The sequence below is a fragment of the Bufo bufo genome, chromosome 2, assembly GCF_905171765.1.
Source record: "Bufo bufo chromosome 2, aBufBuf1.1, whole genome shotgun sequence".
NCBI classification, from domain to species: domain Eukaryota; kingdom Metazoa; phylum Chordata; class Amphibia; order Anura; family Bufonidae; genus Bufo; species Bufo bufo.
Genome location: NC_053390.1, coordinates 828,410,622 through 828,482,710, shown reverse-complemented (window position 1 = coordinate 828,482,710; position 72,089 = coordinate 828,410,622). Strand labels below are relative to the sequence as shown.

Sequence of the window (72,089 nt, the reverse complement as noted above, 5' to 3'; positions counted from 1 at the left end):
AAAAATGCCCTCCTAAAAGGAATGTGGGCCCCTTTGCGCATCTAGGCTGCAAAAAAGTGTCACACATGGGGTATCTCCGTACTCAGGAGAAGTTGGGGAATGTGTTTTGGGGTGTCATTTTACATATACCCATGCTGGGTGAGAGAAATATCTTGGCAAAAGACAACTTTGTATAAAAAAATGGGAAAAGTTGTCTTTTGCCAAGATATTTCTCTCACCCAGCATGGGTATATGTAAAATGACACCCCAAAACACATTCCCCAACTTCTCCTGAGAATGGAGATACCACATGTGTGACACTTTTTTGCAGCCTAGGTGGGCAAAGGTGCCCACATTCCAAAGAGCTCCTTTCGGATTTCACAGGTCATTTACCTACTTACCACACATTAGGGCCCCTGGAAAATGCCAGGGCAGTATAACTACCCCACAAGCGACCCCATTTTGGAAAGAAGACAACCCAAGGTATTCCGTGAGGGGCATGGCGAGTTCCTAGAATTTTTTTTTTTGTCACAAGTTAGTGGAAAATGATGATTTTTTTTTTTTTTTTTTTTTTTTTCATACAAAGTCTCATATTCCACTAACTTGTGACAAAAAATAAAAACTTCCATGAACTCACTATGCCCATCACGAAATACCTTGGGGTGTCTTCTTTCCAAAATGGGGTCACTTGTAGGGTAGTTATACTGCCCTGGCATTCTAGGGGCCCAAATGTGTGGTAACAAGTTTGAAATCAAAATGTGTAAAAAATGCCCTGTGAAATCCGAAAGGTGCTCTTTGGAATGTGGGCCCCTTTGCCCACCTAGGCTGCAAAAAAGTGTCACACATCTGGTATCTCCGTACTCGGGAGAAGTTGGGGAATGTGTTTTGGGGTGTCATTTTACATATACCCATGCTGGGTGAGAGAAATATCTTGGCAAAAGACAACTTTTCCCATTTTTTTATACAAAGTTGGCATTTGGCCAAGATATTTCTCTCACCCAGCATGGGTATATGTAAAATGACACCCCAAAACACATTCCCCACCTTCTCCTGAGTACGGAGATACCAGATGTGTGACACTTTTTTGCAACCTAGGTGGGCAAAGGGGCCCATATTCCAAAGAGCACCTTTCGGATTTCACTGGTCATTTTTTACAGAATTTGATTTCAAACTCCTTACCACACATTTGGGCCCCTAGAATGCCAGGGCAGTATAACTACCCCACAAGTGACCCCATTTTGGAAAGAAGACACCCCAAGGTATTCCGTGAGGGGCATGGCGAGTTCCTAGAATTTTTAATTTTTTGTCACAAGTTAGTGGAAAATGATGATTTTTTATTTTTTATTTTTTTTCATACAAAGTCTCATATTCCACTAACTTGTGACAAAAAATAAAAACTTCCATGAACTCACTATGCCCATCAGCAAATACCTTGGGGTCTCTTCTTTCCAAAATGGGGTCACTTTTGGGGTAGTTATACTGCCCTGGCATTCTAGGGGCCCAAATGTGTGGTAAGGAGTTTGAAATCAAATTCAGTAAAAAATGACGAGTGAAATCCGAAAGGTGCTCTTTGGAATATGGGCCCCTTTGCCCACCTAGGCTGCAAAAAAGTGTCACACATCTGGTATCTCTGTATTCAGGAGAAGTTGAGGAATGTGTTTTGGGGTGTCTTTTTACATATACCCATGCTGGGTGAGATAAATATCTTGGTCAAATGCCAACTTTGTATAAAAAAATGGGAAAAGTTGTCTTTTGCCAAGATATTTCTCTCACCCAGCATGGGTATATGTAAAATGACACCCCAAAACACATTCCCCACCTTCTCCTGAGTACGAAGATACCAGATGTGTGACACTTTTTTGCAGCCTAGGTGGGCAAAGGGGCCCATATTCCAAAGAGCACCTTTCGGATTTCACAGGTCATTTTTTACAGAATTTGATTTCAAACTCCTTACCACACATTTGGGCCCCTAGAATGCCAGGGCAGTATAACTACCCCACAAGTGACCCCATTTTGGAAAGAAGAGACCCCAAGGTATTTCGTGATGGGCATAGTGAGTTCATAGAACTTTTTATTTTTTGTCACAAGTTAGTGGAATATGAGACTTTGTAAGAAAAAAAAAGAAAAAAAAAAAAATCATCATTTTCCACTAACTTGTGACAAAAAATAAAAAATTCTAGGAACTCGCCATGCCCCTCATGGAATACCTTGGGGTGTCTTCTTTCCAAAATGGGGTCACTTGTGGGGAAGTTATACTGCCCTGGCATTCTAGGGGCCCAAATGTGTGGTAACAAGTTTGAAATCAAAATGTGTAAAAAATGCCCTGTGAAATCCGAAAGGTGCTCTTTGGAATGTGGGCCCCTTTGCCCACCTAGGCTGCAAAAAAGTGTCACACATGTGGTATCTCCGTACTCGGGAGAAGTTGGGGAATGTGTTTTGGGGTGTCATTTTACATATACCCATGCTGGGTGAGAGAAATATCTTGGCAAAAGACAACTTTTCCCATTTTTTTATACAAAGTTGGCATTTGGCCAAGATATTTCTCTCACCCAGCATGGGTATATGTAAAATGACACCCCAAAACACATTCCCCAACTTCTCCTGAGTACGGAGATACCAGATGTGTGACACTTTTTTGCAGCCTAGGTGGGCAAAGGGGCCCATATTCCAAAGAGCACCTTTCGGATTTCACTGGTCAGTTTTTACAGAATTTGATTTCAAACTCCTTACCACACATTTGGGCCCCTAGAATGCCAGGGCAGTATAACTACCCCACAAGTGACCCCATTTTGGAAAGAAGACACCCCAAGGTATTCCGTGAGGGGCATGGCGAGTTCATGGAAGTTTTTATTTTTTGTCACAAGTTAGTGGAATATGAGACTTTGTAAGAAAAAAAAAAAAAAAAAAAAAATCATCATTTTCCGCTAACTTGTGACAAAAAAAAAAAAGTTCTATGAACTCACTATGCCCATCAGCGAATACCTTAGGGTGTGTACTTTCCGAAATGGGGTCATTTGTGGGGTTTTTCTACTGTCTGGCCATTGTAGAACCTCAGGAAACATGACAGGTGCTCAGAAAGTCAGAGCTGCTTCAAAAAGCGGAAATTCACATTTTTGTACCATAGTTTGTAAACGCTATAACTTTTACGCAAACCATTTTTTTTTTACCCAAACATTTTTTTTTTATCAAAGACATGTAGAACAAAAAATTTAGAGCGAAATTTACATATGGATGTCGTCTTTTTTGCAAAATTTTACAACTGAAAGTGAAAAATGTCATTTTTTTGCAAAAAAATCGTTAAATTTCGATTAATAACAAAAAAAGTAAAAATGTCAGCAGCAATGAAATACCACCAAATGAAAGCTCTATTAGTGAGAAGAAAAGGAGGTAAAATTCATTTGGGTGGTAAGTTGCATGACCGAGCAATAAACCGCTAAAGTTGTGGAGTGCCGATTTGTAAAAAAGGGCCTGGTCTTTAGGGGGGTATAAACCTGTGGTCCTTAAGTGGTTAAGAGTGTGCCCCACTTCTATTTGTTTATATACTTTATCACTATCAGACCGGGTGGTGTCTGTTAGTGGGTGCACCTCTGCTGGATCCCCATCTCATTCTAGTGCGACATTTTCCATACTTATGCACTTTGGATTACGTTTTACGGACTTTGTCTGATTGCCGCCTACCCTGACCTACGTTTATGGACTTTGCCTGACTGCCACCTGCCCTTACAAGCTCTGGACACTTGTGAAGAGTGTGATCAAGACTTCCATTTGGCGTAATCTGGAGGCATCCTGCCATATTAACCCCTTAGTGACCAGCCTTTTTTGGGCCTTACTAACCGAGTGTTTTTCTTCCTTTTTTCATGGTCGCCTTCCAAGAGCTATAACTTTTTTATTTTTCTTTCTATGGAGTTGTGTGAGGGCTTGAGTTTTGCGGGACAACTTGTAGTTTTCATTGGTGTAATTTTGGCGTAAACTATGCTTTTAGCTCGCTTGTTATTAAGCTTTTTCAGTGGCAACTAAGAATAAATTAGCAATTCTGTCACTTTTTTTTTTCAGCGTTCACTGTAGGGGATAATTTACATGATATTTATGTAGTGTGGGTCGTTATGGACGCGGCAATACAAAACATATGGGGGAGATTTTTTTTTTGCAATTTTTTTTCATTGAAAAGCTTATTTCTCACAGGGGGACTGTAACAGACATTTTAATTGATTTTAAAATACAATGCACTAACCGTATACTGACATTGACCAGCAGGCTGCTGGAAACGACTCAAGGCTGGTTTGGGGCCTATATCAGACCCCTGACAACCTTCACACACATTTTCACCCCGCGATCACATTTGTGGGGTGCCGATGGGAAACAGAGGGCGTCTGCGGCAGGCGTTAAACAGCCTGGATCAGCACTCCTGCCAGTCCGGGCTGTTAAAGCAGGACCGCGGCTCTCATGTGACATTTACATCTTCTGGTCGAGTTCATTGTATACAGTACAGACCAAAAGTTTGGACACACCTTCTCATTCAAAGAGTTTTCTTTATTTTCATGACTATGAAGGCATCAAAACTATGAATTAACACATGTGGAATTCTATACATAACAAACAAGTGTGAAACAACTGAAAATATGTCATATTCTAGGTTCTTCAAAGTAGCCACCTTTTGCTTTGATTACTGCTTTGCACACTCTTGGCATTCTCTTGATGAGCTTCAAGAGGTGGTCCCCTGAAATGGTCTTCCAACAGTCTTGAAGGAGTTCCCAGAGATGCTTAGCACTTGTTGGCACTTTTGCCTTCACTCTGCGGTCCAGCTCACCCCAAACCATCTCGATTGGGTTCAGGTCCGGTGACTGTGGAGGCCAGGTCATCTGGCGCAGCGCCCCATCACTCTCCTTCATGGTCAAATAGCCCTTACTTTCAAAGTTTTCCCAATTTTTCGGCTGACTGACTGACCTTAATTTCTTAAAGTAATGATGGCCACTCGTTTTTCTTTACTTAGCTGCTTTTTTCTTGCCATAATACAAATTCTAACAAAGTCTATTCAGTAGGACTATCAGCTGTGTATCCACCTGACTTCTCCTCAACGCAACTGATGGTCCCAACCCCATTTATAAGGCAAGAAATCCCACTTATTAAACCTGACAGGGTACACCTGTGAAGTGAAAACCATTTCAGGGGACTACCTCTTGAAGCTCATCAAGAGAATGCCAAGAGTGTGCAAAGCAGTAATCAAAGCAAAAGGTGGCTACTTTGAAGAACCTAGAATATGACATATTTTCAGTTGTTTCACACTTGTTTGTTATGTATATAATTCCACATGTGTTAATTCATAGTTTTGATGCCTTCAGTGTGAATCTACAATTTTCATAGTCATGAAAATAAAGAAAACTCTTTGAATGAGAAGGTGTGTCCAAACTTTTGGTCTGTACTGTATATACACTCACCTAAAGAATTATTAGGAACACCATACTAATACGGTGTTGGACCCCCTTTTGCCTTCAGAACTGCCTTAATTCTACGTGGCATTGATTCCACAAGGTGCTGATAGCATTCTTTAGAAATGTTGGCCCATATTGATAGGATAGCATCTTGCAGTTGATGGAGATTTGAAGGATGCACATCCAGGGCACAAACTCCCGTTCTACCACATCCCAAAGATGCTCTATTGGGTTGAGATCTGGTGACTGTGGGGGCCATTTTAGTACAGTGAACTCATTGTCATGTTCAAGAAACCAATTTGAAATGATTGGAGCTTTGTGACATGGTGCATTATCCTGCTGGAAGTAGCCATCAGAGGATAGATACATGTTCTCATTCTGTTTACGCCAAATTCGCCATTTGAATGTCTCAACAGAAATCGAGACTCATCAGACCAGGCAACATTTTTCCAGTCTTCAACAGTCCAATTTTGGTGAGCTCGTGCAAATTGTAGCCTCTTTTTCCCATTTGTAGTGGAGATGAGTGGTACCCGGTGGGGTCTTCTGCTGTTGTAGCCTATCCGCCTCAAGGTTGTGCGTGTTGTGGCTTCACAAATGCTTTGCTGCATACCTCGGTTGTAACTAGTGGTTATTTCAGTCAACGTTGCTCTTCTATCAGCTTGAATCAGTCGGCCCATTCTCCTCTGACCTCTAGCATCCACAAGGCATTTTTGCCCACAGGACTGCCGCATACTGGATGTTTTTCCCTTTTCACACCATTCTTTGTAAACCCTAGAAATGGTTGTGCGTGAAAATCCCAGTAACTGAGCAGATTGTGAAATACTCAGACCGGCCCGTCTGGCACCAACAACCATGCCACGCTCAAAATTGCTTAAATCACCTTTCTTTCCCATTCTGACATTCAGTTTGGAGTTCAGGAGATTGTCTTGACCAGGACGACTCCCCTAAATGCATTGAAGCAACTGCCATGTGATTGGTTGACTAGATAATTGCATTAATGAGAAAGAGAACAGGTGTTCCTAATAATTCTATAGGTGAGTGTATATATATATTACTAGCAGAAGGACCCCGCTTCACATGGGTATATTTCATCTATTTCATTTAAAGGGGTTGTCCGGGTTCACAGCTGAACCCGGACATACCTCTATTTTCACCCAGGCAGCCCCCCTGACAAGAACATCGGAGCAGTTCATGCTCCCATGCTCTTCTTTGTCCTGCACTAAATCGTGCAGGGCAAAGGCATTTTTAGGAGTTCCGGTGAAGTACCGGGCTCTCCATGGGGCTGCCCGGAAGCCCGGTAATGTCACCAGCACTGATGGGCAGGCTTTAGAGCTGCCCTAGCCAGTAAAACGGCTAGGGCAGCGCTAAAGCCCATCCAATAGAGCCGGTGACGTCACCGAACACACTGCCGGGCGTAAGTTTCTGCCCGGCAGTGTGTTATGATAAACAAAAGAGCCCGTGCCCTGCGCGATCTAGCAAGGGAGTGCATCGGAGCATGAAATGCTCCGATGATCTTGTCAGGGGGGCTGTCTGGGTGAAAATAAGGGTATGTCCGGGTTCAGCTCTAAACCCGAACAACCCCTTTAATGTTTGTGTATGTCATTAAAAGATATCGATAGTATCCCCCTTAACAGTCACCTCTACAGCACCCCACCCATTAACACTGACCTCCATAGAGGACCATCCCCTTAACTGTGACCTCCACAGTGCCCACCCCCTTATCAATTACCTCCACAGCAACCTGCCCCTTTAACAGTGACCTTGACAGCACCCCGCCCCCTTAACTGTGACCTCAACAGCAGCCTGCCCCTTTAACAGTGACCTCCACAGTGGCCACCCCTTTATTAGTGACCTCCACAGTACCCCATCTCCTTAACAGTGATTTCTACGACACCCCGTCCCCTTAACAGTGGCCTTTACACAGGGCTGTGGAGTCGGTAGATAAATGGTCCGACTCCGAAGTTTTTGGTACTTCCGACTCCTCTGTATTTAATATGCAAATGTATTTTATACATTCCTTGAAGGAAAGAAAGGCAACATACATGTCATTACCACAGAACTACTGGCCAGGAAGCCACTGCCTTCTCCTTTGTGTGCTGATCTTCTGCTGAAGATCGGGCAGTGGGGGGATCCAGGAAGGGGCATTTATTGTAAAACATGATTTCCCTAGTAGAATCCCATAGTCATGTTTAAAGTTTAAGCTAACAATCTGAGTTTACAAGTTTTTATAGCCTTAGCTGAATGACAGCAGTTTTTCAGATGGTTTACAGCTTCAGTCTTGAGCTATTGACCATCCATTCCCTTCACTTATACAAGTGTCTCTAGTCCTGCAAAAAACATATTTACTTAACCAGTTATCAGTGAGCGGCGAGGTTAAACATGGGCGTTGCGTTCCCTGTAACAGCGGAACACAACGCAATGGAAAGTATAAGTATTGCCGCTCCTTAACTGTGCGTTGCGTGCCATATAGTGAAGCATATGAAAAGCTTCTTCACGGTCACTTAGCGTGTTCGTTTTGCGGTAACGTGACGCACTGCATGCATTGGCCTTTATTCTTACAGTAGAGAATTAAAAAAGAATTTTTAGCAAAAGTGGGGGAAAAATAGCAGTGCGTCTTATGGGGGCGAATGCTGCGACCGTCCGGTGAATAGGCTAAGAGGGAGGAGGGGCTGGGGGCCGGCATCTGTTTCTGTAATGGCAGCGGGGCCCGGTGCAGTCACTGTATTCTACTACACCGGGCCCCGCTCACTGTAGTATACGGTAATCATATCTAACTTGTGGGTATTGTTAAAGTATTCCAATCATCTTAAATCTAGCGCTGTACTACTTACTACTAACTGCTTGGCAGTCAGGAGGCCGGGCGGGCGCTCGTAGCGTAGCTCACTACATCACGCGCCTGCTCCGCCCACTGTATGAATGAAGCAGGCACCGGGCCCCGCTGCCATTACAGAAACAGATGCCGGCCCCCATTTACTACACAGGGACACTGTTATGGGGGGGATCTATGGATGACACATGAGATAAGATGCTATATATGTGTCATCCACAGATGCCCCCATAACAGTGTCATCCACAGATGCCCCCACAATGATCCCCCATAACAGTGCCACCCACAAATGCCCCCATAACAGTGCCACCCACAGATGCCCCCATAACAGTGCCACCCACAGATGCCCCCATAACAGTGCCACCCACAGATGCCCCCATAACAGTGCCACCCACAGACCACCATTAGTTCAAAACCCACCAAAAGCACACCTTTTGGGTCAAAATATTTTTTTTCTTATTTTCCTCCTCAAAAACCTAGGTGCGTCTTATGGGCAGGTGCGTCTTATAGGGCGAAAAATACGGTAATTAATTTTAACTTTTTGTGAATTGGGACATATAAACTTGCTTTTTTTTTTATTCCAATTTAAATCTAGTAGGAGTCGGAGTCGGTTCATTTTTTGCCGACTCCGACTCCAGGTACCCAAAATTGCCTCCGACTCCTCGACTCCACAGCCCTGCCTTTACAGCAATCTGCCGCTTAACACTGACCTCCATAGCGGACCGTCCCCTTCATGCAGCCTGTCCCTAGGGTGTCCAGAGGTCCGGTTTTAGGCCGGACAGTTCGGCTTTCAAAATCCCTGTCCTCCGTCCGGCGCAGGGCCTGGACGGACACAGGGATGTTCTTTTGAACAGTTCACTTTCAGACAGCAGCACTGTGCTGTCTAAGCATGAGCTGCAGGGAGGAAGTCATCCTTTCTCGATCCCCTGCAGCTGACAGAAGTAGATTTTTACCTTCATTTTTTCAATTCCTATCGGCTGCGGAGTGGGGGGCATGGCCTAACTGGATTAGGGGCGTGGCTTAGAGGAACCTGGGGGCAGGGTTTTTAAGTCCGTCTTTTGAGGGTGGCCACCCTACCTGCCCCTGAACTGTCACCTCCACAGCACTCCGCTCCCTTAACAGTGCCATCCATAGCGCCCTGCCCCTTTAAAGCTGACCTGCAGCAGTGAAGAAAACTGGCTGGGTTGTTATGGAAACCTGGTGTAAAACTGTGTGTATGTGGAGACTAAGGGCCTGCAAGCTTCTATTGGCTGATAAGGGACATGTGACCGTGTGTATGGCAGTTGGGATATGATGAGAAAGACCTGCAGGCTTCTATTGGCTAATTTAGGTCATGTGATGTGCCATATTTGCATTTTTTGGGGAATATCTCAGGAAAGATACTGTACGTGCTAGAGAGCTGAGACCCCCACAAGATTTCTTTAGCAAGGGATGTGTATACCAAGTTTAGTTGAAATCGATGGTTGCGTTTTTGAGTGATCGCGGAACATACATACATACGTCCGTCTTTATACAGTATATATAGATAAAGTACTACACTATCGTGACCCAATATACGGCAAAGGAGCCACAGGAATCCATCAACCCAAAGTATGGCAAAGGAGCCACATGAACCAAATGTATGGAAAGGGAGCCACAGGAACCCAATGTATGCAAAGGGAGTCACAGGAACCCAATGTATGCAAAGGGAGTCACAGGAACCCAATGTATGCAAAGGGAGTCACAGGAACCCAATGTATGCAAAGGGAGTCACAGGAACCCAATGTATGCAAAGGGAGTCACAGGAACCCAATGTATGCAAAGGGAGTCACAGGAACCCAATGTATGCAAAGGGAGTCACAGGAACCCAATGTATGCAAAGGGAGTCACAGGAACCCAATGTATGCAAAGGGAGTCACAGGAACCCAATGTATGCAAAGGGAGTCACAGGAACACAATGTATGCAAAGGGAGTCACAGGAACCCAATGTATGCAAAGGGAGTCACAGGAACCCAATGTATGCAAAGGGAGTCACAGGAACCCAATGTGTGCAAAGGGAGTCACAGGAACCCAATGTATGCAAAGGGAGTCACAGGAACCCAATGTATGCAAAGGGAGTCACAGGAACCCAATGTGTGCAAAGGGAGTCACAGGAACCCAATGTATGCAAAGGGAGTCACAGGAACCCAATGTATGCAAAGGGAGTCACAGGAACCCAATGTATGCAAAGGGAGCCACAGGAACCCAATGTATGCAAAGGGAGTCACAGGAACCCAATGTATGCAAAGGGAGTCACAGGAACCCAATGTATGCAAAGGGAGTCACAGGAACACAATGTATGCAAAGGGAGTCACAGGAACCCAATGTATGCAAAGGGAGTCACAGGAACCCAATGTATGCAAAGGGAGTCACAGGAACCCAATGTGTGCAAAGGGAGTCACAGGAACCCAATGTATGCAAAGGGAGTCACAGGAACCCAATGTATGCAAAGGGAGTCACAGGAACCCAATGTGTGCAAAGGGAGTCACAGGAACCCAATGTATGCAAAGGGAGTCACAGGAACCCAATGTATGCAAAGGGAGTCACAGGAACCCAATGTATGCAAAGGGAGCCACAGGAACCCAATGTATGCAAAGGGAGCCACAGGAACCCAATGTGTGTAAAGGGAGCCACAGGATCCCAATGTATGCAAAGGGAGCCACAGGAACCCAATGTGTGTAAAGGGAGCCACAGGAACCCAATGTATGCAAAGGGAGCCACAGGAACCCAATGTATGCAAAGGGAGTCACAGGAACCCAATGTATGCAAAGGGAGCCACAGGAACCCAATGTATGCAAAGGGATTCACAGGAACCCAATGTATGCAAAGGGAGCCACAGGAACCCAATGTATGCAAAGGGAGCCACAGGAACCCAATATATGCAAAGGGAGTCACAGGAACCCAATGTGTGTAAAGGGAGCCACAGGATCCCAATGTATGCAAAGGGAGCCACAGGAACCCAATGTATGCAAAGGAAGTCACAGGAACCCAATGTATGCAAAGGGAGCCACAGGATCCCAATGTATGCAAAGGGAGCCACAGGAACCCAATGTATGCAAAGGAAGTCACAGGAACCCAATGTATGCAAAGGGAGCGACAGGAACCCATTGACCTAACATATAGCAGAGGAGAATCCTTTTGGCATATATTCAGGGTACGTGTGCCCAGGTAGCCATATTTCTGGTGTCCCAAAAATCATACGAACAGAAGACGTTTTACCATGAAAGGGGCTACAGGCAATTATAAGAATAAAGAAGCTCATGGGGAGTTCAGTCTTTTTGTCAGAAGAAAATTGAATGTAATGGATATCAACATACAAACAAATCTAAATGTGATCCCATGAAGGAAAACTCGTAACCCTTTCAGGACACAGGCTATTTTAACTTTTTCATGTTTTCCTCCCCGTCTTTCAAGAGCCGGGACTTTTTTCACAGTTCTGTTCACCCAACCTGCAATACAATCTGAGATTGGGGTAAAACTGCATCAAACTCTGCAAGTAAGGGCTCATGCCCACGAACGTAAGAGCCCTGTGCCCGTGCCGAGGTCCGCAATGCACGTGCACCGACTGTGGGGCAGTCGCATGTGGATCCGCATCCGACGGTCCGCATGCACTACTTTTTTGCGGTGCGGAGGCACGGCCAGAAACGCCACGGAGGCACACAGCAGTGCTTCCGTGGGGTTCCGATCCGTGCTTCCGCGCCGCATCTCCGGTTTTGCGGACCCATTCAAGTGATGCGGGGTGAACACGGCCGGTGCCTCGTGTATTGCGGACCCGCCATATGCAACGGCCGTGTGCATGAGCCCTAACACACATGGCTTTTGGTGTAGAGAAATCTGCACGAAAATCTGTGAGGACATTCTGTTTCTAAACTCACCACTAAGGGTACATGCACACGTTCAGGATTCATGTGCAGAGGATCGCACTGAAATCCGCAGGTGTCTGCAGGCAAATCCGTGCGGTCAATCCGTCAATCTGGTGCGGATTTTACTAAGTGAATGGAGAAAACCCGGTCAGGAAAAATAAAATAAATTGACATGCTGCAGATTTTTTAATCCGCACCATAGGTCAAAATCCGCAACTGAAAAAATCAGAATCTTGTTCATTGAGAATTTCAAATTCTCATAGAATACAATGTACATGACGTACGGTGGGGTTGTTTCCGCGGAAAATCCACACGTAATCCTGTGTGGAGGATAACATGGACTAGTTATCTGTCCCCCTCATTAATCAGAGTGCATACTTGCTCTCTGTCACATATGGGGGGGGGTCTCTTTTCCCAGAGAAGGCGTGTGCCCCCCCACCCCCTGTGCCTAATAAGAGCGTATATTAACGCCATGACCCAGATGTTTACTGGTATTCAGATTACGACGTTGAAACAGGAAGAAAGTTGACATTTTCCTGTCCGCACCCGACCTGTAGCGTACAATACGCAGACCGCTTCTCTACCGATCCCCGTTACACACTGCAGTAATGAGAAGTATCTAATATATTAATGACAGATGGAAAAGATTTTCAGCAATCTGAAAATACATTTTTGCTCACTGACTTTCGCCATAAACAATCATTTTCAATTACCGCCATTTTTTCCCCAGACACCATTCAGTCGGTGTAATACAGGGGATTTTTTGGTGCCCATATTATGGATGCAACTTCCGGACCTCCCATGTTTCTTCAGAACCAGAAGTAAGACAATCACAGGCTACTTTCACACTAGCGCTAAACTGTTCCTGCAAAGTAAGGGCTGTTTCACACGAGCGGATACCATGCGTGACATCCGCTGCGAGAATGACAGCCAAGACCCGCTGCTGCGGACAGCAGAGACACGGAGCAGTAACAGGATTGATAACGCTCCGTGCCTCTCTGTGATCTTTTTACTACGAAATCATGGTGATTACTTTATCTGTGATTTTGTAGTAAGAAGGTCACAGAGAGGAACGGAGCATTATCAGTCCTGTTACTGCTCCGTGCTTCTTCTGTCAGCAGCAGCAGGTCTCGGCTGTCATGCGCGGCATCCGCTCGTGTGAAACAGCCCTAACAGCCTGCCGGAGTTCATCGTATCCAGCGTATCCAGATACTACATTTCCCCGCCAGGGACCAGTGACTATAATGGAATCCGACCCATTTCTGGATTTGTGCTGGGATTCAGCCAGACAACATCCTCCACTTGCAGCAGTATCTCTCCGGCCGAATCTCAGCAATACTGCCGAAAACAGTGCGAACCATCGCCAGGTCCCATTGCTCCGGCTAGAACAGTGCTAATGTGAAACTAGCTGAAAGGGGATCTCCGGGAATTATGAAAATACTTAAATATTACTTTGTTATAAATATATTCCCAAATACCTTTCATTAGTTATAATGGATTGATTTGTCTAGGGAGTAATCATTAGGAGAAATAAAATGGCCGCCGTCCTATTAGTGCACACAAAACCTGTCCTAATCACACAGCAGGATAAGTTACTTCCGAGCACTGAGGTAAAGAGCTGCCTCATCCTCCTCTCCTACTTGTCAGGGATTATGATCCTGAATACAGATGATAAGATCTTCAGCTGAATCTCTGCAAGAATGGAGTCCACGAGGAGACATGAAGCACAGAGAGGACGGACAGTACTAATGGAGACTGCATACAAGAGCTGCCGCTCATTACCCCCACCTCGTACTTCATGTCTCCTCGTGGGCTCCATTCCTACAGAGATTCAGCTGAAGATCTTATTAAACTGTATTCAGGATCACAATCCCTGACAAGCAGAGAAGAGAGGAGGATGAGGCGGCTCTTTACCTCAGTGTTGTGAAGTAACTTGTCCTCCTGTGTGATTAGGACGGGTTTTGTTTGTACTAACAGGACGGCGGCCATTTTATTTCTCCTAATGATCGCTCCCCAGACAAAACGAGCCATTGTAACTAATGAAAGGTATTTGGGAATATATTTATAATAAAGTAATATTTAAGTATTTTCATTTTCTTAATCCCCGGAGGACCCTTTGAAGAGATGCAGGAGTAATAAAGCCCCCATATTATACACGTCTGAAAGCAGCCTCAGTTAAAGGGGTTTACTGATGACCTATCCTCAGGACAGCTCATCAATACCACATCGGTGGGAGTCCGACACTCGGGACCCCCCCCCCCCCGATCAGCTGTTAAAAGAGGTCGGGCGCTCCGTGAGGCCATGTGATGTACACTGGTCATGTGGCCTAGTTGCATCTCAGTCCCATAGAAGTGAAGGATAGCAATACCAAGAACTGCCACTATACAATGTACGGCGCTGTGCTGGGAGCCGTCTGCCCTCATCAGAGCTCCCTGAAACAGCTGATTGGTGGGGGGGGGGGCTGGGACTCCGACCCCAGCCAGTGTGATTATGATGAGGGTAGGTCATCATTATCATTTCCTGGATAACCCATTTACTACATTATACTGTATAATTCCTAATACTTCCTGCTGTGTATGAACTCCTCACTCCGCAGCTATTTAGCAGAATGTATGTTATTCACACAAGGACACGCATGTTACTCCGAACATTTCAACTTTCCTCCCTTTTTTTTTTTTACTAATGATCATTTTTTGCTACAAAGTTTCTTGTATTAAAGGGATTGTGTCATTTCAGAGAACGAGGGCTGATAGGGGCAGGAGGTCCCACCGCTGGGACCTGCCCCTATCTCATAGTCCTTCCATTCATTTCTATGGGGATTCCAAAAACAGTCGAGTACGCCGACGGGCCAATAGGAAGGCTTGCTGGTGGTAGCCGGACCCAGCACCGCCGGCCTCGGTGGGACCCGCACCTATCATTGGGGGCACTCCTAGCGACATGCCCCCATCGTCTGAGAGGGAAACCCCCTTTATTATTAGGTTCTATCTGGTCACTAGTAGCGTCTGCCGAGCTCCGGTCCAGTAAGGTCTGTGGGGTCTGTCCGGGGGTCTCTGACCTGTTACCTTCACTGTCCGCTCAGCACCCTGGCCACGTACGGAGCCGTGTGATAAACGTTTTTATTGATACCATGAAGTGTGCGACTTTTTTTATCACTTTTTATGACATTTTTTGGAAGGTGAAGCAACAAAAAAATGCTGAATAGGCCATTTTGATGCCTTTTTCTATAACGCCATTCACCATATGGGGGTAAAGATTTTTTATTTAGCCCGGGCGTCGATGCCCACGATGTTTATTTATTTTTTATGTATTTTTATTTTCATTTTAGGGAACTTGAATTTTTGGATTTTTTTTTTTTTCCTTTTTACACTTTTTAATCCTTCCCCTAGGGGACTTGAACAGATAATTACTACATCGGAGTGTATGAGACTTCTACTACGGGGGTCATTTATCATAGCAACCAATCAGGCCCCACCAAGTGCCGCCACCGCTCATCAGTCACATGATCTTTCAAGTGAGTGGCGCTAAGCTGCAATGCCAAGCACGACCAGTAGTCGGTGGCGCTCCGAATTCCCATAGCAGTGAATAGAGTGTGTGACGACCCCTTCTGGACATAAGGGAGCGCCTCCTAGCGGTGAGACCCCATAAAAGTCCTCATGACACCGCCCCTTTAATAGGCAGCCGCCATGGCTGAAGGGCTATGAGATTACCGACAAGTTCTCAGTTCATGCACATATAAGCAAGACCGTTTCCATTCACTTATAGCAAGCAGAGAGCTTGACAAGAGCCTCCCAGGCGCTCTCACAACTAGGCACAAAATGGCGGCGGCCAGCGTGTGACCACCACACAGCCAGCAGCGCCGCGAGACCCCCTGATGAGCACGTGACCACGGAGGGCCGTAAACAACACGTCGTCACACCACGCCCATTTATAGAACTCAACGCACTAAACACGCCCACCTCTGCCATATTACCCAAAGGCACAACAAGCCTTAAGCTCCGCCCCCAGTATTTCCGGCTCGTCGATTAACTTTTGACTCCGCCCTCCACAGCGCGACGCTGTTTCCCCCCCCCCCCGCCCCCATCCATTACGGCGTTTTCGTAGTAAATGGGCGTGACGTAATCGCGTAAGGGGTGTGTGGTTACTCCACGTGGGTACGTAATCTCCATCCGTAGGACGCATTCAAGTCGCGTCGGGTTTGAGACACGCCTACTCACGGTCACGTTCTCTCAACTGCCAATCACAGGATGGGACTGTCCCTGACGGACAGCTTCCGCCGGCCAATCCGGTTAAGAGCGAGGCGGGACGAGAGGCGTGGCTTACGCGCTCGCCATAGTGAACGAGGGTGATCGGTGAAGGTGGGGGTGACGAGAACGGCGTTGGTTCCAGTGGAGGAGGAGGCCGCAAGTACCGGAAGAGCAGCGCTGAGCGTGGGGACGTGGGCTGCCGCCGCCGCCGCACACCGCTTCGTTGTCCGCACGCCTAGGCCCGGGCTTTAGGTGAGGAGAGCGGAGGTAGGCCCCTCATGGAGCACAACACATTGCCGCGCCGTGTGCCCTTCCGTATGTCCCGCGCGGAGCTCCTCCGCTCCCGCTGGCTGTCCCCGCTCCTCGGTCCGCCCGGTACGGCTGTTACCGGCGGGGAGGTGGACGGGGCCCGGCAGAGTACTCAGTGCGGGGCGCCCAGCTGTACCGGGGCAGACAGGACGCCCGGGCTCCTGGGGACTGGAGGGGAAGGGGCGCAGCGCCACCTGGCGGCGAGGGCGGGGCGGTGCAGGGTTTGGTAACAGGTAGCCCCTGTGCCGGAGTGTAGGGAGGTCTCTGATAGTCCGGCACTGAGGACAGCTGGTACTGACTGTGCCGGAGTGTAGGGGGGTCTCTGATAGTCCGGCACCGAGGACAGCTGGTACTGACTGTGCCGGAGTGTAGGGAGGTCTCTGATAGTCCGGCACTGAGGACAGCTGGTACTGACTGTGCCGGAGTGTAGGGAGGTCTCTGATAATCCGGCACTGAGGACAGCTGGTACTGACTGTGCCGGAGTGTAGGGAGGTCTCTGATAGTCCGGCACTGAGGACAGCTGGTACTGACTGTGCCGGAGTGTAGGGAGTCTCTGATAGTCCGGCACTGGGGACAGCTGGTACTGACTGTGCCGGAGTGTAGGGGGTCTCTGATAGTCCGGCACCGAGGACAGCTGGTACTGACTGTGCCGGAGTGTAGGGAGGTCTCTGATAGTCCGGCACTGAGGACAGCTGGTACTGACTGTGCCGGAGTGTAGGGAGGTCTCTGATAGTCCGGCACCGAGGACAGCTGGTACTGACTGTGCCGGAGTGTAGGGAGGGCTCTGATAGTCCGGCACTGAGGACAGCTGGTACTGACTGCCGGAGTGTAGGGAGGGCACTGATAGTCCGGCACTGAGGACAGCTGGTACTGACTGTGCCGGAGTGTAGGGAGTCTCTGATAGTCCGGCACTGGGGACAGCTGGTACTGACTGTGCCGGAGTGTAGGGGGTCTCTGATAGTCCGGCACTGAGGACAGCTGGTACTGACTGTGCCGGAGTGTAGGGAGGGCTCTGATAGTCCGGCACTGTATAGGGAGGGCTCTGATAGTCCGGCACCGAGGACAGCTGGTACTGACTGTGCCGGAGTGTAGGGAGTCTCTGATAGTCCGGCACCGAGGACAGCTGGTACTGACTGTGCCGGAGTGTAGGGAGGTCTCTGATAGTCCGGCACTGAGGACAGCTGGTACTGACTGTGCCGGAGTGTAGGGAGTCTCTGATAGTCCGGCACCGAGGACAGCTGGTACTGACTGTGCCGGAGTGTAGGGAGTCTCTGATAGTCCGGCACCGAGGACAGCTGGTACTGACTGTGCCGGAGTGTAGGGAGGTCTCTGATAGTCCGGCACTGGGGACAGCTGGTACTGACTGTGCCGGAGTGTAGGGAGGTCTCTGATAGTCCGGTACTGTATAGGGAGGTCTCTGATAGTCCGGCACCGAGGACAGCTGGTACTGACTGTGCCGGAGTGTAGGGAGTCTCTGATAGTCCGGCACCGAGGACAGCTGGTACTGACTGTGCCGGAGTGTAGGGAGGTCTCTGATAGTCCGGCACTGGGGACAGCTGGTACTGACTGTGCCGGAGTGTAGGGAGGTCTCTGATAGTCCGGCACTGAGGACAGCTGGTACTGACTGTGCCGGAGTGTAGGGAGTCTCTGATAGTCCGGCACCGAGGACAGCTGGTACTGACTGTGCCGGAGTGTAGGGAGTCTCTGATAGTCCGACACCGAGGACAGCTGGTACTGACTGTGCCGGAGTGTAGGGGGTCTCTGATAGTCCGGCACTGAGGACAGCTGGTACTGACTGTGCTGGAGTGTAGGGAGGGCTCTGTTAGTCCGGCACTGTATAGGGAGGGCTCTGATAGTCCGGCACTGTATAGGGAGGTCTCTGATAGTCCGGCACTGGGGACAGCTGGTACTGACTGTGCCGGAGTGTAGGGAGGGCTCTGATAGTCCGGCACCGTATAGGGAGGGCTCTGATAGTCCGGCACTGTATAGGGAGGGCTCTGATAGTCCGGCACTGTATAGGGAGGGCTCTGATAGTCCGGCACTGTATAGGGAGGGCTCTGATAGTCCGGCACTGTATAGGGAGGGCTCTGATAGTCCGGCACTGTATAGGGAGGCCTCTGATAGTCCGGCACTGTATAGGGAGGCCTCTGATAGTCCGGCACTGTATAGGGAGGCCTCTGATAGTCCGGCACTGTATAGGGAGGCCTCTGATAGTCCGGCACTGTATAGGGAGGCCTCTGATAGTCCGGCACTGTATAGGGAGGCCTCTGATAGTCCGGCACTGTATAGGGAGGCCTCTGATAGTCCGGCACTGTATAGGGAGGCCTCTGATAGTCCGGCACTGTATAGGGAGGCCTCTGATAGTCCGGCACTGTATAGGGAGGCCTCTGATAGTCCGGCACTGTATAGGGAGGCCTCTGATAGTCCGGCACTGTATAGGGAGGCCTCTGATAGTCCGGCACTGTATAGGGAGGCCTCTGATAGTCCGGCACTGTATAGGGAGGCCTCTGATAGTCCGGCACTGTATAGGGAGGCCTCTGATAGTCCGGCACTGTATAGGGAGGCCTCTGATAGTCCGGCACTGTATAGGGAGGCCTCTGATAGTCCGGCACTGTATAGGGAGGCCTCTGATAGTCCGGCACTGTATAGGGAGGCCTCTGATAGTCCGGCACTGTATAGGGAGGCCTCTGATAGTCCGGCACTGTATAGGGAGGCCTCTGATAGTCCGGCACTGTATAGGGAGGCCTCTGATAGTCCGGCACTGTATAGGGAGGCCTCTGATAGTCCGGCACTGTATAGGGAGGCCTCTGATAGTCCGGCACTGTATAGGGAGGCCTCTGATAGTCCGGCACTGTATAGGGAGGCCTCTGATAGTCCGGCACTGTATAGGGAGGCCTCTGATAGTCCGGCACTGTATAGGGAGGCCTCTGATAGTCCGGCACTGTATAGGGAGGCCTCTGATAGTCCGGCACTGTATAGGGAGGCCTCTGATAGTCCGGCACTGTATAGGGAGGCCTCTGATAGTCCGGCACTGTATAGGGAGGGCTCTGATAGTCCGGCACTGTATAGGGAGGGCTCTGATAGTCCGGCACTGTATAGGGAGGGCTCTGATAGTCCGGCACTGTATAGGGAGGGCTCTGATAGTCCGGCACTGTATAGGGAGGGCTCTGATAGTCCGGCACTGAGGACAGCTGGTACTGACTGTGCCGGAGTGTAGGGAGTCTCTGATAGTCCGGTACTGTATAGGGAGGTCTCTGATAGTCCGGCACTGAGGACAGCTGGTACTGACTGTGCCGGAGTGTAGGGGGGTCTCTGATAGTCCGGCACTGAGGACAGCTGGTACTGACTGTGCCGGAGTGTAGGGGGGTCTCTGATAGTCCGGCACTGAGGACAGCTGGTACTGACTGTGCCGGAGTGTAGGGGGGTCTCTGATAGTCCGGCACTGAGGACAGCTGGTACTGACTGTGCCGGAGTGTAGGGGGGTCTCTGATAGTCCGGCACTGAGGACAGCTGGTACTGACTGTGCCGGAGTGTAGGGGGGTCTCTGATAGTCCGGCACTGAGGACAGCTGGTACTGACTGTGCCGGAGTGTAGGGAGGTCTCTGATAGTCCTGTACTGTATAGGGAGGTCTCTGATAGTCCGGCACTGAGGACAGCTGGTACTGACTGTGCCGGAGTGTAGGGGGGGTCTCTTATAGTCCCCCCCATACACATTACATAGCCGCCCGGTCCAGCTGTGGTCGGCAGGTGCGGACCCCCACAGTCCTGGATCCTCCACATAGAACCCCCTGAAGACCCCCGGTGCTCGGCTGTCCAGCAGTCCAATGCTCCCCTTGCCGATCCAGTCATACACACTCACCTCATTATCAAGCAGGTAGGATTACATTGAAAGGTAACGCAGAATAGATGAGACGGCTGATCTACTTCCCCTCCCTGCGCAGGTCACAGAGCATGCCCACAGAAGTCGCTCCTCTCCACATGATGGGCTCCTATGGTCAGCCGTCTGCAGCACAGACCCCACGCTGCAGCTCGCTGATGTGCCGCTGCTGTGTGTCAGGGCAGGACGCACTTCGGTGCCTGGTTCAGGGCATTCATTATTCACGTCTCAAGGGACATTCCAGAAAATGAAGTCTCAGTGGGTTTATTAGTCGGGGGTCCGAGCGCTGAGACCCCTGACTTCCATGGCTGAATATGTTCTGGTCATGTGATGGACGGCACTTGTCATCAGGCATCTCTCCCACCGGGACTCGTGGCCCCCTGCGCTCCACGCTCAACTCCACTGCCTGATAAATCCATCTCCTCAGCACTTTGACTGGATCCTTACAGCCCTGCGAGGCTCCTCAATAATATACAAGGCTGTCCAGAGCCTGTCCTCTCCTACATCTCTGACCTCCTCTCCTGATGTCCTCTCCTACATCTCTGACCTCCTCTCCTGGTGTCCTCTCCTACATCTCTGACCTCCTCTCCTGGTGTCCTCTCCTACATCTCTGACCTCCTCTCCTGATGTCCTCTCCTATATCTCTGACCTCCTCTCCTATATCTCTGACCTCCTCCTGATACCTCCTCACATGTAACCCCCAGTCCAGAGCCTGTCCTCTCCTACATCTCTGACCTCCTCTCCTGATGTCCTCTCCCACATCTCTGACCTCCTCTCCCGATGTCCTCTCCCACATCTCTGACCTCCTCTCCCGATGTCCTCTCCCACATCTCTGACCTCCTCTCCCGATGTCCTCTCCCACATCTCTGACCTCCTCTCCCGATGTCCTCTCCCACATCTCTGACCTCCTCTCCCGATGTCCTCTCCCACATCTCTGACCTCCTCTCCCGATGTCCTCTCCCACATCTCTGACCTCCTCTCCTGGTGTCCTCTCCTACATCTCTGACCTCCTCTCCTGGTGTCCTCTCCTACATCTCTGACCTCCTCTCCTGATGTCCTCTCCTATATCTCTGACCTCCTCTCCTATATCTCTGACCTCCTCCTGATACCTCCTCACATGTAACCCCCAGTCCAGAGCCTGTCCTCTCCTACATCTCTGACCTCCTCTCCCGATGTCCTCTCCCACATCTCTGACCTCCTCTCCCGATGTCCTCTCCCACATCTCTGACCTCCTCTCCCGATGTCCTCTCCCACATCTCTGACCTCCTCTCCCGTTGTCCTCTCCCACATCTCTGACCTCCTCTCCCGATGTCCTCTCCCACATCTCTGACCTCCTCTCCCGATGTCCTCTCCCACATCTCTGACCTCCTCTCCCGATGTCCTCTCCCACATCTCTGACCTCCTCTCCCGATGTCCTCTCCCACATCTCTGACCTCCTCTCCTGGTGTCCTCTCCTACATCTCTGACCTCCTCTCCTGGTGTCCTCTCCTACATCTCTGACCTCCTCTCCTGATGTCCTCTCCTATATCTCTGACCTCCTCTCCTATATCTCTGACCTCCTCCTGATACCTCCTCACATGTAACCCCCAGTCCAGAGCCTGTCCTCTCCTACATCTCTGACCTCCTCTCCCGATGTCCTCTCCCACATCTCTGACCTCCTCTCCCGATGTCCTCTCCCACATCTCTGACCTCCTCTCCCGATGTCCTCTCCCACATCTCTGACCTCCTCTCCCGATGTCCTCTCCCACATCTCTGACCTCCTCTCCCGATGTCCTCTCCCACATCTCTGACCTCCTCTCCCGATGTCCTCTCCCACATCTCTGACCTCCTCTCCCGATGTCCTCTCCCACATCTCTGACCTCCTCTCCCGATGTCCTCTCCCACATCTCCCGATGTCCTCTCCCACATCTCTGACCTCCTCTCCCGATGTCCTCTCCCACATCTCTGACCTCCTCTCCCGATGTCCTCTCCCACATCTCTGACCTCCTCTCCCGATGTCCTCTCCCACATCTCTGACCTCCTCTCCCGATGTCCTCTCCCACATCTCCCGATGTCCTCTCCCACATCTCTGACCTCCTCTCCCGATGTCCTCTCCCACATCTCTGACCTCCTCTCCCGATGTCCTCTCCCACATCTCTGACCTCCTCTCCTGATGTCCTCTCCCACATCTCTGACCTCCTCTCCCGATGTCCTCTCCCACATCTCTGACCTCCTCTCCCGATGTCCTCTCCCACATCTCTGACCTCCTCTCCCGATGTCCTCTCCCACATCTCTGACCTCCTCTCCTGGTGTCCTCTCCTACATCTCTGACCTCCTCTCCTGGTGTCCTCTCCTACATCTCTGACCTCCTCTCCTGATGTCCTCTCCTATATCTCTGACCTCCTCTCCTATATCTCTGACCTCCTCCTGATACCTCCTCACATGTAACCCCCAGTCCAGAGCCTGTCCTCTCCTACATCTCTGACCTCCTCTCCCGATGTCCTCTCCCACATCTCTGACCTCCTCTCCCGATGTCCTCTCCCACATCTCTGACCTCCTCTCCCGATGTCCTCTCCCACATCTCTGACCTCCTCTCCTGGTGTCCTCTCCCACATCTCTGACCTCCTCTCCCGATGTCCTCTCCCACATCTCTGACCTCCTCTCCCGATGTCCTCTCCCACATCTCTGACCTCCTCTCCCGATGTCCTCTCCCACATCTCTGACCTCCTCTCCCGATGTCCTCTCCCACATCTCCCGATGTCCTCTCCCACATCTCTGACCTCCTCTCCCGATGTCCTCTCCCACATCTCTGACCTCCTCTCCCGATGTCCTCTCCCACATCTCTGACCTCCTCTCCCGATGTCCTCTCCCACATCTCTGACCTCCTCTCCCGATGTCCTCTCCCACATCTCCCGATGTCCTCTCCCACATCTCTGACCTCCTCTCCCGATGTCCTCTCCCACATCTCTGACCTCCTCTCCCGATGTCCTCTCCCACATCTCTGACCTCCTCTCCCGATGTCCTCTCCCACATCTCTGACCTCCTCTCCCGATGTAACCTCCAGTCCTCACAAGACCTTCTTTGCTCTCCTCTTCGCACAGTCTACATGATTTCTCCGGGTCCCCCCCATACTCCGACCATCACCGCCCCAGCACATCTCTCCTCCAATTTCTAGTATTCAAAATACAACCTGCAAATGGTCTTCTTCAGGGAAGCCTACATTTCCTGCAGATGGCCGTGTCCATGGATCTACACTACAGACACCTGCCATGTGCACTGCATGGTTTTCTTACTTCCATCAAAAGAAAGGTCTGTTCTTGTTCAATATAATTTCAGTCATGCACAGCAAGCAGAGATCTTGAAAGCTTTGAATTGGTTTAAAGTAGGGCTGCAGCTATTGATTATTTTAGTAATCAAGTATTCTACTGATTAAACTATAAGAGTTCTCTAATGAGACAAAACTAATTAAAAGAACATTTTCTATAAAAACTCATAGCCACCAGCTCCCCCCCGGCAGTGCCACCAGCTCCCCCCCGGCAGTGCCACCAGCTCCCCCCCGGCAGTGCCACCAGCTCCCCCCCGGCAGTGCCACCAGCTCCCCCCCGGCAGTGCCACCAGCTCCCCCCCGGCAGTGCCACCAGCTTCCCCGATGTGTGTACGTCAGGATCCAGCGCTATGCGAGCAGGCGGGGGACCACGGAGCGTGAATGGTGGCAAGCTCTTCACTCCCGCTCGGTGGTCACATGGCACAAACGAATCATTGATGCAACAAATTTGCATCAAGGATTTTTTACTTTTTTTTTTTTTTTTTTTTTTTTTTGTCAAGTTAATCGATTTTAATACGAGTCATCGTTTCAGCCCTAGTTTAACCCCATAAGGACCAGCACCGTACATGTACGGCGGGCTGATCGGGCGGGTGCAGGAGCTGCGCCCGCCCGATTAGCGGCAGGGGTCCAGCAATCACTGATAGCTGGACCCCTGCTGTATGCGCCAGCATTGGTGAAAACACTGATGCCGGCCCATTAACCCTTGCACTGCCGCGGTCAGCGCTGACTGCGTCACCTGCGGATCCTGCCGGGTGCGGGGGTGGCCATGGGGTCCCAGCGCTGCTGTGACGGGGACCCAATGGCAGGGAAGGCAGCCCGATGCCATCCGTGTGAGCCTGCGAGATCCAGCCCCTGTATTACACTCAGTAATACACTTACCCCCAGGGTGGATTTGATTTGAATCATAGTTTTCTACATAAAGACTAATTCTTCTGGTATAACTTATAATGTGCAAGTAGATGAAGATTCTTAGAATAACAACTTTTCATATTAGTTTGATTAGGTTGATTCAGAGGTTTGTAGAAGTTCGGATTAAGGTCTTTTTCTCAACTCTGTTCATGATATAACATTTTTGCTGTGAAGAGGAGGCGGCCTGTGATCTCTGCTGAGTCAAATTCCGTTTAAAAAAAAAAAAAAGTAGTATACTTATTGGGTATTGCTGCGTCCATAACGGCCGGCTCTATAAAAATACCACATGACCTAACCCCTCATATGAACAAAAAAAAATGTAATAAAAACTGGCAAAAAAAAGCGATCAAAAAGTCATATGCCCTCCAAAACAGTGCCAACCCAACCGTCATCTCATCCCGCAAAAAATTATACCCTACATGAGACAGTTGCCCAATTAATAAAAAAAAAACTGGCTTTCAGAATATGGAGACACTAAAACATAATTTTTTTTTCAAAATTATGTAAAACTGAAACAACCAAAAAAAGTAGTCCTTATTTGGTATTGTCGCGTCCGTGACAACCTGCTCTATAAAAATACCACATGATCTAACCTGTCAGGTGAATGTTGTAAATAACAAAAAATAAAAACGGTCTCACAAAAAGTCTAATATAGATCAACCAGAAATCATGAGTATCTAAACTAGTACCAACAAAACTGCCCCCCTATCCCGAAGTTTCCAAAAAGGGGTCACTTTTTTGAGTTTCTACTCTAGGGGTGCATCAGGGGGGCTTCAAATGGGACATGGTGCCAAAAAACAGTCAGCAAAATCTGTCTTCCAAAAACCGTATAGCGTTCCTTTCCTTCTGCGCCCTGCCGTGTGCCCGTACAGCTGTTTACGACCACATATGGGGGTTTTCTGTAGACATATGGGGAATGTAATGTAATTACTATTATATGAGGTATTACTATCTGTTTTTAAAAGCCGAGAAATTTAGAAAATTGTGAATTTTTCCAAATTTTTTGGTAAACTTGGTATTTTTTTATAAATAAAAATGAAATATTTTGACTCAAATTTACCAGTGTCATGAAGTACAATATGTGACGAGAAAACAAGAGTGGCCTTGATAAGTAAAAGCGTTTTGACGTTATCACCACATAAAGTGACACTGGTCAGAATTGCAAAAAATGGCCGGGGACAGAAGGTGAAAAATGGCAGGGTCCTGAAGGGGTTAAAGTCGGGCTAGGCATTGCTGCACGTGTGGGGAGGGCCGCCTCGTATTGCACGCTTTACGATAATGAGGGCCCTACTTTATTTCTCCTCCGCCTAGATACCGCCATGATGAACGGCTCCAATGTCGGGAACCCCTCGTCTAACAACACCTCCAAGGACGAGCAGGTGGTGAACGGACACGACGAGAACAATCCATTTGCAGAATACATGTGGATGGAAAACGAAGAGGATTTCAACAGACAGGTGGGTGGCTGCCGTTCAAGGAAAGAACTGCAGTGTAAAGCATGTGGGCAGCAGCCCGAGCCTCAGCCGTGGACGGAGGTATCGGCGTATGTTGGGTACATAGTATTTAGTAGTAAGAGCAATGTTCTCCTCTGATGCTCAGCGCGGGGTTTGTCTTATCGTCAGGTGGAGGAAGAATTACAAGAGCAGGAGTTTCTGGACCGCTGCTTCCAGGAGATGTTGGATGAAGAGGATAAGGACTGGTTCATCCCTTCACGTGATCTGCCACAGGGGGTCGGGCAGTTGCAGCAGCAGTTAAATGGCCTCACAGTCAATGATGTTCACTGTTCAGAGGACATCTTGGTGAGTCTGATAATGCAAGTTTTGTACATGGATCGTTTGCCTGCAGCCACTCATTGTAACCTCCGCACATTACTGATCCTGTATTATACTCCAGAGCTGCACTCACTATTTTGCTGGTGGAGTCACTGTGTACATACATTACTTATCCTGTACTGATCCTGAGTTACATCCTGTATTATACTCCAGAGCTGCACTCACTATTCTGCTGGTGCAGTCACTGTGTACATACACTACCTATCCTGTACTGATCCTGAGTTACATCCTGTATTATACTCCAGAGCTGCACTCACTATTCTGCCGATGCAGTCACTGCGTACATACATTACTTATCCTGTACTGATCCTGAATTACATCCTGTATTATACTCCAGAGCTGCACTCACTATTCTGCTGGTGGTGTCACTGTGTACATACATTACTGATCCTGAATTACATCCTGTATTATACTCCAGAGCTGCACTCACTATTCTGCTGGTGCAGTCACTGCGTACATACATTACTCATCCTGTACTGATCCGGAGTTACAGCTGACCCGCTCTTGTATCTGTATGCACAGCTTAGCTCCTGCAATGTTATCAGCTCCATAACCTGTAGAATTGTGAATACAGCTGTGGAGTAAAATAATTGTATAGTTATATTTTTAAATGGTTGTTATAAAGGGGCCATGTTTCCAGAGGCTGCTCTTCTGGCCTGGCAGAGGCGCCTATCCCCAATGAACTGGTGTGTGGAATAAAACCACCCATATACCTTACATTAGGGGTTTTTACGCACCTTCTTTCCCCTATGTATGGCCAGCTGATTTTTTATTTTTTTTATTACAATGTTAGGCCTCATGCACACGATCGTTGTGTGCATCCGTGGCCGTTGTTCCGTGATTTTCTGCGGACCCATTGACTTTCAATGGGTCCGTTGAAAACTCGGAAAATGCACCGTTGTTCATCCGCGGCCGTGATCCGTGTTTCCTGTCCGTCAAAAAAATATAGGACCTGTCCTATTTTTTTTTTGACTGACAACGGTTCACGGACCCATTCAAGTCAATGGGTCCGTGAAAAAACACAGATGCACACAAGATCGGCATCCGCGTCTGTGATCAGTGGCCGTTGGCAACTTTTACACAGACGGATCACAGATTAGTCTGTATAAAAGCTTTTTCAGAGCTGAGTTTTCACTTTGTGAAAACTCATATCTGACAGTATATTCTAACACAGAGGCGTTCCCCTGGTGATGGGGGCGCTTCAAGTTAGAATATACTGAGAACTGTGTACATGACTGCCCCCTGCTGCCTGGCAGCACCCGATCTCTTACAGGGGGCTGCGATCTGCACAATTAATATATCATAGCCCCCTGTAGGAGATCAGGTGCTGCCAGGCAGGAGGGGGCAGACCCCCCTCCCTCCCCAATATTATATTCATTGGTGGCCAGTGCAGCCTCCCCCCCCAGTTAAAATCACATTCCGAATCCCCCATCATTGGTGGCCAGTGCGGCCTCACATCCCCCCCCTCCTTTAGATTTCCCCCCTTCATTGGTGGCAGCGGAAGAGTCCGATCGGAGTCCCAGTTTAATCACTGGGGCTCCGATCGGTAACCATGGCAACCAGGACGCTACTGCAGTCCTGGTTGCCATGGTTACTTAGCACTCCTCCTACTGGTAAGTGAAAGGTCTGTGCTATAAGCCAGTTTTTCCCAACCAGTGTGCCTCCAGGTGTTGCAAAACTACAACTCCCAGCATGCCTGCACAGCCAAAGGCTGTCCGGGCATGCTGGGAGTTGTAGTTTTGCAACAGCTGGAGGCACGCTGGTTGGGAAACACTGCTATAAGCAATGCGCCGCACAGACCTTTCACTTACCAGTAGGAGGAGCGCCCGGCCGGTCACAGACATCGCAGGTAAGTATAATGCTTCTAAAAATTGCTACGTAACCATGGCAACCAGGACTGCGGTAGCGTCCTGGTTGCCATGGTTACCGATCAGAGCCCCAGCGATTAAACTGGGACTCCGATCGGAACTCTCCACTGCCACTAAGGGGGGGGGGGGGTTGGGAGAGGTGAAGCCGCACTGGCCACCAATGATGGGGGATTCGGAACGTGATTTTAACTGGAGGGGGAGGCCGCACCTGAGGGGTTAATTGTGCGGATCACAGCCCCCTGTAAGAGATCGGGTGCTGCCAGACAGCAGGGGGCAGTCGTGTACACAGTTCGTAGGATATTCTAACTTGAAGCGTCGCCATCACTATGGGAACGCCTCTGTGTTAGAATATACTGTCGGATATGAGTTTCACGATCTAACTCAAATCCGATGGTATATTCTAACATAGAGGCGTTCCCATGGTGATGGGGACGCTTCAAGTTAAAATATACCATCGGATTTGAGAAAACTCCAATCCTATGGTATATTAACTCATGACACTTTACAAGTCAATGGGGGACGGATCCGTCCCCCATTGACTTGCATTGTAATTCAGGACGGATCCGTTTGGCTCCGCACGGCCAGGCGGACACCAAAACAACTTTTTTTTCATGTCCGTGGATCCTCAAAAAATCAAGGGAGACCCACGGACGAAAAAAACTGTCACGGACCGTGAAAAAATGCTGTTGTGTGCATGAGGCTTTATAGTGAAATATAGTCAATAATTTTTCATTTTTTTCCCATCTTTAGAGCAAAAGCAACCTGAACCCTGATGCGAAGGAGTTTGTTCCTGGAGTGAAGTATTGAACATTTGCTTTCAACTTTTTAAAATCAAAAACAAAACACAAAAAAAGACAAAAAAGACTGTTTTCCTTAATCTTCAGGACAAAGCTGCACAAAACCGTGGGTGGGGGGGGGGGAGGGGTGTATCCGGGGAGGCGGTGACTGGTGATGCCAGAGCTCCACACTGTGACTCCAGTAACGTCTACGTGGGAATGTTCTTCAGGCGTCTCCATTCTGCCCCCCTCCTTCTGCATCTGTTTCGGTGGTTTACCTGTTGGACTTCAGTTTTATTTTTTTTTCCGTCATCAAAGTATCTTACAACACAAGGTAGAGTCCAAGAGTGTATCCCACCACCATCATAGGAGATCTCCTGCGTCTGTGTCTGATTGGGGGGACCTTCATTTCTGTGCCATGTCGAGGTCACGTCAGCTTGAGGTGCAAGAGTTTTTTTTTTTTTGTCAATCTGCTTTTCAGCTTTACTCAGGATAACGGGTGTTCCTGACTCGGCGTGTTCTTGATTTCAGTGTTCATCGGCCCTGGGCCACGTTCTTCTCATCGCGGAGAGGGTTTCTCGCTTCACCTGCTTGCGCTGTGGACATTGTACGTCATCCTCCCCGCCACCGTTTTTCCTATTCATTGCAATTATGCTGCGTCTGAGCTGCCATCCATGATTTATCAAAAAAAACACTAAGCTAAATGTTTTGGCTGGTTCTGAATGATGTTACAGGGGCCCCCCCAACCTCAGCATGGCTGTGCCATGTTGGACCATCAGTCGGAGACCTCCCTGTTGGCGGCATACAAGAACTCTGGCTCGTGTTCCCTGCTTTTTACCCCCCATAGATTGAGCTTTCCGTGATCCAGGTTAAAATATCACTAGTAAAAAAAACATTGCTAGCGGGGGACGTGGCCCTCCCGTAGCCTCTATCTGCAATGATTGTAATGCACAGAGCCTGTTCAGAGACCATTCAATAAGCTATCTTTTTACGCTGCCTCTGGGGTCATATCGTTTTTATGATGTGATATGGAAAGCTGCAGACAGAAAAAAACACACACAAAAATAAAACCGCCTGATCATTGTATGCGTCTGAGTGCTTGGTATTTTGCCATGCTGCTGTCTGGTATTTTTCTTTATATTTTTATTTTCTTTCCCCATTTGCTTAAAAAATTTTTAAATTACAAGCTATAAATATTTCTCCTCCTGACCCACAAGCAGGGATGAAAAATACCCCATTTATTTAATCCACCGCTCATAGAAGTATTTTTTATTTTTTTGCTCTGTTTCGAATAGAGATAGATATCTATCTCTTAGTGTTGTCCTGTTTGTAATATAAGTACCGCCACCGTGTGCTTGGAGGGCATTTGTCGACCCCTGACTGCTTCCTCAATGATCCGGCAGAGCGATCACACAGCACTCTGTCAGTGAGAGGGCTGTGCCTCTGCACCCTTCTCACTCCCTGTATGATTAGTGCAGGCAGGAGGGAGGGACACTGCCTTCTCCATGCTGAAAGGTCCTAAGGTACAGTGAAAGGGGGTGAAGACTCTGATCACTGGAAGCTAAAGGACCTCTGATGTCGTGAGTGGGAGGGGCCAGAACAGGAAAGAAGAGGTGTGTGTGTGTGTGTGTATATATATATATATATATATATATATGTGTATGCAGCGGGGCTGTGTGTGTGAGAGAGGTGTGTGTGTGTGTGTGTGAGGTGTATGCAGCGGGGCTGTGTGTGTGTGAGTGTGTGAGAGAGAGGGGTGTATGCAGCGGGGGGGTGTGTGTGTGTGAGAGAGAGGGGTGTATGCAGCGGGGCTGTGTGTGAGAGAGAGAGGGGTGTATGCAGCGGGGCTGTGTGTGTGTGAGAGAGAGAGAGGGGGGTGTATGCAGCGGGGGTGTGTGTGTGTGTGAGAGAGAGAGAGGGGTGTATGCAGCGGGGCTGTGTGTGTGAGAGAGAGAGAGAGGGGTGTATGCAGTGGGGCTGTGTGTGTGTGAGAGAGGGGTGTATGCAGCGGGGCTGTGTGTGTGGGGTGTATGCAGCGGGGCTGTGTGTGTGAGAGGGGTGTGTGTGTGGTGTATGCAGCGGGGCTGTGTGTGTGTGTGGTGTATGCAGCGGGGCTGTGTGTGTGTGTGGTGTATGCAGCGGGGCTGTGTGTGTGTGTGGTGTATGCAGCGGGGCTGTGTGTGTGTGTGGTGTATGCAGCGGGGCTGTGTGTGTGTGTGGTGTATGCAGCGGGGCTGTGTGTGTGTGTGGTGTATGCAGCGGGGCTGTGTGTGTGTGTGGTGTATGCAGCGGGGCTGTGTGTGTGTGGTGTATGCAGCGGGGCTGTGTGTGTGGTGTATGCAGCGGGGCTGTGTGTGTGTGTGTGTGTGTGTGGTGTATGCAGCGGGGCTGTGTGTGTGGTGTATGCAGCGGGGCTGTGTGTGTGGTGTATGCAGCGGGGCTGTGTGTGTGTGTGTGTGGTGTATGCAGCGGGGGTGTGTGTGTGTGGTGTATGCAGCGGGGGTGTGAGTGAGTGTGTGAGAGGGGGGTGTATGCAGCGGGGCTGTGTGTGAGAGGGGTGTATGCAGCGGGGCTGTACTCGCCTCAGGGGGTGTATGCAGCGGGGCTGTACTCGCCTCAGGGGGTGTATGCAGCGGGGCTGTACTCGCCTCAGGGGGTGTATGCAGCGGGGCTGTACTCGCCTCAGGGGGTGTATGCAGCGGGGCTGTACTCGCCTCAGGGGGTGTATGCAGCGGGGCTGTACTCGCCTCAGGGGGTGTATGCAGCGGGGCTGTGTGAGTGAGTGAGGGGTGTATGCAGCGGGGCTGTGTGAGTGAGTGAGGGGTGTATGCAGCGGGGCTGTGTGAGTGAGTGAGGGGTGTATGCAGCGGGGCTGTGTGAGTGAGTGAGGGGTGTATGCAGCGGGGCTGTGTGAGTGAGTGAGGGGTGTATGCAGCGGGGCTGTGTGTACAAGTTACTGACCTTGACTCTTGCACTCCATTAAACCACCAAAAAAGTTTAATCGTCAAATATTAATTTCTAATTTTCTGTTGACTAAACCTGGGGTAGATCTCATAGTCTGGAAGAAACAGTATAGATGTGGGCTGATAGAGGGGGACTTGATGCCTACATTAGATTGCTCACCATGACCCAATCATTAATGATCCTGTTTAGGCCACTTACAAGTCATCCCGACCTACACCAGAAGTGTGTTGACACGATGGCGCTGCCTGTGATCTGGCACAGGTGGTCAGGATGAAGTCATTGCTACCATCTTGCACTGCCTCTGGCCCTAGCAGGCTGAACGGCGGGGCACAGGAGCCGATAGTTCCCATCCCCGCTGCTTAACTCCAGTGCCCACATGGAAGCCCTGTACAGGAATGTGCAGTGTGATATGGGCGCTTGCAAGCACTAGGGAGTCCATGCTTAGCGGTTCCTGTGCCAAGTGGTCTTGCTGCCTAAGCACGGAGTGGTGGTGTGGGGGATTCCACCAGTGTCTATGAAAATTAGGCCAGTGCGGTGACACCCAGGGACCTCCACGTTGGGTTGTCCAGGGTATTTTGGTTACTGTAAATAGCTGATATGTTTGCATTACAACTATTCTTTATTTTCGTAAGCATGGAGATTTCTATAGAGAGATTGCAGTTGTTGTCCGGGAAGAACTCTGCCCTTAAGTGGATATGTTTTCTCTTATAGTCCCCGTCCTCGGAGGGGCTGTCTACGAGTATTGTAAAAACCCCCTTTATACACCATAGTCTATCAGAGTCCTTTTAGAGAGCCCGGTGATGGCGGCCATAATGAGTTCCAATAGATATAGCTGGTTAGCGTTTGTTTGAAAAGCCTTCACACCGCCTGATCAATTTTGCCTCTGGGATGAATGATCACTACTATGATCCTTCATCCCCCCCATACACTATAGGGTATTTTCACACTTGCGTTGTGAGGATCCGGCAGGCAGTTCTGTTGCTGGAACTGCCTGCCAGATCTGGAATTCCGTGTGAAAACGGATAGCAGTTGTAGGCGGATCTGTCTCTCTGGTGTCATCTGGAAAAATGGGTCCGGTATTTTTATTTATTTTTTCCACATTTTTAAAGGTCTGCGCAGACCGGGAAACCGGATCCGTTTTGTCGGAAAACGTGCATTTGAATGTCAAGTGTTCTGGAATTCTGGCCGGTGAAAATATTTTCTCCGGCCAAATACCGTAAGAGTGACTGAACTGAAGACATCCTGAACGGATCGCTCTCCATTCAGAATGCATTAGGATGTGACTGAAGTGGTTTTTTCCGGTATAGAGCCCCTAGGACGTAACTCAATACCGGAAAACTTTAACGCAAAGTGTGATAGTAGCCTTACATTGTTGGCATGGCATTTTTTTTGTTCACATGTGCCAATGACCAGTAAGCAGTTTTGTGTTCTCATAAAAATCGCTGCTCTGTTTACACGGGGTGACGATCATTGACAATCAGCCGATCGTTGACCCATATAAAACAAGTCTAGAGACCGAGGTAACATGGCTGAGGCCCTTTTTTTTAATTTTTATCATAAATACAGGCTGTCCTTCATGAGTGCCATCCACTGATACGGCAAGTTCGGCAATCATCAGGACTAAACCCTCAGCAAACTATATGGGGACGAATGTTCTTTAATGTTTTTCCTGTATGTGTTCAGGGTTACAAAGTCTGATACCCTGCCAAAGCTCATCCTGCTTAGGTATTCCAAACGGCTGTTGGACCTGGCATTGCCATCGTCCCCGATTCAGTTTGCATAGCGTCGACAGCGCATCCCTCGTTTACCGAGGACAATGTGATGTTCCCAAACAAAGGTTTTTGGTGCCGCATATGAGAGGTGATCACCCGGACGGCATCAGGAATGAGAAGTCCTACAAACGTTCCTAATGATTGGCCTGTGTCAAAGGACCCTGAGACGAGGACATCATCTGCCTAGGCTAAAAGTTTACTATGCGTGACCCTTATTGGCAGCCTTTTATACTGCTCTTCCAGTTATTTACCCTGGTCCTGGGTTAATATTTTTAACCCATATGTTAAAAGTTGGGAGGCTAAAAGGTGACCTGATCTCGCATAAGAACCACTCAGAAGCTGTAGTATTGAATTGGGCCCCTCTCCAGATCCCAATAGGGGTAGGATGTAGGCTGCCAAAAATTCCTAGATTTATTCCTAGCTGTCCTAAAACCAGTTCCATCCATATTTATTATCCATGCTACGATGGGTGCCAAACGGTTTGCAGGAACCTTGGCTGGCAATTTCACATAATTCGGCCAACGTTACTCAGATAATTCTGGATCTGTTCCCACTTATATATTTTTTTTTCTACGAGGATCTAATCATCTTCTGGATTTAATTGGGAATCCGCGCCGAAGTTCATATCTCTTTGTTAACGAAAAAAAAAAGTGATTAAACATGTAAAACGGTGGCAAGAACTCACAATAGCAGATTAGCCCCGTGAACGTGGGCATAATGGTTCCATACCAAGAAGTGAAGGGGATGAGGCCTATCGTCAGATGCCTCATCTGATTTTTCTAGAAGGTTTGGCAAGAGCTCCTGTTCATGTAATTGACCTCGTATGGAATGACATGGCTTGAAGATTATTCTTCTGTTCCTCACGGGATTTTGGAAAGCCTTCCCAACTCCGAGAAAAACTTTGCATCTTTGTAGAAAAAAAAAAGATGGTTCCTGAAGGAGTTCATTATGAAGATCTCGAGCTTTATGCTATTTGCCAATTATTCTGGAATTATTATATTTACCAACTTCTCCATCTCCTCTGCTCCTTTTAAGTACAGTTTTATAAATATATTTTTCTTGGATCTTTGTCTCTTCCTGGGGATAAATCCACAATCCCCTGGACTTCTGGCCTCCCTCTGTCAACTTTCTCATGGACAGGGTCACATGTGCCACTGCAGCCAATAACTGTCCTCAGTGATGACGTTCCCCAAGCAGAACATCACCTCTATGTCAAGTGCCACTTGGGGACATGGTGCCTCTGAGGCCAGTTATTGGCTGCAGTGGAGCACATCCTTGATGGGAGCAGGAGAGTATGGATTTATACACAGGCAAATAAAAATAAAAAACCTTTAAAGTTAAAGGGGTTGTCCAAATTATACACTGCTCAAAAAAATAAAGGGAACACTTAAACAACACAATGTAACTCCAAGTCAATCACACTTCTGTGAAATCAAACTGTCCACTTAGGAAGCAATTTCACATGCTGTTGTGCAAATGGGATAGACAACAGGTGGAAATTATAGGCAATTAGCAAGACACCCCCAATAAAGGAGTGGTTCTGCAGGTGGTGACCACAGACCACTTCTCAGTTCCTATGCTTCCTGGCTGATGTTTTGGTCACTTTTGAATGCTGGCGGTGCTTTCACTCTAGTGGTAGCATGAGACGGAGTCTACAACCCACACAAGTGGCTCAGGTAGTGCAGCTTATCCAGGATGGCACATCAATGCGAGCTGTGGCAAGAAGGTTTGCTGTGTCTGTCAGCGTAGTGTCCAGAGCATGGAGGCGCTACCAGGAGACAGGCCAGTACATCAGGAGATGTGGAGGAGGCCAACAACCCAGCAGCAGGACCGCTACCTCCGCCTTTGTGCAAGGAGGAACAGGAGGAGCACTGCCAGAGCCCTGCAAAATGACCTCCAGCAGGCCACAAATGTGAATGTGTCTGCTCAAACGGTCAGAAACAGACTCCATGAGGGTGATATGAGGGCCCGACGTCCACAGGTGGGGGTTGTGCTTACAGCCCAACACCGTGCAGGACGTTTGGCATTTGCCAGAAAACGCCAAGATTGGCAAATTCGCCACTGGCGCCCCTGTGCTCTTCACAGATGAAAGCAGGTTCACACTGAGCACATGTGACAGATGTGACAGAGTCTTGAGACGCCGTGGAGAACGTTCTGCTGCCTGCAACATCCTCCAGCATGACTGGTTTGGCATTGGGTCAGTAATGGTGTGGGGTGGCATTTCTTTGGAGAGCCGCACAGCCCTCCATGTGCTCGCCAGAGGTAGCCTGACTGCCATTAGGTACCGAGATGAGATCCTCAGACCCCTTGTGAGACCATATGCTGGTGCGGTTGGCCCTGGGTTCCTCCTAATGCAAGACAATGCTAGACCTCATGTGGCTGGAGTGTGTCAGCAGTTCCTGCAAGACGAAGGCATTGATGCTATGGACTGGCCCGCCCGTTCCCCAGACCTGAATCCAATTGAGCACATCTGGGACATCATGTCTCGCTCTATCCACCAACGTCACGTTGCACCACAGACTGTCCAGGAGTTGGCAGATGCTTTAGTCCAGGTCTGGGAGGAGATCCCTCAGGAGACCGTCCACCACCTCATCAGGAGCATGCACAGGCGTTGTAGGGAGGTCATACAGGCACGTGGAGGCCACACACACTACTGATCCTCATTTTGACTTGTTTTAAGGACATTACATCAAAGTTGGATCAGCCTGTAGTGTGTTTTTCCACTTTAATTGTGAGTGTGACTCCAAATCCAGACCTCCATGGGTTGAAAAATGTGATTTCCATTTTCTTATTTTTGTGTGATTTTGTTGTCTGCACATTCAACTATGTAAAGAACAAAGTATTTCAGAAGAATATTTAATTAATTCAGATCTAGGATGTGTTATTTTTGTGTTCCCTTTATTTTTTTGAGCAGTGTATAAAAACTTGGACAACCCCTGTAAATGACCTACGATAACAAGTGAATGTATACTCCCCTGCTTCTTCTCACTCTGAGCTCCTATGCTCACCGTTGCTTTTTGTTTTCCTGGCTGCATCGGTGATGTTCTGCGTACACAGTTCACTGCTGCAGCCAATCACTGGCCTCCTCAGAGTTGTCCCGTGCACTGCTGAGGCCAGCGATTGGCTGCAACTGTGACCTGTTTGTGTGGAATGTCACCGCTGCTGCCAGGAAGAGGACGCCAGCAGCAGCAGGAGGACTAGAGATCAGTGCTGGAAGAAGCAGGGGGAAAACAACCGAGTTTCCATTCATCTGTTAGGCCATTTAGAGTTTTCCGATAACTATGACAACCCCTTTAACCCCCTCACAACAGGCGAGTTGTCAGATCCACCTCTAGTTTCATATGAATCAGACTACCCCGGGTCTCATGGAATCATTGACTATAGCCGGGATCAGCAACCTCCGGCACCCATAGAGAATCCTCCTATAACTTCTATGGGACTTATAAGAACAGATGAGTAAGAGTGCATGCTGGGAGTTGTAGTTTTATATCAGCTGGAGTCCCGGTGGTTGCTGACTCCTGCATTATCATCTGTTAAGATGGTCATGGCAGAAACCTTCTCCGGTCTGGATTACGACTTCTCGAAATATCTCTCCATCCATATTCCTCCTGCAGAACAGCAAGCGAGGAATCTGTGCCCCCCCCAGGTTACAGCCGTATCTGGATTTTATTTTATCTTTGTTATTAAAAGTCCCCTATGACTAGTAGAAGACAATCAGATATGGGATCCTCAGATCCGGAGGACTTTGCCAGGTTGCTCCCTACCGAAACGGCCTACTGGATGCTCTGCCACAGATGTGAAACTAGCCTTATGTGCTCAGCTCTTTCTACGGCTACGATAGAAGTGCCCGGAGAAAACCAGGCCCACGTGTGGCCAGGTACCCATTCATTCCCCGCTTGGATTCTGTGACCAGCGGCTGCCTCATCAAGCTGGACATAAGTAGGGGTCCTAGACGTGGGACCACATCTGTCAAACACGGCACATCCATGGACAGGAATAAGTTCTTACTAGCCTAAATCAGCAGGAATTCTATTTTTCCCTAGACCACTGGGGATGAACTGTATTAATAGAAGTCTGTCAGCAGTTTTGTCGATGTAAAACTGCTGTCAGTCATAGGTAGGGAACAGGAGGTAATACATACTTCTTCTCTCCCTGTTTGTGAGCCAATCCTAGAAGTGCATTGGGGCAGGTCCGCATACTGCATTGCTCCAAAGCTTCCCCTCTGGTCGGGTGCTGCAGTCACTCCGTACATTGAGGGGCCGAAGCTTGTGGTCCCACCCCGATGCACATCTTGTGAGCCATGCCCACAGCCATCGAAGTTCTTTTTTACATCAGTCACCAGCATGGCCAGCTGTATGTATTACCGTCTGTCCCTGTGTCTATCAGCAGTTTTGCATCAACCAAACTGCTGACGGACTCCTAACAGGGTAAGTATTACGAGGTGCTCTTACAGCACTACTCACCAACTATTCGCCTGAACAGTAGTGCATATAACGCAAGGGTTGTCCCGATAGCAGAAAGTGATGTGTACAGGAAATAGCGCCAAATGCTCATCACGTTACATCATGGACTATAAACCTGAACAAGACAAAAACTACCCAACTAGTTCTCTGAATATGCAGAGCAGTGGCGGCACTCTATGAAATGACATCTCAGGGCAGACTAACCAGCTTTTCCATAGATGATATGGATGTGAGTAGTGCTGCCTGACCCTGAAGCCAGCGCCTCCTCCCCCATCACCCTGGGGCGTCATCTGGTTGTGTAGTCAGTTCTACCGGTTCCTCTGCTCCAGTTCTTGGCGGGTGAGAAGATTGAGGAACGTCCTGTCTTCTTCTTAAGCAATAAAATACCTTTCCAGTCTGTGACCAAAAATGCCAAGGCCTCTGTAAACCTGCTACATATAGCACTGCCCTATAGATGATGATATTACGCCACAGTGACCAAAAGCTGCATGAAAAATTGTAATATTTTAAAAATTTTACAAAGATTTCCATGTATTTCTAAAAACACCAAACAGTAAAAAGTACAGAAGAGGCCGAATCAAGAGAGCAAAAATAATCCCATACTTCCCTCATCTAATCACATCAGATGGAAGCATTATATCATAGTAGTTATATTCCTGTACATAGGAGCAGTATTATAGTAGTTATATTCTTGTACATAGGAGCAGTATTATAGTAGTTATATTCTTGTACATAGGAGACAGTATTATAGTAGTTATATTCCTGTACATAGGAGGCAGTATTATAGTAGTTATATTCTTGTACATAGGAGCAGTATTATAGTAGTTATATTCTTGTACATAGGAGACAGTATTATAGTAGTTATATTCCTGTACATAGGAGGCAGTATTATAGTAGTTATATTCTTGTAAATAGGAGCAGTATTATAGCAGTTATATTCTTGTATATAGGAGCAGTATTATAGTAGTTATAGTCTTGTACATAGGAGCAGTATTATAGTAGTTATATTCTTGTACATAGGAGGCAGTATTATAGTAGTTATATCCTTGTACATAGGAGCAGTATTATAGTAGTTATATTCTTGTACATATGAGCAGTATTATAGTAGTTATATTCTTGTACATAGGAGCAGTATTATAGTAGTTATATTCCTGTACATAGGAGCAGTATTATAGTAGTTATATCCTTGTACATAGGAGCAGTATTATAGTAGTTATATCCTTGTACATAGGAGGCAGTATTATAGTAGTTATATCCTTGTACATAGGAGCAGTATTATAGTAGTTATATCCTTGTACATAGGAGCAGTATTATAGTAGTTATATTCTTGTACATAGGAGCAGTATTATAGTAGTTATATTCTTGTACATAGGAGCAGTATTATAGTAGTTATATTCTTGTACATAGGAGGCAGTATTATAGTAGTTATATTCTTGTACATAGGAGGCAGTATTATAGTAGTTATATTCTTGTACATAGGAGGCAGTATTATAGTAGTTATATTCTTGTACATAGGAGCAGTATTATAGTAGGTATATTCCTGTACATAGGAGCAGTATTATAGTAGTGATATTCTTGTACATAGGAGCAGTATTATAGTAGTTATATTCTTGTACATAGGAGCAGTATTATAGTAGGTATATTCTTGTACATAGGAGCAGTATTATAGTAGTTATATTCTTGTACATAGGAGCAGTATTATAGTAGTTATATTCTTGTACATAGGAGCAGTATTATAGTAGTTATATTCTTGTACATAGGAGCAGTATTATAGTAGTTATATTCTTGTACATAGGAGCACTAATTATAGTAGTTATATTCTTGTACATAGGAGCAGTATTATAGTAGTTATATTCTTGTACATAGGAGGCAGTATTATAGTAGTTATATTCTTGTACATAGGAGGCAGTATTATAGTAGTTATATTCTTGTACATAGGAGCAGTATTATAGTAGTTATATTCTTGTACATAGGAGGCAGTATTATAGTAGTTATATTCTTGTACATAGGAGCAGTATTATAGTAGTTATATTCTTGTACATAGGAGCAGTATTATAGTAGGTATATTCTTGTACATAGGAGCAGTATTATAGTAGTTATATTCTTGTACATAGGAGCAGTATTATAGTAGTTATATTCTTGTACATAGGAGCAGTATTATAGTAGTTATATTCTTGTACATAGGAGCAGTATTATAGTAGTTATATTCTTGTACATAGGAGCACTAATTATAGTAGTTATATTCTTGTACATAGGAGCAGTATTATAGTAGTTATATTCTTGTACATAGGAGGCAGTATTATAGTAGTTATATTCTTGTACATAGGAGGCAGTATTATAGTAGTTATATTCTTGTATATAGGAGCAGTATTATAGTAGTTATATTCTTGTACATAGGAGCAGTATTATAGTAGTTATACTCCTGTACATAGGAGGCAGTATTATAGTAGTTATATTCTTGTACATAGGAGGCAGTATTATAGTAGTTATATTCTTGTACATAGAAGCAGTATTATAGTAGTTATATTCTTGTACATAGGAGGCAGTATTATAGTAGTTATATTCCTGTACATAGGAGCAGTATTATAGTAGTTATATTCTTGTACATAGGAGCAGTATTATAGTAGTTATATTCTTGTACATAGGAGCAGTATTATAGTAGTTATATTCTTGTACATAGGAGCAGTATTATAGTAGTTATATTCTTGTACATAGGAGCAGTATTATAGTAGTTATATTCTTGTTCATAGGAGCAGTATTATAGCAGTTATATTCTTGTACATAGGAGGCAGTATTATAGTAGTTATACTCCTGTACATAGGAGCAGTATTATAGTAGTTATATTCTTGCACATAGAAGCAGTATTATAGTAGTTATATTCTTGTACATAGGAACAGTATTATAGTAGTTATATTCCTGTACATAGGAGCAGTATTATAGTAGTTATATTCTTGTACATAGGAGCAGTATTATAGTGGTTATATTCTAGTACATAGGAGCAGTATTATAGTAGTTACGGTATATTCTTGTACATAGGAGCAGTATAATGGTTCAGTTTGTACCAGTGGTGTACATAAAGAAGTAAGGGCCCCATAGCAAGGATCAAACCGGGCCCCCCACACAGGACAGAAGGGTTTCCGCCTAAACCCCTTTCAATGACCCTTGGGCCATTTTTTTCCACTGCTTTGCTTGCTAAAATTTCTCTCTTTAGAGGGTACAGTCCTGACCAAGTTTTGACCCCCAGTAGAAGAGGAGATGATCCCAACTGGGCCCCCTCTTGCCCCGAGCCCCATAGCGGCCACTATGGTAGTTACGCCCCTGGTTTGTACTAGTTCCCCTATAAACTGACCATGGAGTATATATGAATTTTTATTTGTGTTGATCAAAGCGAATTAATCATTGAAAATCTTTTCTTGAATCAAAACTTTACATTAAAAAGCAGTAAGAGGTCCATTACCAGACTGACCTCCAGTGATGCCTGGTCAGCGCTCATACATTTTGGTCATTCATTAGAATCTGGGTAAATAAAACAAGGATTGTAGATTTTTTATATAATTGATAGAGTTCCCAAAAATCCCAGTAAACTACTAAGATTTCAATGCAATAACACATGAACGAGGAGTGAGGTTTTGTTCATATGTAGCCTGTCTGTTGTCTTCTCACAGCTGGGGGGTTGTTACAGTTGAATCCTCTGTGAGCTGAACCATCTGCACTCCAGACCCATGCACTGTAATAAGCAAAGGCTTATTACTGAGATCAGAGCCGTCTGGAGACAACTGTAACAAACTCTCAGCTGTGAGAAGTTTCAAGTCTGTCTCTTGATGTAAACAAGAATTTTGTATGCAGTAGATTCATCAAAACTGGTGTAAAGGAAAACCGGCTCAGTTGACCCCAGGAACCAATCAGATTCCACCTTTCATTTTTCAGCGCTCCTTTTCAAAATGAAAGGTGGAATCTGATTGGTTGCTATGGGCAACTAAGTCAGTTCTAGTTTACACCAGTTTTGATAAAATTCCCCCATAATGCCCTAAGAGGTTATATCGTTAGACATGGATGATGGACATGGCTGCCATAATTACAGATATTCTGTATGAGAGGAGGCAGTGACCGGCGCTGGACTCCTCTGAGGCTCATGAGAAACTGTGGCTGTAGAAGACATGGACGTTATCCTGGTAGTTGATTGGTAAATCAATCCCAATATTCTTTGCGGCCAGGCTGGCTCCACCCACGGCTGATGACTGCTTGAGTGTCAGAAGACTGAATCGGGTAAGATGGCTTCCAGAGGGGCTGTTCCGAGCTTTGTCCAGGACCTCGATGAACCCTACAATGGAGAAGACATAAACCTCTGGACCACTGTGAGCACCCTATCACAGCTCTATATACAGTGCATTCAGAAAGTCTTCAGACCTTTTAACTTTTTTCTAATTTTGTTATGTAGCTCCTATATATATAAAAAAAAAATCACATTTCCCCCATCATTCTGAACTCAATAACCCATAATAACAAAGTGCAAACTATAATAAAAAATAAAAAAAACTACATCTTCTCATGGACATAAGTATTCAGACCCTTTGCTGTGACTCTTCATATTTAGCTCTGGGGCCTCCCATTTCTCTTCATCTCTGAGATGTTTCTACACCTTGACTGGAGTCACTTGTGGTAAATTCAGTTGATTGGACATGATTTGGACCTGTCTATATAAGATGTCACAGTGGACAATACATTTAGAGCAAAAACCAAGCCATGAGAAGGAGAGACCTTTCTGTAGAGCTCAGAGACAGGATTGTGTGGAGGCACAGATCTGGAGAAGGAGACAAAAACTGCCGCATTGAAAGTTCCCAAGAGCACAGTGACCTCCATAATTATTTTATGGAAAAAGTTTGGAACAACCAGGACTCTTCCTACAGCTGGCCACCCCACCCCACCAAACTAAGTAATCGGGGGAGAAGATCCTTGGTAAGGAAGTTGACCAAGAACCTAATGTTCACTCTGGCTGAGCTCCAAAGATCCTGTGTACAGATGGGAGAAACTTCCAGAGTTTCAACCATCACTGCAGCACTCCAGCAATCTTGGCTTTATGGCAGAGTGATCAGAAAGAAGCCTCTCCTCAGTAGAAGACACAAATGTTTACAAAAAAAGCACAAAGACTGAGCACCTAAAGACCACTTCAGACTGTCAGAAACAAGATTTTCTGGTTGATGAAACGGAGACTGAACTTTTTGGCCTCAATTCTAAGCATCATGTTTGGAGGAAACCATCATCGGCCTAATACCATCCCTACAGTGAATCATGGTGATGGTCAGAGTTGAGGGAAAGCTGATCCACAGTGCTCTGGACCTCATACTTGGCTGAAGGTTCACTTTCCAACAAGACAATGACCCTAAGCACACAGCCAAGACAACACAGGATCAACTTAGGGACAACTCCTTGAGTGGCCTAGCCAGAGCCTTGACCTGAACCCAATGGAACATCTCTGGAGAGACCTGCAGATGGCTGTCCACTGACATTCCCATCCAACCTGACAGAGCTTGACAGGATCTGCAGAAAAGAATGGTGGAAAATCCCCAAATTCAGGTGTAAACCTTGTGGCATCATCCCCAAGAAGACTGGAGGCTGGACTCACTGCTAAAGGGGCTTCAATTAAGTCAAGAGTAAAGGGTGTGAATACTTATGTCAATGGAAGATTGTAGTTTTCCCTTTTCTATAAAACAGTAAAGATTTCTAACATTCTGTTCTCACTTTCTCATTATGAGTGCAGAACGATGGACCTGCAACATAGCAAAAAATGAAAAGGTCTGAAGACTTTCTGAACGCACTTTAGTTGTCTATCACGTCTTGTGCTTCAGTCAAAGAAAGCGACTTGGCCTGAGGAGCATTATCCATCGCGAGACGCAAAAATAACCAAATTTTATTGGAAAAAAGACCAATAAGATGAAACTGTATAGGATAAAACATGGACAACCGACACACTAGGCAGGGATAGCAATAAGTGAGAACTCAAGGGGGGGAAATCAAAAGGATCATGCTGGGAGTCAATACCCCCTGGAGAAGCGCAATTGTACGGGCAACTTTTTACAATGGAAGTAAATGGGCGATAAATACCAATCTATTAAATGTTTCTCATGTTGGAGGATAATCCCTTCGTTTGTATAATGCGATGCCTTTCCCCTGACCATTGAGTTCCCCTTTCCGATTTCCCACCAGTAAGGTGTCCGTCTGTCCACAGACCCACGGTCACATGGTAGGTGATCTTTCATGAAACTCATGCTCAGATCTGGACACTCATACGAACCTCAGCCGATCATCTGGAGGGATCATGTCCTACTTTTACTCCATCTAATTCCCACCTATTTGGACATACTTACCGTCTTTTAGAAGATCCCAGCTCTTCCACACTGAGCCTTCAGCCAGCACTGGAAGACCCAGCTCCCCCTGGAATAAGACCTAGGCATAAAAAGAGACAACAGCTGAAATGTGGAGACAGTCGGTCGAAACGTTGGTATAGACACAGCCTCATGCTCCATTACTGACCATGATCATGCTCAATCGGCCAGTTCCGCCAGCGTCTGGATGGGACCCACAGTGCTCTTTATCCTAAATCTGTCACTGCCATTCAGGGGTGATCTGACCATTCTTTCTATTTTTTTGGGGGGGTTATAGACAAATGTGACCCAGCTCTACACTCCATATATTAAAGGTATTGTGCCAGGTTTGAATGGTCAGTGGGTGTCCGACTGCTGGGACCCCACAGATACTGAAAACAGAGGTGCTGTGTCCCCCCCATCCGAGTGGAGTGGCAGGTCGAACGTGTGCTCTGTTGCTCCAATAGTTCTCTATAGGACTGCTTGTGATCACCAAGCTGTTCATTTATACAGAGAAATACAGCACCTAAAAACTACCGCCATATAATGTCCATATTATTTCAGAATTTTTTCACCCAAGCCATGCTCCTAAAATTCTTTCGTTAATGAACAAAAACTGCATTAAGAATAACATTTGCTCAAGTAATAGCACCATATAGTGGTAAGCAGAATCCCTAATAAATCTGCCATACTGTACCCAAATAATCCTGTCCTACAGGACCCAGATGATACCGCTGTACTGGGTATCAGAAGGCTTTGTATGCACAATGTCCATATGCTGGAAGCCGGGGAGGTAGTGATGGAGCTTCCTTCTGGGACGACAGCCCCAGGAATCAGTGGTGCCTGTGCAATATTTTAAAAGCGCTTTCTACTGACCTCATCGATCTTCGGCATCACAGCCACAACATGACGCGCAAGGATTTCACCAGCGCTGCGGAAAACTGAACGACATAAAGCATCCCCCTTGTTAGCACCTAAAATGAAAGAAGGACCCCATAAGATATCACATCTGTAGTGCAGTACATCAGAGAGATCTGAGGTATACTGTAGGGTCCTGCTGCAGATAAGACTGCTACACCACACAGCAGAGCCAGCCTGCAGCAGCGCACACATAGCAGAGCCAGCCTGCAGCAGCGCACACATAGCAGAGCCAGCCTACAACAACGCACACATAGCAGGGCCAGCCTACAATAGCGCACACATAGCAGAGCCAGCCTACAACAGCGCGCACATAGCAGAGCCAGCCTACAACAGCGCGCACATAGCAGAGCCAGCCTACAACAGCGCGCACATAGCAAAGTCAGACTACAACATAGCAGAGTCAGCCTACAACAGCGCACACATAGCAGAGCCAGCTGCAGCAGCGCACACATAGCACAGCCAGCCTACAACATAGCAAAGTCAGCCTGCAGCAGCGCACACATAGCAGAGCCAGCCTGCAGCGGTGCACCCATAGTAGAGCCAGCTGCAGCAGCGCACACATAGCACAGCCAGCCTACAACATAGCAGAGCCAGCCTGCAGCAGCGCACACATAGCAGAGCCAGCCTGCAGCGGTGCACCCATAGTAGAGCCAGCTGCAGCAGCGCACACATAGCACAGCCAGCCTACAACATAGCAGAGCCAGCCTGCAGCAGCGCACACATAGCAGAGCCAGCCTGCAGCGGTGCACCCATAGCAGAGCCAGCTGCAGCAGCGCACACATAGCACAGCCAGCCTACAGCAGCGCACACATAGCAGAGCCAGCCTACAACAGCGCACACATAGCAGAGCCAGCCTAAAACAGCGCACGCATAGCAGAGCCAGCCTACAACAGCGCACGCATAGCAGAGCCAGCCTACAACAGCGCACGCATAGCAGAGCCAGCCTACAACAGCGCACGCATAGCAGAGCCAGCCTACAACAGCGCACGCATAGCAGAGCCAGCCTACAACATAGCAGAGCCAGCCTGCAGCAGTGAACCCATAGCAGAGCCAGCCTGCAGCAGTGAACCCAAAGCAGAGCCAGCCTACAACATAGCAGAGCCAACCTGCAGCAGTGCACCCATAGCAGAGCCAGCCTGCAGCAGTGAACCCATAGCAGAGCCAGCCTGCAGCAGTGAACCCATAGCAGAGCCAGTCTACAACATAGCAGAGCCAACCTGCAGCAGTGCACCCATAGCAGAGCCAGCCTGCAGCAGTGAACCCATAGCAGAGCCAGTCTACAACATAGCAGAGCCAACCTGCAGCAGTGCACCCATAGCAGAGCCAGCCTGCAGCAGTGAACCCATAGCAGAGCCAGCCTGCAGCAGTGAACCCATAGCAGAGCCAGTTAGAAAAGACAGACCAATATAGTTGTCCTTGTATTACCTTCTGCCAACTTGACGCAGAATCCCGCAATCCTGGACTTCTCGAAAGTTCGATACAGATGAGTGAGAATCCCCAGCCGATCAGAAACCTGCAAAATCATGAATGAGGAATAATTACTGAATTATAGACTAGCCTCACTGCGTTTTATCCATATAATGGTGGACACTTATCTGTGGTATTTTTCATGTCACTTTTACTAGAGGCAATGTTGCTTTTATTTGCCGCAAATTTCTCAAAATGTCACAGAATGGGGATGGGAACATGGACTTATGTGTGAGAAAGTCAGCCAGCTGTGCTCCTGCCACCATCTTTAATGCTGAAGCTGGGTCCAGGGATAAGCTAACTTACAGGAGCCATTGTTAGAGCTGTGGAGCTATCACTTTATCCTGGAGTCACCCAAACTTCATAAAGCTGCATAGACCTCCCTGTCTCTCTCTATGGCCATTAGCTTTACTAGGCCAGTTACATGGCATGGAGCCTGCTCTCGAGATATACAAGACATATTACCTGGAAGTAGCTGAACATAGCTTCCTGCACGTAGCAGATGTCAAATTCTGGATCCACCAGGTTGTCAATGGTGTCAAACACGGTCTTGATGGCTCGGTGAGCTATCCAGTAAGCTGCAATGTACAAAGAGCATACAAGATTCCTATAAACCAGAAAAAATTGATTGAGAGTTCAGCAATAATACATGTCCATGGATATGCACCCTCACCTGATCCCTCATCACCCATCAGATGCCCCCAGCCTCCGCATCCAGACACAGAACCATCTGGGTTCAACAGTTTGCAGTTCGATCCGGTCCCTGATATCAGCACAATGCCCCCTGTAGGAAGGAATTCATAAAGTATTAGACCAGCCGGAGACAATCAGAAGATATAAGAAGACATTGGAGGACAAGAGGGTGAATGACCAGTGTGCTTTTTACAATGTGAGAGGGAACCCATACCCAAGCACCGGGAGGAAACTCACACAAACACGGGAAGAACATAAAAATTCCATGCAGTTGTTGTTCTTGGGCAGTCTCGAACCCAGGACTCCAACAAGCCCCGATACTGATTTAAGGATCCTACCCAGTTTTGTAGCAGTGGCGATGGCCCCTATGGCATCATTGCAGATGAAGTAGCTCTCACTGAGCTGTGGAAAGCTCTGCCGCATCTCTTCGATCATATCGATGGCTTCTTTCTGTTCTCCACCACTCAGCGACATGCCCTGCAATGAGGAAAATTAGGCCATGATCGTATGGAATCCAACAGAAAACACCTCTATACGCCTTCATATGAAGTAGTAGGACACATTTGGAAGTACAGTAAAGGTCCATGGACTTCTAAGGAGGTTGCCTGAAGCATGAACCCTATAGATCCAGGGGAACGGTCAGGTTTTTTGTTTTTGGCTTGAGGAACACTTGAAGTAAAGATGCTTCACGGCTTCCACCCCTCCAATCTTACCAGGCATTTGATAGGAACCTGTGGGTCCAGCCCTGCCTTCTGCTTAGCCTCTGTCACCATGGAATCGATCGCCTCTAAACATCTCTTTGTGCCGACCAACTGGAACAAAAGGGAAAACATGTTTGGTGAAAGCGTTAGAAGTAAAACCAGGGTGAGTCCTCTAATGGACCATTACTATAAAGTTTTGTCAAGCCCACTGATGTTGGAACGATTGGAACCAGCTCATGGGAGCCCCTTGGCTCATCCCCGACTTTGGGGGCTTGTTCCCATGTGGAATATGAGAGGAATCTGACATGGGGCAGGTTATAGGACAGTTGAACAAATAACTGTCGGCCAAACAAGCGTCCGATCGTCAGCTATTTCGTGTAGTGTAGCCACCTTGATGACTTTCCTACATATACACCAGTATCAGAAACTAGTGCATACACTCCATGAGCGGAGGCGTTAAGGCCCAGCCACTCGTAGTGGAAGAAATCTGGTTTCTGTGGTGTATCTGCAACAAAATCGAGACTTTTTGTATGCAGATTTAGCCACGGAGTGACCACAGATTTCACTCTACTGCAAAGCACAGCAAAAGGGTGAAGTCCATGGTGAAAGTCCTCACTCTGATTTTTGCGAAAGTTTCCTCTGCTATTTGACGATGGGGTTTTGTACTGGGAAAAATCCACGTTGGACCAACTCTAACACGTTCCTATCATGGACAATGTCATAACCTCCCAACATATAATTATTTTTGGCTATTTTATCATGACCCTGTTTGATATTGCGCTGGCGAGACATACAAAGTAGAAGGAGTAGTGACCACCATGCAGTCCAGAATCTAAATAGTCCATCCTCCTCTACACCAGTGTTTCCCAACCAGTGTGCCTCCAGCTGTTGCAAAACTACAACTCCCAGCATGCCCGGACAGCCTTTGGCTGTGTTGGCGTGCTGGGAGTTGTAGTTTTGCAACAGCTGGAGGCACACTAGTTGGGAAACACTGCTCTACACATCCAATAATAAAATTGGATTATAGTCTTTGAAGCCAATTGTAGCCCATTTTGTCCATTATGATGGAGCCTCTCCTGTTCCTTACCCAGTGGTTGGTGCAAGGTCCGTTGGTCTCAGACAAGATCTGTCCATCTTCTGAGATCAAAACTGCTTTGGAGTGTGTTCCTCCCCTGGAAAGACCATAGAGCATGTGCATTATTACTCATATACTGGAGGGGGGGGGGGGGGATCGTTAGGACATCCTAAATTTCAGAATAGAGTCAGAAGAACCTTACAACACTGTGCTTTCTTGGTTTCTTTTTTAAACAAATCTACCAAACCTTTCATGCTCAACACTCAGAAAAGCATATGAAGAATGGGAAATGAGAGAACAACAGCGAGTGGTGACATGAAGGGTTAACAACTTGTGGGAGCAGAATGGGTAGAGGTGAAATAACTGCGACATACAGCAGCGGTGGCCAGTGTCATCTCAGCATCTACGGATTACCAGATGACCTTATTGTCTTCTACTGTCATCCAATGAGACCAGAAAATTAAACTATAATTGGAATGTGGACGGCCTGGTCTGAAGGATCCTGCCTCCTTCTGCATCAGGTCAGTCGATGAGTCATAGTCTGCTGGTGGTAGCTTCATAACGAGAGGAATATTTGAAGCTATCTGACAATCATAGGAAAGAGGACACCACTGAGCGGCGCAGGCTTCTTCGATATATTTCCATTGACCAGAATAGGTCAATAGTCAGGGGGTAACAAGGGTTCTGTCTACACAATATGGCATTGACCGCTCAGGTCCCATCATGGCTCCTGACCCACAAGGACCCATACAAGGGGCTACCCCGGTTTCATACGGTCTCCTCTGCTGTTGCACTTCCCGTCCTGAACTAATCTCTCCACACCCGATGGAGAATGCCGTTCGGCTCTGTTCACACCACGCTGCTGGTTCTCCTCACCTGTGTCCCCCGCTCGCAACGTCCCATAATTTGCTCATGTATGAGACATACTCAATATCTCAGAACAGGAAACAGAGTGCTCTTCCTGCATGCATGTCACATTCACATACAGAAGATGCAGCAGAGCTGAGACGGTCACGTAGTGCTCTCTACACAGTGTGCAAAGAGTTCAATGACAAACCCATCTCTGCAGCCCCCTCAGGACACAGAGCAGCCTTACCCTTCCACTCCTCCATACACCGCAGGCATGGCCCCTCTGCAGACAGGGCTGGTCATGTGACCTCCTGATCAGCTGACTGAGCAGGAAGTGACAGCTCCACAGCACAGGGCGGGCTCCACAGCACTGCACACACTGTGCAGCAGCCCCTCTGTACAGCCCTGTGCACATTATCATGGTGCTATATACAGGGATCTCAAGTCTCCCGGACGTTCAGGGAGTCTCCCGCTATTAGATAGCGGCTCCCTGACGTCCATATATCCCGGAAAGGTTCACTGATAGCAGAGCAGAGAGAGAAGAGAAGTGACAGGACACAGTTTAGATTACAGGTTGAATTAACCCTTTAGGGTCAAATTGGCTTCTCAAGGAGATCTATATGTTAAAGGCATCCCTTCTTCTGTCTCATTCAGTAGCTATAGAACTATTGAGAGAGATGTATTTTTTTAAAATATATTTACACATTTAACCCTCCGTTTTAACTATATTATTTACCCCAGTGTTAAATTCACACCCCCCTGGATGCTTGTTTTTTCCCTACAGTGGGGTGGATAATCGGGATCTCAAAGCGGGAGGAGGGGGAGGGAGAGGCGGCGCTGGGCACGAACGGCGATGCGTGCGGCCGGACACCATGCATCCACAGACCTCCCCTGCTTGGGCACCTTAATTCAATTATTGACAGGTTAGTAAAACCTGTTTTTCCGCAGAATAAAGCCACAAATAGCTTTTATAAGGCCACCTTAGAAATCAGAATGCTGCCACCCTGGACATGAGCAGATGTTTAGCTCACAGGACTTATAGGTGGGGACAGAATCCCTTTAATTGTATACATAAATAGGATAATTTGGGGCAGGGTAATGAGCCCCGTCCTCCGCACCATAGAGCACAGTGTGCAGATACTGCAGATGTCTGGAAAATGTCATAAAAAGTTTGTGAAAGAAAAAAAAAGAAAACCTCCCTGAAATGAGTTTTTGCAGGTTTAGATGTCTGTGTATAAGGGGGTCTTAAAGGGGCAGCACATCTGCAGCCTATCCTGTCTGATACCTGCTCTGCTCCCCGTTATCAGACACTGCAGTGTAAGCAGACGTTATCAACCAACTCTGTGGTAAACGCATGCGTTACCGTGGTCGTAGACGTCTGATCGTTGCACCATAGATGCTACATGTAAGAGGATTATTCCAGAAGATACATGATGAGCTCAGCTACTCTGCTACTCTGCTTCTTCTGTACATAGCAGGGTTTCTCCCCCCCCCCCCCCTCACAGCTACATGGGACCAACACTAGGGGGCGATCTGTGTGCTTGTTATTCAGATGCACCATATAGAATACTGCCAGAGTGCTCCTATATAAAACACTACCATAGTATCCCATACACAGTACTACCAGAGTGCTCCTATATATAACACTACCATAGTATCCCATACACAGTACTACCAGAGTGCTCCTATATATATAACACTACCATAGTATCCCATACACAGTACTGCCAGAGTGCTCCTATATATAACACTACCATAGTATCCCATACACAGTACTGCTAGAGTACTCCTATATATAACACTACCATAGTATCCCATACACAGTACTGCCAGAGTGTTCCTATTTATAACACTACCATAGTATCCCATACACAGTACTGCCAGAGTGCTCCTATATATAACACTACCATAGTATCCCATACACAGTACTGCCAGAGTGCTCCTATATATAACACTACCATAGTATCCCATACACAGTACTGCTAGAGTACTCCTATATATAACACTACCATAGTATCCCATACACAGTACTACCAGAGTACTCCTATATATAACACTACCATAGTATCCCATACACAGTACTACCAGAGTGCTCCTATATATAACACTACCAAAGTATTCCATACACAGTACTGCCAGAGTACTTCTATATATAACACTACCATAGTATTCCATACACAGTACTGCTAGAGTACTCCTATATATAACACTACCATAGTATCCCATACACAGTACTGCCAGAGTGTTCCTATATATAACACTACCATAGTATCCCATACACAGTACTACCAGAGTGCTCCTATATATAACACTACCAAAGTATTCCATACACAGTACTGCCAAAGTGCTTCTATATATAACACTACCATAGTATCCCATACACAGTACTGCCAGAGTGCTCCTATATATAACACTACCATAGTATCCCATACACAGTACTGCTAGAGTACTCCTATATATAACACTACCATAGTATCCCATACACAGTACTGCTAGAGTACTCCTATATATAACACTACCATAGTATCCCATACACAGTACTGCCAGAGTGTTCCTATATATAACACTACCATAGTATCCCATACACAGTACTACCAGAGTGCTCCTATATATAACACTACCAAAGTATTCCATACACAGTACTGCCAGAGTGTTCCTATATATAACACTACCATAGTATCCCATACACAGTACTGCTAGAGTACTCCTATATATAACACTACCATAGTATCCCATACACAGTACTGCCAGAGTGTTCCTATATATAACACTATCATAGTATCCCATACACAGTACTACCAGAGTGCTCCTATATATAACACTACCAAAGTATTCCATACACAGTACTGCCAGAGTGCTTCTATATATAACACTACCATAGTATCCCATACACAGTACTGCCAGAGTGCTCCTATATATAACACTACCATAGTATCCCATACACAGTACTGCTAGAGTACTCCTATATATAACACTACCATAGTATCCCATACACAGTACTGCCAGAGTGTTCCTATTTATAACACTACCATAGTATCCCATACACAGTACTGCCAGAGTGCTCCTATATATAACACTACCATAGTATCCCATACACAGTACTGCCAGAGTGCTCCTATATATAACACTACCATAGTATCCCATACACAGTACTGCTAGAGTACTCCTATATATAACACTACCATAGTATCCCATACACAGTACTACCAGAGTACTCCTATATATAACACTACCATAGTATCCCATACACAGTACTGCCAGAGTGTTCCTATATATAACACTACCATAGTATCCCATACACAGTACTGCTAGAGTACTCCTATATATAACACTACCATAGTATCCCATACACAGTACTGCCAGAGTGTTCCTATATATAACACTACCATAGTATCCCATACACAGTACTACCAGAGTGCTCCTATATATAACACTACCAAAGTATTCCATACACAGTACTGCCAGAGTGCTTCTATATATAACACTACCATAGTATCCCATACACAGTACTGCCAGAGTGCTCCTATATATAACACTACCATAGTATCCCATACACAGTACTGCTAGAGTACTCCTATATATAACACTACCATAGTATCCCATACACAGTACTGCCAGAGTGTTCCTATTTATAACACTACCATAGTATCCCATACACAGTACTGCCAGAGTGCTCCTATATATAACACTACCATAGTATCCCATACACAGTACTGCCAGAGTGTTCCTATTTATAACACTACCATAGTATCCCATACACAGTACTGCCAGAGTGCTCCTATATATAACACTACCATAGTATCCCATACACAGTACTGCTAGAGTACTCCTATATATAACACTACCATAGTATCCCATACACAGTACTACCAGAGTACTCCTATATATAACACTACCATAGTATCCCATACACAGTACTGCCAGAGTGTTCCTATATATAACACTACCATAGTATCCCATACACAGTACTGCTAGAGTGCTCCTATATATAACACTACCAAAGTATTCCATACACAGTACTGCTAGAGTGCTCCTATATATAACACTACCATAGTATCCCATACACAGTACTACCAGAGTGCTGCTATATGTAACACTACCAAAGTATTCCATACACAGTACTGCTAGAGTGCTCCTATATATAACACTACCATAGTATCCCATACACAGTACTACCAGAGTGCTGCTATATGTAACACTACCAAAGTATTCCATACACAGTACTGCTAGAGTGCTCCTATATATAACACTACCATAGTATCCTATACACAGTACTGCCAGAGTGCTGCTATATGTAACACTACCAAAGTATTCCATACACAGTACTGCCAGAGTGCTCCTATATATAACACTATCATAGTATCCCATACACAGTACTACCAGAGTGCTCCTATATATAACACTACCATAGTGCCCCCATACACAGTACTGCCAGAGTGCTCCTATATATAACACTACCATAGTATCCTATACACAGTACTGCCAGAGTGCTCCTATATATAACACTATCATAGTATCCCATACACAGTACTACCAGAGTGCTCCTATATATAACACTACCATAGTGCCCCCATACACAGTACTGCCAGAGTGCTCCTATATATAACACTACCATAGTATCCCATACACAGTACTGCCAGAGTGCTCCTATATATAACACTACCATAGTATCCCATACACAGTACTGCTAGAGTACTCCTATATATAACACTACCATAGTATCCCATACACAGTACTGCCAGAGTGTTCCTATTTATAACACTACCATAGTATCCCATACACAGTACTGCCAGAGTGCTCCTATATATAACACTACCATAGTATCCCATACACAGTACTGCTAGAGTACTCCTATATATAACACTACCATAGTATCCCATACACAGTACTACCAGAGTACTCCTATATATAACACTACCATAGTATCCCATACACAGTACTGCCAGAGTGTTCCTATATATAACACTACCATAGTATCCCATACACAGTACTGCTAGAGTACTCCTATATATAACACTACCAAAGTATTCCATACACAGTACTGCTAGAGTGCTCCTATATATAACACTACCATAGTATCCCATACACAGTACTACCAGAGTGCTGCTATATGTAACACTACCAAAGTATTCCATACACAGTACTGCTAGAGTGCTCCTATATATAACACTACCATAGTATCCCATACACAGTACTACCAGAGTGCTGCTATATGTAACACTACCAAAGTATTCCATACACAGTACTGCTAGAGTGCTCCTATATATAACACTACCATAGTATCCTATACACAGTACTACCAGAGTGCTCCTATATATAACACTACCATAGTATCCTATACACAGTACTACCAGAGTGCTCCTATATATAATATAACCATAGTATCCTATACACAGTACTGCCAGAGTGCTGCTATATGTAACACTACCAAAGTATTCCATACACAGTACTGCTAGAGTGCTCCTATATATAACACTATCATAGTCCCCCATACACAGTACTGCCAGAGTGCTCCTATATATAACACTACCATAGTATCTCATACACAGTACTGCCAGAGTGCTGCTATATGTAACACTACCAAAGTATTCCATACACAGTACTGCCAGAGTGCTCCTATATATAACACTATCATAGTATCCCATACACAGTACTACCAGAGTGCTCCTATATATAACACTACCATAGTGCCCCCATACACAGTACTGCCAGAGTGCTCCTATATATAACACTACCATAGTATCCTATACACAGTACTGCCAGAGTGCTCCTATATATAACACTATCATAGTATCCCATACACAGTACTACCAGAGTGCTCCTATATATAACACTACCATAGTGCCCCCATACACAGTACTGCCAGAGTGCTCCTATATATAACACTACCATAGTATCCCATACACAGTACTGCCAGAGTGCTCCTATATATAACACTACCATAGTATCTCATACACAGTACTGCCAGAGTGCTCCTATATATAACACTACCATAGTATCCCATACACAGTACTACCAGAGTGCTCCTCTATATAACACTACCATAGTATCCCATACACAGTACTGCCAGAGTGCTCCTATATATAACACTACCATAGTATCCTATACACAGTACTACCAGAGTGCTCCTATATATAACACTACCATAGTATCTCATACACAGTACTACCAGAGTGCTCCTATATATAACACTACCATAGTATCTCATACACAGTACTACCAGAGTGCTCCTATATATAACACTACCATAGTGCCCCCATACACAGTACTGCCAGAGTGCTCCTATATATAACAGTACCATAGCGCCCTCATACACAGTACTACCAGAGTGCTCCTATATATAACACTACCATAGTATCCTATACACAGTACTGCCAGAGTGCTCCTATATATAACACTACTATAGTGCCCCCATACACAGTACTACCAGAGTGCTCCTATATATATAACACTACCATAGTATCTCATACACAGTACTGCCAGAGTGCTCCTATATATAACACTACCATAGTATCCTATACACAGTACTACCAGAGTGCTCCTATATATAACACTACCATAGTATCTCATACACAGTACTACCAGAGTGCTCCTATATATAACACTACCATAGTGCCCCCATACACAGTACTGCCAGAGTGCTCCTATATATAACACTACCATAGTATCCCATACACAGTACTGCCAGAGTGCTCCTATATATAAAACTATCATAGTATCCCATACACAGTACTACCAGAGTGCTCCTATATATAACACTACCATAGTGCTCCCATACAAAGTACTGCCCGAGTGCTCCTATATATAACACTACCATAGTATCCTATACACAGTACTGCTAGAGTGCTCATATATATAACACTACTATAGTGTCCTCATACACAGTACTACCAGAGTGCTCCTATATATATAACACTACCATAGTATCTCATACACAGTACTGCCAGAGTGCTGCTATATATAACACTACCATAGTGTCCTCATACACAGTACTGCTAGAGTGCTCCTATATATAACACTACCATAGTGTCCTATACACAGTACTGCCAGAGTGCTCCTATATATAACACTACCATAGTATCCCATACACAGTACTGCCAGAGTGCTCCTATATATAACACTACCATAGTATCCCATACACAGTACTGCCAGAGTGCTGCTGTATATAACACTACCATGGTGCCCTCATACACAGTACTGCTAGAGTGCTCCTATATATAACACTACCATAGTGCCCCCATACACAGTACTGCCAGAGTGCTGCTATATATAACACTACCATAGTGTCCTCATACACAGTACTGCTAGAGTGCTCCTATATATAACACTACCATAGTGTCCTATACACAGTACTGCCAGAGTGCTCCTATATATAACACTACCATAGTATCCCATACACAGTACTGCCAGAGTGCCCCTATATATAACACTACCATAGTATCCTATACACAGTACTACCAGAGTGCTCCTATATATAACACTACCATAGTATCTCATACACAGTACTGCTAGAGTGCTCCTATATATAACACTACCATAGTATCCCATACACAGTACTGCTAGAGTGCTCCTATATATAACACTACCATAGTGTCCTCATACACAGTACTGCTAGAGTGCTCCTATATATAACACTACCATAGTATCTCATACACAGTACTGCCAGAGTGCTCCTATATATAACACTACCATAGTATCCCATACACAGTACTGCTAGAGTGCTCCTATATATAACACTACCATAGTATCCCATACACAGTACTGCTAGAGTACTCCTATATATAACACTACCATAGTATCCTATACACAGTACTGCCAGAGTCCTCCTATATATAACACTACCATAGTATCCCATACACAGTACTGCTAGAGTGCTCCTATATATAACACTACCACAGTATCCCATACACAGTACTGCTAGAGTACTCCTATATATAACACTACCATAGTATCCTATACACAGTACTGCCAGAGTGCTCCTATATATAACACTACCATAGTGTCCTCATACACAGTACTACCAGAGTGCTCCTATATATAACACTACCATAGTATCTCATACACAGTACTGCCAGAGTGCTGCTATATATAACACTACCATAGTATCCCATACACAGTACTGCCAGAGTGCTCCTATATATAACACTACCATAGTATCCCATACACACAGTACTGCCAGAGTGCTCCTATATATAACACTACCATAGTATCCTATACACAGTACTGCCAGAGTGCTCCGATATATAACACTACCATAGTATCCTATACACAGTACTACCAGAGTGCTCCTATATATAACACTACCATAGTATCCCATACACAATACTGCCAGAGTGCTCCTATATATAACACTACCATAGTATCCCATACACAGTACTGCCAGAGTGCTCCTATATATAACACTACCATAGTATCCCATACACAGTACTGCTAGAGTGCTCCTCTATATAACACTACCATAGTATCTCATACACAGTACTACCAGAGTGCTGCTATATATAACACTACCATAGTGCCCCCATACACAGTACTGCCAGAGTGCTCCTATATATAACACTACCATAGTATCCCATACACAGTACTGCTAGAGTGCTCCTATATATAACACTACCATAGTGCCCCCATACACAGTACTGCCAGAGTGCTCCTATATATAATACTACCATAGTATCTCATACACAGTACTGCCAGAGTGCTCCTATATATAACACTACCATAGTATCCCATACACAGTACTGCTAGAGTGCTCCTATATATAACACTACCATAGTGTCCTCATACACAGTACTGCCAGAGTGCTCCTATATATAACACTACCATAGTATCCTATACACAGTACTGCTAGAGTGCTCCTATATATAACACTACCATAGTATCCTATACACAGTACTGCCAGAGTGCTCCTATATATAACACTACCATAGTATCCCATACACAGTACTGCCAGAGTGCTCCTATATATAACACTACCATAGTATCCCATACACAGTACTGCCAGAGTGCTCCTATATATAACACTACTATAGTATCTCATACACAGTACTACCAGAGTGCTCCTATATATAACACTACCATAGTGCCCCCATACACAGTACTGCCAGAGTGCTGCTATATATAACACTACCATAGTATCTCATACACAGTACTGCCAGAGTGCTCCTATATATAACACTACCATAATGCCCCCATACACAGTACTACCAGAGTGCTCCTATATATAACACTACCATAGTATCCCATACACAGTACTGCCAGAGTGCTCCTATATATAACACTACCATAGTATTCAATACACAGTACTGCCAGAGTGCTCCTATATATAATACTACCATAGTATCTCATACACAGTACTGCTAGAGTGCTCCTATATATAACACTACCATAGTATCCCATACACAGTACTGCTAGAGTGCTCCTATATATAACACTACCATAGTGTCCTCATACACAGTACTGCTAGAGTGCTCCTATATATAACAGTACCATAGTATCCTATACACAGTACTGCTAGAGTGCTCCTATATATAACACTACCATAGTATCCTATACACAGTACTACCAGAGTGCTCCTATATATAACACTACCATAGTATCCTATACACAGTACTGCCAGAGTGCTCCTATATATAACACTACCATAGTATCCTATACACAGTACTACCAGAGTGCTCCTATATATAATATAACCATAGTATCCTATACACAGTACTGCCAGAGTGCTCCTATATATAACATAACCATAGTATCCTATACACAATACTACCAGAGTGCTGCTATATATAACACTTCCATAGTATTCCATACACAGTACTGCCAGAGTGCTCCTATATATAACACTACAATAGTATCCCATACACAGTACTACCAGAGTGCTCCTATATATAACACTACAATAGTATCCCATACACAGTACTGCCAGAGTGCTGCTATATATAACACTACCATAGTATCCCATACACAGTACTGCCAGAGTGCTCCTATATATAACACTACCATAGTATCCCATACACACAGTACTGCCAGAGTGCTCCTATATATAACACTACCATAGTATCCTATACACAGTACTGCCAGAGTGCTCCGATATATAACACTACCATAGTATCCTATACACAGTACTACCAGAGTGCTCCTATATATAACACTACCATAGTATCCTATACACAGTACTGCCAGAGTGCTCCTATATATAACACTTCCATAGTATCCTATACACAGTACTACCAGAGTGCTGCTATATATAACACTTCCATAGTATTCCATACACAGTACTGTCAGAGTGCTCCTATGTATAACACTATTATAGTGCCCCATACACAGTACTGCCAGAGTGCTCCTATATATAACACTACCATAGTATCCCATACACAATACTGCCAGAGTGCTCCTATATATAACACTACCATAGTATCCCATACACAGTACTGCCAGAGTGCTCCTATATATAACACTACCATAGTATCCCATACACAGTACTGCTAGAGTGCTCCTCTATATAACACTACCATAGTATCTCATACACAGTACTACCAGAGTGCTGCTATATATAACACTACCATAGTGCCCCCATACACAGTACTGCCAGAGTGCTCCTATATATAACACTACCATAGTATCCCATACACAGTACTGCTAGAGTGCTCCTATATATAACACTACCATAGTGCCCCCATACACAGTACTGCCAGAGTGCTCCTATATATAACACTACCATAGTATCCCATACACAGTACTGCCAGAGTGCTCCTATATATAACACTACCATAGTATCCCATACACAGTACTGCCAGAGTGCTCCTATATATAACACTACCATAGTATCCCATACACAGTACTGCCAGAGTGCTCCTATATATAACACTACCATAGTGCCCCCATACACAGTACTGCCAGAGTGCTCCTATATATAACACTACCATAGTATCCCATACACAGTACTGCCAGAGTGCTCCTATATATAACACTACCATAGTATCCCATACACAGTACTGCCAGAGTGCTCCTATATATAACACTACCATAGTATCCCATACACAGTACTGCCAGAGTGCTCCTATATATAACACTACTATAGTATCTCATACACAGTACTACCAGAGTGCTCCTATATATAACACTACCATAGTGCCCCCATACACAGTACTGCCAGAGTGCTGCTATATATAACACTACCATAGTATCCCATACACAGTACTGCCAGAAATCTCCTATATATAACACTTCCATAGTATCCTACACACAGTACTGCCAGAGTGCTCCTATATATAACACTACCATAATGCCCCCATACACAGTACTACCAGAGTGCTCCTATATATAACACTACCATAGTATCCCATACACAGTACTGCCAGAGTGCTCCTATATATAACACTACCATAGTGTCCTCATACACAGTACTGCTAGAGTGCTCCTATATATAACAGTACCATAGTATCCTATACACAGTACTGCTAGAGTGCTCCTATATATAACACTACCATAGTATCCTATACACAGTACTACCAGAGTGCTCCTATATATAACACTACCATAGTATCCTATACACAGTACTGCCAGAGTGCTCCTATATATAACACTACCATAGTATCCTATACACAGTACTACCAGAGTGCTCCTATATATAATATAACCATAGTATCCTATACACAGTACTGCCAGAGTGCTCCTATATATAACATAACCATAGTATCCTATACACAATACTACCAGAGTGCTGCTATATATAACACTTCCATAGTATTCCATACACAGTACTGCCAGAGTGCTCCTATATATAACACTACAATAGTATCCCATACACAGTACTACCAGAGTGCTCCTATATATAACACTACAATAGTATCCCATACACAGTACTGCCAGAGTGCTGCTATATATAACACTACCATAGTATCCCATACACAGTACTGCCAGAGTGCTCCTATATATAACACTACCATAGTATCCCATACACACAGTACTGCCAGAGTGCTCCTATATATAACACTACCATAGTATCCTATACACAGTACTGCCAGAGTGCTCCGATATATAACACTACCATAGTATCCTATACACAGTACTACCAGAGTGCTCCTATATATAACACTACCATAGTATCCTATACACAGTACTGCCAGAGTGCTCCTATATATAACACTTCCATAGTATCCTATACACAGTACTACCAGAGTGCTGCTATATATAACACTTCCATAGTATTCCATACACAGTACTGTCAGAGTGCTCCTATGTATAACACTATTATAGTGCCCCATACACAGTACTGCCAGAGTGCTCCTATATATAACACTACCATAGTATCCCATACACAATACTGCCAGAGTGCTCCTATATATAACACTACCATAGTATCCCATACACAGTACTGCCAGAGTGCTCCTATATATAACACTACCATAGTATCCCATACACAGTACTGCTAGAGTGCTCCTCTATATAACACTACCATAGTATCTCATACACAGTACTACCAGAGTGCTGCTATATATAACACTACCATAGTGCCCCCATACACAGTACTGCCAGAGTGCTCCTATATATAACACTACCATAGTATCCCATACACAGTACTGCTAGAGTGCTCCTATATATAACACTACCATAGTGCCCCCATACACAGTACTGCCAGAGTGCTCCTATATATAACACTACCATAGTATCCCATACACAGTACTGCCAGAGTGCTCCTATATATAACACTACCATAGTATCCCATACACAGTACTGCCAGAGTGCTCCTATATATAACACTACCATAGTATCCCATACACAGTACTGCCAGAGTGCTCCTATATATAACACTACCATAGTGCCCCCATACACAGTACTGCCAGAGTGCTCCTATATATAACACTACCATAGTATCCCATACACAGTACTGCCAGAGTGCTCCTATATATAACACTACCATAGTATCCCATACACAGTACTGCCAGAGTGCTCCTATATATAACACTACCATAGTATCCCATACACAGTACTGCCAGAGTGCTCCTATATATAACACTACTATAGTATCTCATACACAGTACTACCAGAGTGCTCCTATATATAACACTACCATAGTGCCCCCATACACAGTACTGCCAGAGTGCTGCTATATATAACACTACCATAGTATCCCATACACAGTACTGCCAGAAATCTCCTATATATAACACTTCCATAGTATCCTACACACAGTACTGCCAGAGTGCTCCTATATATAACACTACCATAATGCCCCCATACACAGTACTACCAGAGTGCTCCTATATATAACACTACCATAGTATCCCATACACAGTACTGCCAGAGTGCTCCTATATATAACACTACCATAGTATTCAATACACAGTACTGCCAGAGTGCTCCTATATATAATACTACCATAGTATCTCATACACAGTACTGCCAGAGTGCTCCTATATATAACACTACCATAGTATCCCATACACAGTACTGCTAGAGTGCTCCTATATATAACACTACCATAGTGTCCTCATACACAGTACTGCTAGAGTGCTCCTATATATAACAGTACCATAGTATCCTATACACAGTACTGCTAGAGTGCTCCTATATATAACACTACCATAGTATCCTATACACAGTACTACCAGAGTGCTCCTATATATAACACTACCATAGTATCCTATAAACAGTACTGCCAGAGTGCTCCTATATATAACACTACCATAGTATCCCTTACACAGTACTGCTAGAGTGCTCCTATATATAACACTACCATAGTATCCTATACACAGTACTACCAGAGTGCTCCTATATATAACACTACCATAGTATCCTATACACAGTACTACCAGAGTGCTCCTATATATAATATAACCATAGTATCCTATACACAGTACTGCCAGAGTGCTCCTATATATAACATAACCATAGTATCCTATACACAATACTACCAGAGTGCTGCTATATATAACACTTCCATAGTATTCCATACACAGTACTGCCAGAGTGCTCCTATATATAACACTACAATAGTATCCCATACACAGTACTACCAGAGTGCTCCTATATATAACACTACCATAATGCCCCCATACACAGTACTATTAGAGTGCTCCTATATATAACACTACCATAGTATCTCATACACAGTACTACCAGAGTGCTCCTATATATAACACTACCATAGTATCCCATACACAGTACTGCCAGAGTGCTCCTATATATAACACTACCATAGTATCCCATACACAGTACTGCCAGAGTGCTCCTATATATAACACTACCATAGTGCCCCCATACACAGTACTGCCAGAGTGCTCCTATATATAACACTACCATAGTATCCCATACACAGTACTGCCAGAGTGCTCCTATATATAACACTACCATAGTATCCCATACACAGTACTGCCAGAGTGCTCCTATATATAACACTACCATAGTATCCCATACACAGTACTACCAGAGTGCTCCTATATATAACACTACCATAGTGCCCCCATACACAGTACTGCCAGAGTGCTCCTATATATAACACTACCATAGTATCCCATACACAGTACTGCCAGAGTGCTCCTATATATAACACTACTATAGTATCTCATACACAGTACTACCAGAGTGCTCCTATATATAACACTACCATAGTATCCCATACACAGTACTGCCAGAAATCTCCTATATATAACACTTCCATAGTATCCTACACACAGTACTGCCAGAGTGCTCCTATATATAACACTACCATAATGCCCCCATACACAGTACTACCAGAGTGCTCCTATATATAACACTACCATAGTATCCCATACACAGTACTGCCAGAGTGCTCCTATATATAACACTACCATAGTATTCAATACACAGTACTGCCAGAGTGCTCCTATATATAATACTACCATAGTATCTCATACACAGTACTGCTAGAGTGCTCCTATATATAACACTACCATAGTATCCCATACACAGTACTGCTAGAGTGCTCCTATATATAACACTACCATAGTGTCCTCATACACAGTACTGCTAGAGTGCTCCTATATATAACAGTACCATAGTATCCTATACACAGTACTGCTAGAGTGCTCCTATATATAACACTACCATAGTATCCTATACACAGTACTACCAGAGTGCTCCTATATATAACAATACCATAGTATCCTATACACAGTACTGCCAGAGTGCTCCTATATATAACACTACCATAGTATCCCTTACACAGTACTGCTAGAGTGCTCCTATATATAACACTACCATAGTATCCTATACACAGTACTACCAGAGTGCTCCTATATATAACACTACCATAGTATCCTATACACAGTACTACCAGAGTGCTCCTATATATAATATAACCATAGTATCCTATACACAGTACTGCCAGAGTGCTCCTATATATAACATAACCATAGTATCCTATACACAATACTACCAGAGTGCTGCTATATATAACACTTCCATAGTATTCCATACACAGTACTGCCAGAGTGCTCCTATATATAACACTACCATAGTATCCCATACACAGTACTACCAGAGTGCTCCTATATATAACACTACCATAGTATCTCATACACAGTACTACCAGAGTGCTCCTATATATAACACTACCATAGTATCCCATACACAGTACTGCCAGAGTGCTCCTATATATAACACTACCATAGTATTAAATACACAGTACTGCCAGAGTGCTCCTATATATAATACTACCATAGTATCTCATACACAGTACTGCTAGAGTGCTCCTATATATAACACTACCATAGTATCCCATACACAGTACTGCTAGAGTGCTCCTATATATAACACTACCATAGTGTCCTCATACACAGTACTGCTAGAGTGCTCCTATATATAACAGTACCATAGTATCCTATACACAGTACTGCTAGAGTGCTCCTATATATAACACTACCATAGTATCCTATACACAGTACTACCAGAGTGCTCCTATATATAACACTACCATAGTATCCTATACACAGTACTGCCAGAGTGCTCCTATATATAACACTACCATAGTATCCCTTACACAGTACTGCTAGAGTGCTCCTATATATAACACTACCATAGTATCCTATACACAATACTACCAGAGTGCTCCTATATATAACACTACCATAGTATCCTATACACAGTACTACCAGAGTGCTCCTATATATAATATAACCATAGTATCCTATACACAGTACTGCCAGAGTGCTCCTATATATAACATAACCATAGTATCCTATACACAATACTACCAGAGTGCTGCTATATATAACACTTCCATAGTATGCCATACACAGTACTGCCAGAGTGCTCCTATATATAACACTACAATAGTATCCCATACACAGTACTACCAGAGTGCTCCTATATATAACACTACCATAATGCCCCCATACACAGTACTACCAGAGTGCTCCTATATATAACACTACCATAGTATCTCATACACAGTACTACCAGAGTGCTCCTATATATAACACTACCATAGTATCCCATTCACAGTACTGCCAGAGTGCTCCTATATATAACACTACCATAGTATTCAATACACAGTACTGCTAGAGTGCTCCTATATATAACACTACCATAGTGTCTTCATACACAGTACTGCCAGAGTGCTCCTATATATAACACTACCATAGTATTCTATACACAGTACTGCTAGAGTGCTCCTATATATAACACTACCATAGTGTCCTCATACACAGTACTACCAGAGTGCTCCTATATATAACACTACCATAGTATCTCAAACACAGTACTACCAGAGTGCTGCTATATATAACACTTCCATAGTATCCTATACACAGTACTACCAGAGTGTTGCTATATATAACACTTCCATAGTATCCTATACACAGTACTACCAGAGTGCTGCTATATATAACACTTCCATAGTATCCTATACACAGTACTACCAGAGTGCTGCTATATATAACACTTCCATAGTATTCCATACACAGTACTGTCACAGTGCTCCTATATATAACACTACCATAGTATCTCATACACAGTACTACCAGAGTGCTCCTATATATAACACTACCATAGTGTCCTCATACACAGTACTACCAGAGTGCTCCTATATATAACACTACCATAGTATCTCAAACACAGTACTACCAGAGTGCTCCTATATATAACACTACCATAGTATCCCATACACAGTACTACCAGAGTGCTCCTATATATAACACTACCATAGTATCTCAAACACAGTACTACCAGAGTGCTCCTATATATAACACTTCCATAGTATCCTATACACAGTACTACCAGAGTGCTGCTATATATAACACTTCCATAGTATCCTATACACAGTACTACCAGAGTGCTGCTATATATAACACTTCCATAGTATTCCATACACAGTACTGTCACAGTGCTCCTATATATAACACTACCATAGTATCTCATACACAGTACTACCAGAGTGCTCCTATATATAACACTACCATAGTGTCCTCATACACAGTACTACCAGAGTGCTCCTATATATAACACTACCATAGTATCTCAAACACAGTACTGCCAGAGTGCTCCTATATATAACACTACCATAGTGTCTTCATACACAGTACTGCCAGAGTGCTCCTATATATAACACTACCATAGTATTCTATACACAGTACTGCTAGAGTGCTCCTATATATAACACTACCATAGTGTCCTCATACACAGTACTACCAGAGTGCTCCTATATATAACACTACCATAGTATCTCAAACACAGTACTACCAGAGTGCTGCTATATATAACACTTCCATAGTATCCTATACACAGTACTACCAGAGTGTTGCTATATATAACACTTCCATAGTATCCTATACACAGTACTACCAGAGTGCTGCTATATATAACACTTCCATAGTATCCTATACACAGTACTACCAGAGTGCTGCTATATATAACACTTCCATCGTATCCTATACACAGTACTGTCAGAGTGCTCCTATATATAACACTACCATAGTATTCCATACACAGTACTGTCACAGTGCTCCTATATATAACACTACCATAGTATCTCATACACAGTACTACCAGAGTGCTCCTATATATAACACTACCATAGTATCTCAAACACAGTACTACCAGAGTGCTCCTATATATAACACTACCATAGTATCCCATACACAGTACTACCAGAGTGCTCCTATATATAACACTACCATAGTATCTCAAACACAGTACTACCAGAGTGCTCCTATATATAACACTTCCATAGTATCCCATACACAGTACTACCAGAGTGCTCCTATATATAACACTACCATAGTATCCCATACACAGTACTACCAGAGTGCTCCTATATATAACACTACCATAGTATCCCATACACAGTGCTACCAGAGTGCTGCTATATATAACACTTCCATAGTATCCTATACACAGTACTACCAGAGTGCTCCTATATATAACACTACCATAGTATCTCATACACAGTACTACCAGAGTGCTCCTATATATAACACTACCATAGTGTCCTCATACACAGTACTACCAGAGTGCTCCTATATATAACACTACCATAGTATCTCAAACACAGTACTGCCAGAGTGCTGCAATATATAACACTTCCATAGTATTCCATACACAATACTGCCAGAGTGCTCCTATATATAACACTACCATAGTATCCCATACACAGTACTGCCAGAGTGCTCCTATATATAATACTACCATAGTATCTCATACACAGTACTGCTAGAGTGCTCCTATATATAACACTTCCATAGTATCCTATACACAGTACTACTAGAGTGCTGCTATATATAACACTTCCATAGTATCCTATACACAGTACTACCAGAGTGCTGCTATATATAACACTTCCATAGTATCCCATACACAGTACTGTCAGAGTGCTCCTATATATAACACTACCATAGTATCCCATACACAGTACTGTCAGAGTGCTCCTATATATAACACTACCATAGTATCCCATACACAGTACTGTCAGAGTGCTCCTATGTATAACACTATTATAGTGCCCCATACACAGTACTGCCAGAGTGCTCCTATATATAACACTACCATAGTATCCCATACACAGTACTGCCAGAGTGCTCCTATATATAACACTACCATAGTATCCCATACACAGTACTGTCAGAGTGCTCCTATATATAACACTACCATAGTATCCCATACACAGTACTACCAGAGTGCTCCTATATATAACACTACCATAGTATCCCATACACAGTACTACCAGAGTGCTGCTATATATAACACTACCATAGTATCCCATACACAGTACTACCAGAGTGCTCCTATATATAACACTACCATAGTATCCCATACACAGTACTACCAGAGTGCTCCTATATATAACACTACCATAGTATCCCATACACAGTACTACCAGAGTGCTCCTATATATAACACTACCATAGTATCCCATACACAGTACTACCAGAGTGCTCCTATATATAACACTACCATAGTATCCCATACACAGTACTACCAGAGTGCTGCTATATATAACACTTCCATAGTATCCTATACACAATACTGCCAGAGTACTCCTATATATAACACTACCATAGTATCCCATACACAGTACTGCCAGAGTGCTCCTATATATAACACTACCATAGTATCCCATACACAGTACTGTCAGAGTGCTCCTATATATAACACTACCATAGTATCCCATACACAGTACTACCAGAGTGCTGCTATATATAACACTTCCATAGTATCCCATACACAGTACTGCCAGAGTGCTGCTATATATAACACTACCATAGTATCCCATACACAGTACTGCCAGAGTGCTCCTATATATAACACTACCATAGTATCCCATACACAGTACTACCAGAGTGCTGCTATATATAACACTTCCATAGTATCCCATACACAGTACTGTCACAGTGCTCCTATATATAACACTACCATAGTATCTCATACACAGTACTACCAGAGTGCTCCTATATATAACACTACCATAGTGTCCTCATACACAGTACTACCAGAGTGCTCCTATATATAACACTACCATAGTATCTCAAACACAGTACTGCCAGAGTGCTGCAATATATAACACTTCCATAGTATTCCATACACAATACTGCCAGAGTGCTCCTATATATAACACTACCATAGTATCCCATACACAGTACTGCCAGAGTGCTCCTATATATAATACTACCATAGTATCTCATACACAGTACTGCTAGAGTGCTCCTATATATAACACTTCCATAGTATCCTATACACAGTACTACCAGAGTGCTGCTATATATAACACTTCCATAGTATCCTATACACAGTACTACCAGAGTGCTGCTATATATAACACTTCCATAGTATCCCATACACAGTACTGTCAGAGTGCTCCTATATATAACACTACCATAGTATCCCATACACAGTACTGTCAGAGTGCTCCTATATATAACACTACCATAGTATCCTATACACAGTACTACCAGAGTGCTCCTCTATATAACACTACCATAGTATCCCATACACAGTACTGCCAGAGTGCTCCTATATATAACACTACCATAGTGTCCTCATACACAGTACTGCTAGAGTGCTCCTATATATAACACTACCATAGTATCCCATACACAGTACTGTCAGAGTGCTCCTATGTATAACACTATTATAGTGCCCCATACACAGTACTGCCAGAGTGCTCCTATATATAACACTACCATAGTATCCCATACACAGTACTGCCAGAGTGCTCCTATATATAACACTACCATAGTATCCCATACACAGTACTGTCAGAGTGCTCCTATATATAACACTACCATAGTATCCCATACACAGTACTACCAGAGTGCTCCTATATATAACACTACCATAGTATCCCATACACAGTACTACCAGAGTGCTGCTATATATAACACTACCATAGTATCCCATACACAGTACTACCAGAGTGCTCCTATATATAACACTACCATAGTATCTCAAACACAGTACTGCCAGAGTGCTGCAATATATAACACTTCCATAGTATTCCATACACAATACTGCCAGAGTGCTCCTATATATAACACTACCATAGTATCCCATACACAGTACTGCCAGAGTGCTCCTATATATAATACTACCATAGTATCTCATACACAGTACTGCTAGAGTGCTCCTATATATAACACTTCCATAGTATCCTATACACAGTACTACCAGAGTGCTGCTATATATAACACTTCCATAGTATCCTATACACAGTACTACCAGAGTGCTGCTATATATAACACTTCCATAGTATCCCATACACAGTACTGTCAGAGTGCTCCTATATATAACACTACCATAGTATCCCATACACAGTACTGTCAGAGTGCTCCTATGTATAACACTATTATAGTGCCCCATACACAGTACTGCCAGAGTGCTCCTATATATAACACTACCATAGTATCCCATACACAGTACTGCCAGAGTGCTCCTATATATAACACTACCATAGTATCCCATACACAGTACTACCAGAGTGCTCCTATATATAACACTACCATAGTATCCCATACACAGTACTACCAGAGTGCTGCTATATATAACACTACCATAGTATCCCATACACAGTACTACCAGAGTGCTCCTATATATAACACTACCATAGTATCCCATACACAGTACTACCAGAGTGCTCC

At 45.3% G+C, this 72,089-nt stretch overlaps 2 protein-coding genes across 4 annotated transcripts; one reads left to right on the top strand and one right to left on the bottom strand.

Annotated features, from left to right (window-relative positions):
• Positions 1–16,412: 16,412 nt before the first annotated feature.
• Positions 16,413–30,319, top strand: PAIP2B (poly(A) binding protein interacting protein 2B). Of its 2 annotated transcripts, none has more exons than XM_040419370.1 (4): positions 16,413–16,627; positions 26,071–26,216; positions 26,382–26,558; positions 29,210–30,319. In XM_040419370.1, the coding sequence occupies exons 2-4, from the start codon at positions 26,079–26,081 to the stop codon at positions 29,264–29,266; spliced, it is 372 nt and encodes a 123-aa protein (XP_040275304.1). In that variant the 5' UTR covers positions 16,413–16,627; positions 26,071–26,078; the 3' UTR covers positions 29,267–30,319. The 2 variants fall into 2 exon arrangements, with proteins under 2 accessions (XP_040275304.1, XP_040275303.1); XM_040419369.1 differs by having other exon boundaries at positions 16,415–16,612.
• Positions 30,320–41,790: 11,471 nt separating this feature from the next.
• NAGK (N-acetylglucosamine kinase) lies at positions 41,791–50,824 on the bottom strand. 2 transcript variants are annotated; one of them, XM_040419367.1, is made up of 10 exons: positions 50,750–50,824; positions 49,666–49,750; positions 48,591–48,689; positions 48,216–48,354; positions 47,858–47,968; positions 47,650–47,762; positions 47,143–47,230; positions 45,673–45,770; positions 44,800–44,878; positions 41,791–42,755 (listed from the first exon to the last, which is right to left on the bottom strand). In XM_040419367.1, the coding sequence occupies exons 1-10, from the start codon at positions 50,803–50,805 to the stop codon at positions 42,565–42,567; spliced, it is 1,059 nt and encodes a 352-aa protein (XP_040275301.1). In that variant the 5' UTR covers positions 50,806–50,824; the 3' UTR covers positions 41,791–42,564. The 2 variants fall into 2 exon arrangements, with proteins under 2 accessions (XP_040275301.1, XP_040275302.1); XM_040419368.1 differs by lacking the exon at positions 50,750–50,824 and adding an exon at positions 50,530–50,549.
• Between the last annotated feature and the right edge of the window lie 21,265 nt (positions 50,825–72,089).

Bases quoted from the DNA above. Each gene is read 5' to 3' on its own strand.
- NAGK (XM_040419367.1), bottom strand. From the start codon at position 50,805: ATGACCAGCCCTGTCTGCAGAGGGGCCATGCCTGCGGTGTATGGAGGA. The intron at 48,355-48,590 runs GTAAGATTGGAG...TCCTCATTGCAG, and splicing joins AGGTTCCTATCAAATGCCTG to GGCATGTCGCTGAGTGGTGG. The intron at 44,879-45,672 runs GTCAGTAGAAAG...TTTTATGCCTAG, and splicing joins TGATGCCGAAGATCGATGAG to GTCTTATTCCAGGGGGAGCT.
- PAIP2B (XM_040419370.1), top strand. From the start codon at position 26,079: ATGATGAACGGCTCCAATGTCGGGAACCCCTCGTCTAACAACACCTCC. The intron at 26,217-26,381 runs GTGGGTGGCTGC...TCTTATCGTCAG, and splicing joins AAGAGGATTTCAACAGACAG to GTGGAGGAAGAATTACAAGA. The intron at 26,559-29,209 runs GTGAGTCTGATA...TCCCATCTTTAG, and splicing joins ACTGTTCAGAGGACATCTTG to AGCAAAAGCAACCTGAACCC.